This window comes from Pseudorca crassidens, chromosome X (genome assembly GCF_039906515.1).
Source record: "Pseudorca crassidens isolate mPseCra1 chromosome X, mPseCra1.hap1, whole genome shotgun sequence".
Classification (NCBI taxonomy): domain Eukaryota; kingdom Metazoa; phylum Chordata; class Mammalia; order Artiodactyla; family Delphinidae; genus Pseudorca; species Pseudorca crassidens.
Genome location: NC_090317.1, coordinates 51,181,625 through 51,253,713, shown reverse-complemented (window position 1 = coordinate 51,253,713; position 72,089 = coordinate 51,181,625). Strand labels below are relative to the sequence as shown.

General features: G+C 35.6%; 1 protein-coding gene across 1 annotated transcript; it reads right to left on the bottom strand.

Annotated features, from left to right (window-relative positions):
• Positions 1–30,797: 30,797 nt before the first annotated feature.
• Positions 30,798–40,905, bottom strand: LOC137216629 (vigilin-like). Its single transcript, XM_067722702.1, is given in 6 exon segments — positions 30,798–32,270; positions 32,273–33,898; positions 33,901–34,333; positions 34,335–34,585; positions 34,588–34,777; positions 40,759–40,905. Coding segments are annotated over 6 exon segments (3,882 nt in total). The 3' UTR covers positions 30,798–31,035.
• Positions 40,906–72,089: the final 31,184 nt, after the last annotated feature.

Below are 72,089 nucleotides of genomic sequence, written 5' to 3'. Positions count from 1 at the left end.
GGTGAGGAAGCATTCCTGCACAGTAAGGAACCTGGTCAATGACACCCTCCAGTGTCTCCAGAGTCAGGTCTGAGTACTTCAACCTCAGCTGTGGACCCTGAAACAGCACAGGGACTCTAGTTCCTCTCAGCCATGATCTGGGGCCAGTCCTGCCTGCCCATGGACCCACCTGGTGATTGGACAGGAGTCCACCCAGGGATCTGATGGGAGCCACACCTGCCCATGCAACTAGTAACAGGCAAGCTCTCTATAGTTCCAACTGTAGACTCTGAAGCAGATGCTTGTACTCATGCCACCCTACTGAACAAGGTCCTGAAGACAGTCCCATCCACCCAGAGACCAGATAGGATCCACACCATCTCAAGTCCTTGGTAACAAGCTCATCAACTGCAGACCGCAATGTGGATCCAGCAACAACCTCATGACCTGGCTCCAACCCAGCATGACTGATTTTGGAGGTAATCCCATTAGCCCAGGGAAAGTACAGGAGAAACACGTTACCTACCAAAGCCAGTCTAGAAAGACTAGAAGAGGTGTTTTGCTACTTCAGATGCACAGACACCAGTGCAATGTTACACAAATCAAGATGAATGAGGCAAATATGATACCACCAAAGGAAACAAATAAAGCTCCAGTGACTGACCCCAAAGAAATAGAGATCTATGAAATGCCTGGCAAAAAAATTCAAAATAGTCATCTTAAAGTAACTCAATAAAATGCAAAATAGCACAAATAGACAACTAAACAAAATCAAGAAAGCAAAAATGAACAAAATGAGAAGTTTAGTAAAGAAATAGAAACCACAGAAAAGAATCAAACAGAAATTCTGGAGCTAAAACATACAATGACAAAACTAAAAAAATAAATAGAGAGCTTAAACAGCAGAATCTATTATTCAGAAGAAAAAAAAAATCAGTGAACTTAAAGAGAGGTAATATGAAATTAGCCACTCAGAGGAACAAAAATTGAAAAGAATAAAAATGAGTAAAGAAAGTCTGTGTGAATTGTGGGACACAATCATGCAAACAAACATTTTCATATTGGGAGTTCCAAAAGAAGAGTAGAGAGGGAAAGGGGCAGAAAGTTTAGTTAAAGACATAATAGCTGAAAACTGCCCAAATCTTGGAAGAGATATGGACATCCAGGTCTAGGGAACTCAGAGATCCCCAAGCAAGATCAATCCAAAGAAGATTACCCTGAAACACATTAAAATCATGTTAAACATCAAAGTCAAAGAGAGAAGTTTTAAAGGACTGGAATTTTCTGCAGAAAATTTGGAAACTGGAGGGAGAGAGATGATATATTCAAAGTTCTAAAAGAAGAAAAATAACTACTGATGAAGAATACTATATCTGGTAAAACTGAAATGAAGGAGATATAAAGACATTCCCAGACAAACAAAGAGAGTTCATCACCACTAGACTTATCTTACAAGAAATGCTAATGGTAGTGTTTCAAGTTGAAATGATGGGCTACTAATAGCAATTTGAAAACACTGTTTTCAAAATAAAAGTATAAAACTCACTGGTAATGGTACAGTCATCCCTCTATATCTGCTGGTTCTGCATCCACAGATTCAACCAAATGAAGATCAAAAATATTTTTTAAAACTTCCAGAAAATTCCAAAAAGCAAAACGTGAATTTCTCATGCACTGGCAATTATTTACATACTACTTACATTGCATTTACAACTATTTATATAGAATTTGCATTGTATTAGGTATTATAAAATGTCTAGAGATGATTTAAAGTATACAGGAAAATGTATGTAGGTTTTATGCATACACTATGCCATTTATACCATTTTATATAAAGGGCTTGAACATCCACAGATTTTGGTATCTGCAGGGAGTCCTGGAAACTATCCCCCACAGATACTGAGGGACAACTATAAATATATTTTCAAATTCAGCCTATGCTTATACTGTAATAATGGTGCATAAGTCACCCTTATCTCCAATGTAAAAGGTAAAAAATAGTATTCAACATAACAATAGGCAAAAGGATTTTTTTATGGATGCACAATATAAAAAGATGTGAAGTGTGATATCAATAGCATAAAATTTGGGGAGAGAAGTAAAAGTTTAGAGTTTTTACATGTGATTGAAGATAAGTTGTTTTCAGCTTAATATAGATTGTTATAACAATAAGATTTTTTATGTAAGCCTTGTAGTAACCACAAAGAGAAAACCTCTAGTTGATAAACAATAGATAAATAAAAAAGAATTAAAGGATACCCACTACAAAAAGATAAAATACAAAGGAAACATCAAAAGAGGAATAAAGGAATGAAGGAAATACAAATCATGTAGAAAACTACTAACAAAATATCAATAATAACTCCTTTTCTACCAATAATTACTTTACCTTAAATAGAATAACTTCTCCAATCAAAACACACAGAATGACTGAATGAATTTTTAAAATCCAATAATATGCCAACTCAAGGAAAGTCACTTTATCTGTAAGGACACATATAGGATGAAACTAAGGGAAGGAAAAATATACTCCATACAAATTGTAATCAAAAGAGTAAGAAGGCTCTATATCAGATAAAAATGACATCAAACAAAATCAGTTACAAGAGAGAAAGAATGTCAATATATAAAAATAAGAGGACATAACAATTGTAAAAATATATACACCCAATTGTAAAAATGTATACACTCAGTATTGGAGGATCTAAACAATTGAAGTAAATATTAGCAGAGCTAAAGGGAGAAAGAGATACCAATATATAAGAGTATTGAACTTCAATACCTCATTTTCAATATTGGATAAAACATCCTGGCAGAAAATCAATAAGGAAACAGCTGACTTAATTAACACTGTAGACCAACTGTATCTTACTGACATATACAGAACATTCCATTGAACAGAAGCAGAATATAAATTCTTCTCAAGCTCACATGGAACATTCTCTAGGATAGCTCATATATTAGGCCACAAATCAGGTTTTAAAATTTTTTAGGGAGAGGGAGAAGTCAAGATGGCAGAATAGGAAGATGCAGAATTCATATCTCCTCACAAATACATCACAGATACATCTACAAATGGAATAATTCTCACAGAGCACCTGCTGAACATTAGTGGAAGACTTTGGACACCTAAAAGGACAAGAAAAATGCCCTTGCAACTGGGTAGGATGACAGAAAGAAAAAAGAAAAGAGGAATGAGGGAAACTGAAGGTAAGGAGAGGAAATCAGCTGGATCAGAAAGGAATCTTTGGGGTATCAAAGGGGAACACAGCAGATGGTCTGTGGAAGGGAGAACAAAGTAAGAACTGTGTGCATGGTCCATGCTGCAGCCCTGTGAAACCCAGCCTCACTCATATGTTTCCTGTTGTGGAGGGGGGCTGGGTGTTGGAAAGTGGGGTTTGGAGCAGGGACCTAGAGAGGGGAGAGCTGATGGCTGTGAAAAGACACAGCCTGAAGGGACAGGAGTGAGGAGCTCCGCAACAGGAAAAGTTTGCAGAAGAAACCCAGGACACCATAGAAGCAAGGTGCCATTGTTGTGGGGTGAGCAAGGGGTGGGGACACCATTGCAACCCCCTTCCCCAACTGCTGGCTTCTGCCTCCACTGTGGGCAGTGGGAGGGGCATCCATCTAAGCAGGCTTACTCACCCCTCAAGCCAAGGCCTCCTCTGCCCACACAGGCTCTGAGGTCCTGAGCACCACCCATGACAAATCCTCCTCAGGAATCAGTGCTGGGTGTCCCAGCCTGAGAAGGATATCTGCCAATGCTGGTGGGAGCTGAGTGTTGAAGTGTGGCATTAGGAGAAGAGATCCAGAGAAATGACCACTGTTGGTTGTGTGAATACAACAGAGGGGATGGGAGTGAGGAGCTCTGCGGCTGAGAATGTTCCAAGAGGAAGCATGGTCTGCCTAGAAAATGAGGCACCATTGTTAAGTGACTCAAACAGGGTGGGACCACCACTGCCCCCACATGCCAGCACCTGCCTCTGCAGGCGTTGGGAGGGACTCCCACCAGAGCAAGCATGCCCCAGTTGTTGCAAATTCTTGCCAGTCTCTGCTGCCACAGGCACTTCATGCATAACCTAGTTGTGGCTACTGTACCCCTCCCTGGCCTGAGTAAGTATGCCCAAATCAGCTACTGCTTTCACTACCTCTAGCCTGGGTGGGGAACAGATGCCTGAGGGTAGCCCACATGAAGAGGTGGGGCCAAAACTAAAGCTGAGCACCGGGGGTGCTGCGACTAAGGAAAAGGAATGAGAATCTCTCCTTGCAGCAGCATAAGCCATGGATTAGATCCCCACAATCAGGTTGGTATACCCCATGTCTGTGTAATATCTGAATGGACAATGAATGCTCTCACAACTGAGTCTGGTCTAATTTTAGCAGCAGTGGACTTTGGGGGAGAGTACACAAGGGAGTTGGGCCAGCTCAAAGTATGAGCTACCCACACAGTGCTCACACAGATCCAGAGACCTACCTAGAGGCATTGGAGGGCCTCCTCGGGAGATGGGGGTTGGCTGTGGCGAGAGAGCAAGGACACTGAGAGCAGAGTCCCTAGTAAAATATTATTATTACTATTATTCTTTTTTGTTTGTTTCATTTGGTTCAGTTGTTGTTGTATTTATTATTTTTTATATATTTATTATTTTTTACTTTTCTTAATATATTGTTCTATTTTTACTTTCCTTTTTTGTTATTTTGTGTTTTTTTCTTGCTTTTGTTCTTTTTTGATCATTTTTGTGTGTTTTATGTTTCTTGGGGGTTTTTTTAGTTTGCTTTTTGTTTTGTTTTTATTTTTATTAGTTTATTCTTTATTGTTTGTTTACATTTTTGCATTCTTTTGCTTAGTCGTTCTTTTGTTTTTTTAATTGGTTTTTTTGTTTGTTTGTTTCTTTGTGTATTTGTTTCTGTCTGGTTTTGTTTTTATCATTTGTCCTGGGTTTTGTTTGTGTGTTTGATTTCTTTTTTTGTGTGTTGTTGCTGTTGTTACAGTTTGGTTTTGTTTTTGCTATTTGTCCTTCTTTTTTTTCATTTTCTTTTCTTTTTTGTTTTATTCTTTATTCTCTGGCTGAACTGACTTGTTTGCAGGCTCTTAGTTCCTCAGCCAGGGGTCAGGCCTGGGACTCTGGGGTAGGAGTGCCAAGTCCAGGATGCTGGACCATCAGAGAATTCCCAGGCCCAAGGAAAATTAATCAGTGTGTACTCTCCCAGCAGTACCCATCTTAACACCAAGACCCAGTTCCAGCCATCTACCTACAGGATCCAGTGCTTGACACCTCATGCCAACCAACCAGCAAGACAAGAACACAGCCCTATCCATCAGTAGACAGGCTACCTAAAGTCATACTAAGCTCACAGACACACTAACTGATGCAGCCCTGCCCATCAGAGGGAAAACACTCACCTCCACCCACCAGAGGGAAGCCACCAGTCTCTCTTACAAGGAAGCCTATACAAGCCATTGGACCATCCTCACCCACCTGGGGGGAGACAACACAAGGAACAGGAACTATGACCCTGCAGCCTGTGGAACGAAGACCACAAACACAGCAATTCAGAGAAAATGAGATGACAGAGAAATATGTGGCAGAAAAAGGAGCAAGGTAAAAACCCACAAGATGAAATAAATGAACAGGAAACAGGCAATCTACCTGAAAAGGAATTCAGAGTAATGATAGTAAAGATGATCCAAGATCTCAGAAATAGAATGGAAACACAGACTGAGAAGATACAAGAAATGTTTAACAAGGACCTAGAAGAAGTAAAGAACAAACAAACAATTATGAACAACACAATAACTGAAATGAAAAATACACTAGAAGGAAAAAATAGCAGAATAAAAGAGGCAGAAAAATGGATAAGTGAACTGGAAGATAGAATGGTGGAAATAATGGCTGAGAAGCAGATTAAAGAAAAAAATGAAAAGAGGACACTCTCAGAGACCTCTAGGACAACATTAAATGCACCAATTTGAATTAAAGTGGTCCCAGAATGAGAAGAGAAAGGGAAAGGGTCTGAGAAAATATTTGAAGAGATTATAGGCTAAAACATCCCTAACATGGAAAAGGAAATAGTCACCCAAGAACAGGAAGTACAGATTATCCCATATAGGATAAACCCAAGGAGAAACACACCAAGATACAAATTAATCAAACTTACAAAAATTAAATACAAAGAAATAATATTAAAAACAGCAAGGGAGAAGCAACAAATAACACAAAAGGGAATCCTCAAAGGTTATTGGGTGATTTTTCAGCAGAAACTCTGCAGGCCAGAAGGGAGTGGCAGGATAGATTTAACCTGATGAAAGGGAAAAACCTACAACCAACATTATTGTAGCCAGCAAGGATCTCATTCAGACTTGACAGAGAAATCAAAAGCTTTACAGGCAAGTAAAAGCTAAGAGAATTCAGCACCACCAGACCAGCTTTGCAACAAAAGCTAAAGGAAATTCTTTAGGTCGGAAACACTACAGAAGAAAAAGACCTACATAAACAAACCCAAGACAATTAAGAAAATGGTAATAGGAGCATACATATCGATAATTACTTTAAATGTTAATGGATTAAATACTACAACCAAAAGACACTGAATGGATACAAAAACAAGACCCAAACATATGCTGTCTACAAGAGACCCACTTCAGACCTAGGGACACATACAGACTGAAATTGAAAGAAATCAGGAATAGCAATACACATATCACAAAATATAGACTTGAAAATAAAGACTATTACAAGAGAAAAGGAAGGACACTACATAATGGTGAAGGGATCAGTCCAAGAAGAAGATATAACAATTGTAAATATTTATGCACCCAACATAGCAGCACCTCAATATATAAGGCAAATACTAACAGCCATAAAAGGGGAAATCAACAGTAACACAATAATAGTGGGAAATGCTAATACTCCACTTACACCAATGGAGATTATCCAGATAGAAAATTAATAACGAACCACAAGCATTAAATGACACATTAGACTAGATAGACTTAATTGATATTTATAGGATATCCTATCTGAAAGCAACAGAACACATTTTCTTCTGAAGTGCACATTGAATATTCTCCAGGATAGATAGCATCTTGGGTGACAAATCAAACCTCAGTAACTTTAAGAAAATTGAAATCATATCAAGCATCTTTTCTGACCACAACACTGTGAGATTAGAAATCAATTATAGGAAAAAAACTATAAAAAACACAAACACGTGGAGGCTAAACAACATGCACCTAAACAACCAATGGATCACTGAAGAAATCAAAGAGGAAATCAAAAAATACCTAGAGACAAATAAAAATGAAAACACAAAGATCCAAAACCTATGAGATGCAGCAAAACCAGTTCAAAGAGGGAAGTTTATAGCAATATTATCCTACCTCAAAAAACAAGAAAAATCTAAAACAAACAACTTAACTTTTCACGTAAAGCAACTAGAAAAAGAAGAACAAACAAAACCCAAAGTTAGTAGAAGGAAATAAACCATAAAGGTCAGAGCAAAAATAAATGATACAGAAGAGAATAAAATGATAGCAAATATCAATGAACCTAAAAGCTGGTTCTTTGAGAAGATAAAATTAATAAACCTTTAGCTCGACTCACCAAGGAAAAAAGGGAGAGTACTCAAATCAATAAAATTTAAAATGGAAAAGGAGAAGATACAACAGTCACCACAGAAATACAAAGGATCGTAAGAGACTATAAGCAACTATATGCCAAAAAAAATGGACAACCTGGAAGAAATGGTCAAATTCTTAGAAAAGTATAAGTTTCCAAGACTGAACCAGGAAGAAACAGAAAATATGAACAGGGCAATCACAAGAACTGAAATTGAAACTGTAATTAAGAATCTTCCAATAGAAAAAAGTCCAGGACCAGACGGCTTCAACACATCCTCCTCAACTCTTACAAAAATTTCAGAGAAAGGAATACTCCCAAGCTCATTCTATGAGGCCACCATCACACTGACACCAAAACCAAAGACAGCACAAAAAAAGAAAATTACAGACCAATATCACTGATGAACATAGATGCAAAAATTCTCAACAAAATACTAGCAAGCAGAATCTAACAGCACATTAAACAGATCATACACCATTACCAAGTGGGGTTTATTCCAGGAATGTAAGGATTCTTCAATTTATGCAAATCAATCAACGTGATACACCATATTAAAAAACTGAAGGAGAAAAACCATATGATCATCTCAAAAGATGCAGAGAAAGCTTTCAACAGAATTCAACACCCATTTATGATAAAAACCCTGAAGAAAGTAGGCATAGAGGGAACTTTCCTCAACATTATAAAGGTCATATATGACAAACCCACAGCCAACATCGTCCTCAATGGTGAAAAACTGAAAACATTTCCACTAAGATCAGGAACAAGACAAGGTTGCCCACTCTCACCCCTCTTATTCAACATAGTTTTGGAAGTTTTAGCCAGAGCAATCAGAGAAGAAAAGGAAATAAAAGGAATCCAAATCAGAAAAGAAGTAAAGCTGTAACTGTTTTCAGATGACATGATACTATATATAGAGAATCCTAAAGATGCTACCAGAAAACTACTAGAGCTAATCAATGAATTTGGTAAAGTAGCAGGATACAAAATTAATGCACAGAAATCTCGGGCATTCTTATACACTAATGATAATAAATCTGAAAGTGAAATCAAGAAAACACTCCCATTTACCATTGCAACAAAAAGAATAAAATATAGGAATAAACCTACCTAAGGAGACAAAAGACTTGTATGCAGAAAATTATAAGACACTGATGAAAGTAATTAAAGATGATCCAAATAGATGGAGAGATATACCATGTTCTTGGACTGGAAGAATCAACATTGTGAAAATGACTCTACTACCCAAAGCAATCTACAGATTCAAGGCAATCCCTATCAAACTGCCACTGGCATTTTTCACAGAACTAGAACAAAAAATTTCACAATTGGTATGGAAACACAAAAGACCCTGAATAACCAAAGCAATATTGAGAACGAAAAATGGAGCTGGAGGAATCAGGCTCCCTGACTTCAGACTATACTACAAAGCTACAGTAATCAAGACAGTATAGTACTGGCACAAAAACAGAAAGATAAATCTATGGAACAGGAGAGAAAGCTCAGAGATAAACCCACACACATATGGTCACCTTATCTTTGATAAAGGAGGCAGGAATGTTCAGTGGAGACAGCACAGCCTCTTCAATTAGTGGTCCTGGGAAAACTGGACAGGTACATGTAAAGGTAGGAAATTAGGACACTCCATAGCACCATACACAAAAATAAGCTCAAAATGGATTAAAGACCTAAGTGTAAGGACAGAAACTATCAAACTCTTAGAGGAAAACATAGGCAGAACTCTCTATGACATAAATCACAGCAAGATCCTTTTTGACCCACCTCCTAGATAAATGGAAATAAAAAAAAATAAACAAATGGGACTTAACGAAACTTAAAAGTTTTTGCACAGCAAAGGAAACCATAAACAAGACTGAAAGACAACCCTCAGAATGGGAGAAAATATTTGCAAATGAAGCAACTGACAAAGAATTAATCTCCAAAATTTATAAGCAGCTTATGCAGTCCAATAACAAAAAAACGAACAACCCAATCCAAAAAAGGGCAGAAGACCTAAATAGACATTTCTCCAAAGAAGATATGCAGACTGCCAACAAACACATGAAAGAATGCTCAACATCATTAACCATTAGAGAAATGCAAATCAAAGCTATAATGAGATATCACCTCACACCTGTCAGAATGCCCATCATCAAAAAATCTAGAAACAATAAGTGTGTGGAGTAAAGGGAACACTCTTGCACTGTTGGTGGGAATGTAAATTGATACAGCCACTATGGAGAACAGTATGGAGGTTCCTTAAAAAACTACAAATAGAACTATTATATGACCCAGCAATCCCACTACTGGGCATATACCCAGAGAAACCATAATTCAAAAAGAGTCATGTACCAAAATGTTCATTGCAGCTCTATTTACAATAGCCCGGAGATGGAAACAACCTATGTGTCCATCATTGGATGAAGGGATAAAGAAGATGTGGCACATATATACAATGGAATATTACTCAGCCATAAAAAAAACAAAATTGAGCTATTTGTAATGAGGTGGATAGACCTATGGTCTGTCATACAGAGTGAAGTAAGTCAGAAAGAGAAAGACAAATACTGTATGCTAACACATATATATGGAATTTAAGGGGAAAAAATGTCATGAAGAACCTAGGGGTAAGACAGGAATAAACATACAGACCTACTAGAGAATGGACTTGAGGATATGGGGAGTAGGAAGGGTAAGCTGTGAGAAAGCGAGAGAGCGACATGGACATATATACACTACCAATCATAAGGTAGATAGCTAGTGGGAAGCAGCCGCATAGTACAGGGAGATTAGCTTGGTGCCTTGTGACCGCCTGGAGGTGTGGGATAGGAAGGGTGGGAGGGAGGGTGACGCAAGAGGGAAGAGATATGGGAACATATGTATATGTATAACTGATTCATTTTGTTATAAAGCAGAAACTAACACACCATTGTAAAGCAATTATACTCAAATAAAGATGTAAAAAAAAACAAATTTTAAAATAGCAATCATATCAAATATCTTTCAGACCACTATGGTAGGAAACTAAAAATCAATAGCAGGAGGAAATTTTGAAAATTCACAAATATGTATAAATTGAACAGTCCACTTTTGAACAATGAATGGGTTAAAAGGAGTTAAAGTTGAAACCAGAAATTATCTTAAGAGAAAAGAAAATGGAAACGCAATATACCAAAATTTATGGGATAGGCCAAAAGTAGTTCTAACAGGGCAGTTCATAGCAGATAATGCCTACATTAAGAAAAAAGAAAGATCTCAAGTAAACAACTCAAATTACACTTAAAAGAACTAGAAAAAAGAATAAAGTACTCATAAAATTAGCAGAAGGGAGAAAATAAAGATTAGATCAAAATAAATTAGATAGTTGAAAGACAATAGATAAAACAATAATGCTTTACAGATCACCAAACATTTGAAAAACAGTAATGTCCTTCTTAAACTCAGCCAAACATTGAAGAGGAGGGTACACTTCCAAAGTGATTTTAGGAGACAAACAATACCTTGATACCAAAGCCAGCCAAGAAGATTACAAAAAGGAAAATTACAGTCAAATATTTCTAATGGACAAAGATGAAAACATTCTTAACAAAATCATAGCAACAGGAATTCAATGCTACATTAAAAGGATTATATACATGAACAAGCAGATTTATCCCTGGAATACATGATGGTTCAACAACTGCAAATCAATCAATGTGAAGCACTGCATTAACAAAATAAATCATCTGAACATCTAAATAGATGAAGAAAAATTTTGCAACAATTCAACATCCTTTCATGATAAGAACTCTCAACACATTATGTATAGAAGGAATGTACCACAGCATAATAAAGTCCATATGTGTTAAGCCCATAGCAAACTCCATAGTCAATGGTAGAAACATGAAAGCTTTTTCCTCTAAGATCAGGGATGAGACATGTTTGCCCAGTCTTGTTACTTCTATTCAACATACTATTGGAAATCCTAGCCAGAACAATTAGGCAATAAAGATAAATGAAAGGCATCCAAATTGGAAAGGAAGAAGTTAAATTATTCTTTTAAGCAGATGACATGCCTTATACATAGGAATCCCTTGAGTGTCTTCCAGTAAACTGTTAGAACAAGTAAACAGATTCAGTAAAGTTACTGGATACAAAATCAATGTACAACAATCAGTTTTGTTTCTATATACTATGAATTATCCAAAAAGAAAAAAATAAAAACAGCTGTGGTATTGTGATTTCTAGGAAATATGTATATATTTGGTTTTCATCCACAGTTCCTGTCTCACTGCTCCTCAAACTCTTGGAATTTCCTAAGTGTTGAGAGTGATAAAGATGTCTCCTGTTATATAAATGAGGCAATTTTTGGAAACACCTAAGGATGGAGACTGGTTGCTAGGAGACCCAATCATGAGATTAGAGGTTGGAAACTTTCAGTCCCACCCCTTGATTTCTTGGGAGGGGAGAGGAGCTTGAGGTTGAATCAATCGCCATTGGCCAATAATTTAGTCAATCATGACTATGTAATGAAGCCCCCATAAGAACCCTAAAAGACAGCTTTTTGGCCCTTTTTCGGAGAACTTCCATGTTGGGGAAACAGAATGCTTCCATGTGCTATCAAACTGGGCCCCAAGTTCCATAAGTACAGAAACTCCTTTGTTCAGGATTTTGTCCTATGTATCTCTTCATCTGACTATTGATTTGTATCCTTTAATATGGTTTGTAATAAATTGGTAATTTAGTGAGTAAACAGGTTCTCCTGTGTTCTGTGAGCCATTCTAGCAAAGTAGTTTAAGCTGAGGAGGGTGTTGTGGGAACCTCTGATTTTTTGTTTGTTTGTTTGTTTTTGTTTGTTTGTTTGTTTTGCGGTACGGGGGCTTCTCACTGTTGTGGCCTCTCCCATTGCGGAGCACAGGCTCTGGATGCGCAGGTTCAGCGACCATGGATCATGGGTCCAGCTGCTCCACAGCATGTGGGATCTTCCCGGACTGGGGCAGGAACCCGTGTCCCCTGCATTGGCAGGCAGTCTCTCAATGACTGCGCCACCAGGGAAGCCCGGAACCTCTGATTTTTAATCATTTGGTCAGAAGTACAGGTAACAACCTGGACTTGCAATTGGCATCCAGAGTTGGAGGGGGTTGTTGGAACCTCCAATTTGTACCCAGTAAGTCAGAAGAGCAGGTAACAAAGTGGGATTGGTACTGGCATCCGAAGTGGAGGGCAGGTCTTTTGTGACTGAGCTCTTTATCTGCGGAATCTGATTCTATCTCCAGGTAGATAGTGTCAGAAGTTATTTGAATTCTCAGACACACTGCTGGCATCTGAGAATTGCTTGTTGGCGTGGGAAACCTACACACACACGTGTTGGATAATTCTTGTTGGTTTAGGCCAAGGTTTATTTTTTGTTTGTTCATAGATGTTTATTAGTTCCAGTGTTGGCTATAATTCCTCCATTAAATTCCTTTTGCAAAAGATGCAAAAAATGCAAAGCAACTTCTGTATCCTTTGTCAAAATCAGTCGGCCCTATGTGTGTGGGTCTATTTTTTGGTTCTCTATTTTGTTCCAATGATCTATGTTTCTATCCCTCTAGCAAAGCCATACTATCTTGATTATAACAACATTATAATAAGCCTTAACATTGGGTAGAGTGATTCAGCCCTTTATTATTTTCAGGATTGTTCCAACAACTCTAAGGCCAGTAGAATAGTTTACATGCCTTTCCATATACATTATAGTAAAAATTGTCTAAGTCTAGAAAAAAACTTCTCAGTGATTTTGGTATTATTTTCATGAAACCTACAGATCACTTTTCAGAAAATTTACATTTTATTGTTTTGTTTTCCATTCTGTCAGCCTGGTATGTCTCTTCATTTATTTTGTTTTCTTTGTTTTCTCTCATCAGCATTTTGCAATTTTTAGCATACAGATTCAGTGCATGTTTTGTTGCACATATATTTAACTATTTCAATTTTTGGAGCAACTGTAAATGATATGTGCTTTTAATTTCAGTTTTCACATGTAGTTGTTGGTATTATATTAAAATGAGGTTGATTTTGTGTGTTGATCTTGTGTCTTGTCACCTTGCTGATCTCCTTCATTAGTTATAGTGAATTTTTAGTAAATTCCTCAGAATTTCCTACATAGAGAATCATGTAATTTGCAAATAGGACCAACTTATTTTCTTCCTTTCACTTCTGTATATCTTTATTTCTTTTTATTACCTTGTTGCAGTGATTAGAATTTCCAGTACCATATTGAATAAGAGAGGTGAAAGCAGACATCCTCACCTTGTTCCCAATCTTAAGGGTAGCACACTCATTCTTTCATCATTAAACAAGATGGTAACTGTCATTTTTTTGTAGAAATACTTTATCAAGTTAAAGTAATTCCCCTCTATTTCTAAATTACCAACAGTTATTTTCATGAATAAATGTATTTTTTTCAAAAATGTTTTCTACATCAATGGATATAATCACGATATTTTTAAGCTTTAGCCTGTTATAATGGATTACACTGATGTTCAAATGTTGGAACATTGTTGCAAATCTTGTATAAATCTCACTTAGTCATAGTGTATAATTCTTTTTAAGCATTGTTGGATTAGATTTGCTAATATTCTGTTGGAGACATTTTTGTGTCTGAATTGATGAGATATTGGCCTGTAGTTTTCATTTTCTATACAGTTTTTGTCAGTTTTGATATCAGGGTAATTACAAGTTGCATAAAATGTGTGGGGTAGTGTTCTTTATTCTTCCATTTTCTTGTAGAGACTATAAAACTTTTTAATTATTTTATAAATTGTTGGTGGAATTCTCCCAGTGAAACCATCTTGGCAAAGATATTTAATTTTGGAGAGTTTTTTAAACTGCAAATTAAAGTTATTTAATGGTTATAAGACTACTCAAATTTTTTTATTTCATCTTAGTTGAGTTTTGATCATTTGTTATTGTGATGGTAATTTCATATGTCAATTTGGCTGGGCTATAGTTCCCAATTATTTAACCAAACACTAATCTAGGTATTGCTGTTAGGGTATTTTGTAGATCTGGTTAACATATAAAATACGTAATATTAAGAAAGGACATTTCTCTCAGTGATGTAGGATGGACTTCATGCAATCAGTTGAAGGCTTAAAGAAGAAAAACTAAGATTTCCTGGAGAAGGAGAAATTCTACTTCAGGACTAGAGAATCAACTCCTGTATGAGTTTTCAAACTGCCGTATGTATTTCAGACTTAGCACCCCCCACAATCAGAAGACTATTTCTTAAAATAAGTCTCTGTCTATCTCTCTCAATCTGGGTAACCCTTGTTGATACAGATTTTGGTCTTGAGAATAGTTCTAGAAGGTCAGATACTTAAGGATCAATTTTTCAAATTGGTTCTGGTGTTTCTGGTAATGGTTCTCTAATGTAACTGCATTTAAAGGGACTAATAACTCTATTTCCAGTGGTAAAGAGGACACTGATAGTCCACGGTGTGATGTGGCAATAGAGACATGAAAAATATCACTACTGGATATTCGAATCAAATACTTATAAAGGCAAAGTTCTAAATGACTATGGATTTCATAAGTTAGAAAAATTCTTGTCAGTCTTGTGAGAGGAATGAGATTTACTGCTTGCTCCTAACTGTGCTGGAAAAAATATAGAATGAAAAGAATAAGCTCAGGGCTTCAAATTCCCAGCTCAAGCTCTGCATAAATGATCTTAAATTTTCTATGTCTTCCCTGAAAGAAGTCCTTATCTCCTGCAGCCAGAGCTAAAATTTCAGAAAATTAAATACAGAATATCATCCTGCAAGCATATTAAATTACAATACAGATTAAATTCCCAACCTCCCAGAATGTCTTCTTTAAACTGATCAGGGAGGAATGGTATCCTGAAAATTGGAATAGGGACATATTGGGAGATTTTAATGAAACTGGGAATATTGAACCCCTAAATTCTGCTGTGTATTCTTTGCCAATAGAAATAGCCCTTCTACCTCTCTCTGATGAGGTTAACCACACTTTGCTTGAAGAAAGCAGAATGACCTACTCTGAGGTGGATGCCTTGCAAGACACAACTGATTCTCCTCGAGACTTACCTCCACCACCCCTCTCTGCTTCAAGACAGATACCTAGATTCAGTCTCAGCAGGCTCTGAGAGATGAGATATAAGTTGTGACCCAGGAGGAGGAATGCTATGCTCAAAAACAACTGCGTGATTTTTTACCATGTATACAGACAGAGATATGAGGAATACACGTGGAAATGAATACTAAGAGTGTAGAATAATGGTGAAAATAACATAAAATTATATCAAATCAAATTTATTGGTATGGACCTGCTAAGCAGAGATTCTGGATTCTAGGGGTGCTCAAGGAGTTATAAAGGGCTTAAAAGTTTATTTTCTTGATTGAATGAAACATGGACCAAATGGTGGCCTAGAGTGTATGAAGTTAAAATTCCAGACCTGCCTTGCCATACTGTAAAGGAAGTGATCCAAAGGCTAGGGAGACTGGGATATTGGAGTGGATTTATTATGTAATACCTGCTCATGCACACTGGTAGGGTCAAGAGGACACATCTTTCACCATGACTGAGAGAACAAAGCATTCTTTAAGAGTACTGTGGTTGCTCTTTTCTGTAGTTCAGAAATTACAGTGGGAACTGCTGTCACTGAGCAGTCTACTGAATTTTTACCTGATCTGTATAAGTGATTGAGTTCTAAATGAATCAACAGAAGTCTAACTTGAATCACCAAAATAGAGAAGCAACTCCCATGGAGAAAGAATCCTACACACTGGCAAAAATGTACACTATTTCTCCCAGCCTTCTCCAAAATAAGTTAAAACATTTTACCACTCTGACAGTGCAGTGGAGAAAGGGAAATACTGACTTTGGATGATCACTGGACACTGGCTCTAAGTTGACACTAATTCCAGTCTGGTGGTCCACCAGTCAGAGTAGGGTCTTATGGAAATGAGCAATGGAGTTTCGGCTCAAGTCCATTTCAAAGTGGTCCAGTGACTCCATGAACCCATAATGTGTTTATTTTCCTAGTTCTGGACTGCATAATTGGAATAGACATACTTAGAAATTAGAAGAATCCCCACAATGGCTCCATGACCAGTGGAGTAAAGACTATTATGGTAGAAAAGGCCAAGAAGAAGCCCCTAGAACTGCCTGCCTTACCTAGGAAAATAGTAAAATGTAAACAATGCCTGAAGGGATTGCAGACATTAGTGCCACTAACAAGGACTTGAAGGACACAGGAGTGGTAATTCCCACCTCATCCTCTTTCAACTCATTTATTTGGCTTGTGAAGTAAACAGATGGATCTTAGATAATGAAAGTGGGTTATGGTAAAGCTAATAAGGCAGTGACTCCAACTGCTGCTGCTGTTCCAGATGTGGTTTTATGCTTGAGTAAATTAACAAATCCTTTGGTACCTGGTATGCAGCCATTGTTCTGGAATTTATTTTTATGGCCTCAATATCTGTTAGTAAAGACTACTAGAAGCAGTGTAGTTTCAGTTAGCAAGGCCAGAAAAATATCTTCATTGTCCTACCTCAAGGATTTGTCATCTCTCCCCAGTGCTATGCCATAATTTGGTCTGTTGATCTCTCTTTTTTTTTTGAAGTATAGTTGATTTACATTATTGTGTTAGCTTCAGGTGTATGGCAAAGTATTCATATATATATATATATATATATATATATATATATATTATAAGATAATGAATATAGTTCCCTGTGTTGCACAGTAAATTCTTGTTGTTTGTCCATTTTATATAGTAGTGTATATCTGTTAATCCCATACTCCTAATTTATCCCTCCTCCACTTTGGTAAACAGAAGTTTGTTTTCTATGTCTGTGAGTCTGTTTCTGTTTTTTTTTTTTTTTGCCGTACGCGGGCCTCTCACTGTTGTGGCCTCTCCCGCTGCGGAGCGCAGGCTCCAGACGTGCAGGCTCAGCGGCCACGGCTCACAGGCCCAGCCTCTCTGCGGCATGTGGGATCCTCCCAGACTGGGACACGAACCCGTGTCCCCTGCATCAGCAGGCAGACTCTCAACCACTGCGCCACCAGGGAAGCCCTCTGTTTTGTATATAGATTCATTTGTATTATTTTTTAGATTCCACGTATAAGTGATATCATATAATATTTGTCTTTCTCTGTCTGACTTACTTCACTTAGTATGATATTCTCTGTGTCCATCCATGTTGCTGAAAATGGCAATATTTCATTCTTTTTTTATGGATGAGTAATATCCCACTTTATATATATATGTGTGTGTGTGTGTGTGTGTGTGTGTGTGTGTGTGTATACATACACACACATATATAACACATTTTCTTTATCCATTCACCTGTTGATGGACACTTTGATTTGCTTCCATGTCTTGGCCGTTATAAGTAGTGCTGCTATGAATATTGGGGCATTGGAGTGCATGTGCCTTTTCAAATTACAGTTTTTGTCTTTTCCAGATATATGCCTAGGAATGAGATTGCTGGATCATATAGTAGCTTTATGTTTAGTTTTTTAAGGAGCTTCAATACTGTTTTCCATAGTGGCTCTACCAATTTACATTTCCATCAACAGTATAGGAGGGTCCCCTTTCCCCACACCCTCTCCAGCATTTATTATTTGTAGACATTTTGATGATAGCCATCCTGACTGATGTGAGGTGATATCTCATTGTAGCTTTGACTTGCAATTTTCTAATAAATAGCAATGTTGAACATCTTTTCATGTGTCTGTTGGCCATCTGTATGTCTTCTTTGAAGAAATGTCTATTTAAGTCTTCTGTCCATTTTTGAGAGGATTGTTTGTTGTTTTGATATTGAGTTGTATGAGCTGTTTGTATATTTTGGAAATTAGCCCATTGTTGGTTGCATTGTTTGCAAATATTTTCTCCCAGTCCATAGATTGTCTTTTTGTTTTGTTTACGGTTTCCTTTGCTGTGCAAAAGCTTTTAAGTTTGATTAGGTCCTATTTTTAAATTTTTGTTTTATTTCTTTTGCCTGAGATTGGTCTAAGAAAATATTGCTATGATTTATTTCAGAAAATGTTCTCTTCTAGGGGTTTTATGGTGTCATGTCTTATATTTAGGTCTTAAACCATTTTGAATTCATTTTTGCATATGATGTTTAAGATTGTTCTAATTTCACTGATTTACATGAGGCTCTCCAGCTTTCCCAACACCACTTGCTGAAGAGACTCTCTTTTCTTCTTTGTATATTTTTGCCTGCTTTGTTAAAGATTAATTGACCATAGCTGTATGGGGTTATTTCTGGGCTTTCTATTCTGTTCCATTGATCTATATGTCTATTTTTGTGCCAGTGCCATGCTGTTTTGATTACTGTAGATCTGAGTATTGTCTGAGGTCTGGGAGGGGTCTGGTGACATCTTGATTACCTTTTCCTTCCATAAGAAATCACATTGACCTACTACATTAATGATATTAAGCTGATTGGATCTCATGGGGAAGAAATAGCAACTACCCAGGACTTACTGATAAGACATTTGCATGTCAGATGATAAGACATTAATCTGACAAAAACTCAGACCCTTCTGCATCAGTAAAATTTCTAGTGATCTAGAAGTATGGGGCATGTTGAGATATCCCTTCTAAGGTAAAGGATAAGGTGTTGCATCTGGTTCTTGTTACAATCAAAAAAAGGTACAATGACATATGGGCCTTTCTGGATTTGGGGACAATATATTCCTAATTATGGTGTGCTTTCTGAGAAGTTATTAATTTCGAGTGGGGCCCCAAAATAAGAGAAAGCTCTGCAACTGGTACAGGATGCTGTGCAAGCTGCTGTGCCACTTGTGCCATATGATTTATGAGACTTAAAGTTGCTTGATATTTCGGTAGCAGATAGATATGCTCTTTTTAGCCTTTGGCAGGTCCCTACTGGCGTCACACAACAGGTCCTTGGGATTTTGAAGAAAAGTCCTCCAATCCTCTCCAAGTAACTACTCTACTTTTGAGAATCAGCCTTCGGTTTTCTACTGGGCCTTAGTAGAGACTAAATGCTTAACAATGGGACATCGATTTACTGTGCAATCTGAGCTTCCATCTTGTAGTAGGTGTTATCCATCTCACCAAGCCATAAATTTTGGTATGCAGAGCAATGTTTCATGCTATAGACTTAATATTTGTTCCTCCACCACCCAAATTCATATGTTGAAACCTAGTGATGGTATTAGGAGGCAAGGCCTTTGGGAGGTGCTTAGGTCATGAAGGTAGAGTTCTAATAAATGGGATTAGTAATCTTATAAAAGAAATCCCACAGAGCTCCCTATCCTTCCACCATGGGAGGTTACAGTGAGAAGATGGCCATCTATGAGGTAGCAGACCCTCATCAAATCCCAAATCTGCCAGCACCCTGATATTGGATTTCTCAGCCTTCAGAACTTTGAGAAATAAATTTCTGTTGTTTATAAGCTACCTAATTTATGGTATTTTTGTTATAGCAGCCCAAATGTATTAAAACAGAAATTGGTACCAAGAAGTATGGTACTATTGTAACAAACACCTAAAATGGGGAAGTGGCTTTGGAACTGGGTAATGGGTAGAGGCTGGAAGAATTTTGAGGTGAATGCTAGAAAAGGCCTACTTCGCTGTGAATGGCCTGTAAGGGCAATTTTGATGAGAGCTGAGAAAGTAAAGAGGAGAGCTATAGAGAAAGCCCCAAGCTTCTTTGAGAATACATGTTGTTTATTGCTCTGATATGATTTCAGATCCATTTGTTATGACTTAAGTGAAGTTGTTTTAATTTACTTGTTTATGACAAAGACAAAAAAAATGGTCATTTTTAGAAGTAAAGTTGTACTGATATAAGAATGAAGTAAATTGTGTCAGGATGTCAGCATCTCATGTCTTCTCGATAAAAACTTAGTAGCTCAGTTGCTGAGGGGCCCAGCTAGGGACTTATTGATAAGAATATGTGGAGAAGCAATAGTTATTGCAAGGAGACATTAGAATAAATACTGAGAATTTGTTAGTAATATCTGAGAGTATTGGTCTGGGCAAAAGATACCCTTTGCTGATCTAGCTCTCTGAAGCTCTTGAGGAACTTGCTCCAGCCATGGCCAGGCTACACTTGGTTGGTAGTGGTGATAAACCATGCAGCAGTCTCAGGAAGAGAAGGAACATCTATTCCTGTCTTGGATAGGCACTCCATGCAGGCAGTGGAGAAAGCCAGGCAATGGTCCCTGGAGCGATAACCCTCAGAATAAGTGGCTTTTATTTTTGCTCTGGCAGGTAAATGTCAGCTGTCGTTGGCAAAGCTGTCTTTCCTGAGAATCTAAAGCTTGTGAAAAAGGTATACCTTGAACTTAATTTGGACCTTATTTCCGTCATCTCCTGTTGCCTGGAAAAATAGTGTAGTCAATTTGTCATTTGTTTGGAGTATGTTTATTTGTTTATTGGTTCATTAAAATACATTACCCTGTATGTTATTGGCTTGTGAAATTTCCACAGTGAACCTATGTTAAATAAACTATTGGCAAAGACAATCTCAGTGTCTGAGCATATTCGCCATCCCCAAAACAAAACAATACCTAAGTTGTTGTGAATACAATGTTGGTAAGAATATGAATGGCAAAGGCCATTCTGATGAGGTCTCAGATGGAGATAAGAAACATGTTATTGGAAACATGAGAAAAAGTAATCCCTGTTTTAAAGTGGCAAAGAACTTGGCTAAACTGTGTTCATGTTTTGAAGAGCCAGGCTTTGTTTCATTAACTTTCTCTATCATTTTCCTGTTTTTATTTTCATTTAAATTTATTCTTAGCATTATTTTTTAATTTATCATCTTGCTTTCATTTATCTTGCTCTTATGTTTATAGTTTCTTGATGAAGGAATTTAGATGATTGATTTCAGAACATTCCTCTTCCTAAAGCAAGTATTTTGGACTACAAATTTCCTTCTCAATACGTGTTGTCATCCTCCATATTTTGATATGTTGCATTTCCATTTCATTTCATTCTATATTCTTGTTTTTCTCCTCTGAAACATTCTCTTTGACCCATATATTGTTTAGAAGTGCACTGTTTAATTTCCAATTGTTTGTAGACTTGCTTGTTATCCTTCTGTTATTTATTTCTATATTGATTCCAATGTGGTCAGAAAATATGTGCTGTATGACATCATTTTCAAAAAAATTATTGAGCTATGTTTTCTGGCCCAAGATAAGTTAGATCTTAATGAATGTTCCATGGGCAACTGAAAAATATATTCTACTCTGATTGGGTGCGGTATTCTATGTATGCTACTTACCTCATATTGCTTGATTTTGTTCTGTTGTTTTACATTCTTGTTCATTTTCTGTCTAGGAATTCTACAAGTTACTTTTGAATTCAACAAGTATAATTGTGTATTTTTCTCTTTTTTTCTGAGGTCTACTGTATCTATTATTAACAGAGCCATTTCTGATAAGTTTCAGTTAATGTTTGTATAACACATCTGTTTTCATCTTTTTACTTTCAACCTACCTATACCATTGTATTTGAAGTGAGTTTTTTGTAGACAGCTTTTTGAGGGATCATTTTTTAAATATTTATTCTGTCAATGTTTGTCTTTAATTGGTGTATTGAGACTATTACATTTAAGGTCATTATTGCTATATTATGGCTTAAATATGCCATCTTATTATTTCTTTTCTATTTCGGTCTTCCCCTTCTCTTTCCTCTGTTTCTCATTTCTTGCCTTCCTGTGGATTGCTTGTACTGTTTTTGTGATTCCATCTTGATTTATATGTAGTATTTTTGATAATATGTAGTATTTGTGAGTACATCATGTTATTTATATTTTTCTTAGTGGTTGTTCTAGTTATTACAGCATCAATATATAACATCACAGTTTACTGGTATCAACATTTTATCACTTTGAACCAAATCTAAATACTTTGCTTTAATTAATTACCTTTGTTCTTACCACATTTTAAATATAATTGTCTTATTTCCTGTGTGTACATTAAGCACTACATCACATGGTGTTATTATTTTTACCTCAACCATCAAATATGATTTAATGAACTCATGAGAAGGATACTCTATTATATTGCTCCTGTTTTTAAACATCTCAGCATTCTTCTTTCCTTTCTAAAGTTCCAAGCCTTCTTAAGTTTCATTTTGTCAATACTTTTTGTTTAGATAACTTTACCTATTAGTTATTGTTGTCTTTTTTTTTCTTTTTTCTTGGCCTTGCAGTATGTGATATCTTAGCTCCCCAGCCAGGCATCAAATCCGTACCCCCTGCAATGGAAGTGCAGAGTCCTAACCACTGGACCGCCAGGGAATTCCTTTTAGTTTTTCTTTAAGATTAAGTTTACCAGTAGTAAATTTTCTCAATTTTCCTTTGTCTGAGAATGTCCTTTATGCTTTCTGGTGAAAACGATTGTATTAGGAAATTAGAAAGCCACTACCTTTTTCTGCTGTGCTGGAGTCAGGTGATGAGGAAAATATGCTAACCTCTCTGAATCTTGGAAAACGTAAGGAGCTATTTAGGGAACAGATTTTCAATTGGTGTTCAGCTGGAGTATGATGGGTATCATTTAAAAGCTTTTATGTTCTGTTAGACCACACTTTCCCCTATCTTTTGGTTAGGGAGAGTAGGCTTTTCTCTTAGTGTTTCTTGTCTGTGGTTATTGATGGTTTGGGTTACAGATTTCTGCAGTATGCAGTCCAAGATACATGATATGTTTATATATGATATAGTTTATATGATGAAACATGAAGTATGCATAAAATAATTCTGCTGCACACTGAAGTACAATGCTTATTTCAAGGAACAGCACTTGTGTGATTGTTTTAGTTGCAACCTGAATAAGCCATTTTTTTCATGGCTACAAATTTTACTTGAAAAAATGAGTGACAAGCTACATTTATTGATACTTTGGTATGTAGTATAAAATTTCTTAAAAATTAATGAAGGGAGCCTGCCAATCAAAGAAAACAACATGCCTCATTTGTTACTAATAATAAAAGATTTCAGCTTTTAAGTAAAAATTGGAATTTTGGAAAATGTATACCTGCCAGTAGGAGCTTGACATCTCTCTATTACTAAAGTTGTTTTAATGATGAGATCAATGGTGATATCAATAAATACAATGTTAAAAATATACACTGAAATGTGTCAATAAATGGAAATCCTTCATGACTTAGAGGAATATTTTCCAAATTACTAATGAATGATGTTATGAATTCTTGCATGGTAAAAATTTTATTCAAAGTGCAAGAGGGTCCAATATACTTTAATTTGACAAAGTAAGAAGAGTTTATTGATAGTCTCACATTGCAACTAACTTTTAAGAAATGATCACTTGTTGAGTTGTGATATTGCATCTAAGATTATCCACAATTAGACAATTGAAATATTCTTCTCCGTTTCCACTATATTTCTGTATGAGGCCAAGTTTTCTTCATATCAGTGCATTGTAATAGCATATCAGAATAGATTACAGAATACAGAATCAGGTATGAAAATCCACCTGTCTTTTATTAAGCTAAATATTCAAAAGACTTACCAAAAATGTCTTAGACAAAATGTTTGTCAATCAGAAGTTTATGTTAAATAACTGTGGCAAGTACAAGTTCAGAATCAACTTCAGTTTTCAACAAAGATCATGATTTGCTTTGGGGAGATGCAACAGCAGCAAATCAAAGCTGTAAGCCTACTTTTCCAATGGCTCAGAAACTCCCAGGATAAATATCCACTTTCCCTTCTTTTTGGGGGGGAGGGTGATTTTACATCTCATGCCTGGGGATTCTTTACTTGCTTGCCTATCGAATCTACTCCCAGCTCCCACCTGTTGAAGCACCTGAGTACAGCAACAAATCACCCAAGGTGGATATCCTTTGTCCACAAGTTACCCACATATTTCCACCTACTGACATCTCCTTATTTATTTTCTACAAATAAACCACTGAAAGGCTAGGCTTGACCTTATAATTTCAAAATCTTTAGAATTCTGTGATTAAGTAGGTCTTTTGGGGGACAGATGGTCTTAGCCCATAGTCTCAAACATATTTGTGTACATACCCCAACCTCCAATTTCAAGCTGCATCCACATTTCTATCCATATCGCCTCTATAGTCAAGAAGAATTAACACCAACTACACAATCCATATTTGGGAACATAGACCCTATGAAGTGGACAAATGAACTCTGAGGTGTTGGGTAACCAGAGTATAATCTAGTATATGAAGTAGTGTGTGTGTGTTGCTGTGTGTGCGTATATGAGCAGTCTCTTTGTCTTGAAAGATCCTTGCCAAGTGAAAAGAGCTGTCTATGGATGAGTCACAAAACAGGGTCTTTAGGACAGTGCTTCTCAAATTATCTATAGTTAAGGATAAGTTTCTTTCTGTTCCCCAATATGTCACAAACCAATAATTTTGGAAAATACAATAAAACTGAATTAGTAAAAAAGCCTAAAAAGACATAGAGAGTTTACATCCATAATGAGAGCATAAGGAGCTCAGTAGACCCACTCACCAATTAAATAAGCATAACTGCTGAAAATTAGCAAAAATAAAATAAAAACAAAACAAACTAAAACAAAAGTATAAACACTTAAAGCATCTTGAAATTATTGTAAACACATACAGAAAATAAAAGAAAACATTTATTCAAGAAAATCACTTAATCTCAGTAAGATCAGGAGGAATCTATGGCACTTGAGCCACAAAACACTCCCTCCTCTTCTATCAGCTTGATGGAAGCAAACTCCAGGTTGCTGAGGCTAAGAAGATAGGGCTTCCTTTACCCTCAGCTCTCAACAAAGGTAGTTGGTATCTCACCAGGAGAAGCAGGCCACAGGCATTTCTTATTCCCTCCAAATGTGAGTTGAAGCAGTTAAATTCCTGGTGAGTGCAGCCAAGAGGTTTGAGGTTCCCTTCTCCTACTCCTTTCTTACTAGCAAGATAAAAGTTATATCTCAGGAATCATGTATATCATTATTTTTTATGGCTGAATAATATACAGTTCTCAAATTTTCTTTATCCATTTATACACTGATAGGCACTTAGGTTGTTTCCATATCTTGGCTATTGTAAATAATGCTTCAATAAACTTAGGGGTACATATATCATTTCATGTTTGTGTTTTTGTTTTCTTGGGATAAATACCCATAAGTGGAATCACTGGATGATATGGTAGTTCTAATTTTAGTTTTTTGAGGAATCTCCATACTGTTTTCCATAGTAGCTGTACCAAATGGCATTCTCACCAATGGTGCACAAGTGTTCCTTTTTCTCCACATCTTTGCTAGTAAGTTCAACATCTGTGTTTCCTCAGAGTCACCTTATATTAATTAGTTTATTTTCTGTGTATGGGCCATACTTTCCTATTTCTTTTCTTGTCTTATCATTTTCTAAAAACTAGATGTTTTAAGTAATAGAGTTCCAACTATGGAAATCATATTCTATTCCTTCTGGAGTTTGTTGTTGTTACTGCTGTTGTTGTTGTTGTTGCTCTTATGAGTGGTTATTTGAAGACACAATCTTATAGAAGAAAATGAATAAAAGCTATGAGGTGATCATTTATTTTTCTGCCCATCAGTGTATAAAATAATATCCTATCTCTAAATGAAAAATAGTCAATTCCTCTGTACTATGGCATACTAGTGATATTCTAGCATTAAACTGTTAGTACTCACTTCTAGGTAGACATCTTTAGATGTACTCCCTAACCATTCTTAATTTAAGGTTAGAAGAGGATCTAAAAAATCTACTATGATCCATTTCTCTCCTGTATCAAGGAAAGGTCCAAGAAGCAAAGGAATCTAGTCATTAGAACTCACTTTTAAACATGTTGGTCAATGGATTGATACCAGTAGAGAGGCATGTCCTTATCAATGAAATGTTATTAGCAGGATGTCCTTGGTTTGAAAAACAATTAATGGTAAATAATCCCAGAATGTATGAATTTTTGAGGAATTAATCCTTGTAAAATAATATATAATCTCTCTAACTATCTGAGTATAAAATGCAGATGGTTCATAACCTAAAATGCTCTGGGTTGTGTGAGGTCACTGATAACCTTACTTATAGTACTTTCCTTTGAACTCAGACCCAAAACACATCTGTTGTGAGAAGCAAATATCTCAGGAATTTATCTCAATGTTCCAGACTATTTTCCTCTTTTTATGGGCCTGTTGATTGCTGGGATCCTTGAAATTATTTGTAAAGCTTCATATTACATAAGCGTGCTTATTCAAGTAAGGCTGAGTTGATAATCTTAGCCTGTGAGTTATTTCAAGGACCAAGAAGGGAACAAAGGGGACAAGTTTTGAATTCATTTTGCTTGTCCACTATCTCTTGGATCGAAAATAATCAAGTAATTAGAATATGAGCTTCAAAGATATGTCACAACGTGGGCTTGCTGATCTTGTCTGGCTCTTGGTGAAACGTCAAAAATGTTCAAAAAATAAAGAAAAGGAAGAATTATTAGTTTTCATAAAGTCCTTTGGGGCTCAAGATACAGAAACATCATTATCTCCAGTTCAGGAAACTGTTAATTGTGATTCTCCAGATGAAACAAATTTGAAATAGGGGGAATGCTTCCTAGTGATTTCACAGACTTATGATTTTCCTTAGCACGTGGCAATGGACTAAAACATAAAACTGAAAATATCTGCTCAGAGGAGATAGTGAAGGCTATGTCACTAAGCTGAGACTATATTCCTATAGTACTGGAGTGGCAGATATGTTGGGCTCAAAAGGAACAAGAAAGTTTGTATAAGGAAACTTGTTCAAATTAGACTTGGGCTACAACCACTGCAACTATATGAACTGCACCTGAAGTAAAAAATGTCTCAAATGACAAAATCTGGGGTGTACACAATTTGCTAAGATAAATATATTTCCCAAGATATGGTGATTTTATAATGTCAAAGCTTTCCTCACACTTACTTATGGAGAGGCTACAACCAAGATTTTTCTCTCTCTACTTTCTATTACTCAAGTATTACTGAGCATTTTTTATAGAATTTGACTTTATTAACTACTAATCTTGTGAAATTATATGATTTCATCCATGCTTTCTTCTGGAAATTTCACGTTTGATTTTATGATCCACTTAAAGTTTCTACAATTGTTTGGAATGAGGAAAAGATAATTTTATTGTTTTCCATATGACTTTCCAGACATCCAAGCTGTAGTGGGTTGAATGGTGACCACCACCCCCTGTAAGGCATCCTTTCATTCTCACCCTTGGAGTTTGTGAATATAACCTTATTTGGGAAAAGGATCTTTGCAGATATAACAGAGGTTCTCAAGATAAGATTATCCTCAATTACCTTGGTGTGCTTAAATCCAATGACTAGTGTCCTTATAATAAAAAAAGGGGGAAGACAGACACATACAATAGAAAAAAGATGTGAAGATGGAGTCAGAGCTTGGAATGATGGGTCTAAAAGCCGAAGAACATTAAGGATTGCCAACCATTACCAAAATCTAGAAAAGGCAAGGAACAAAGTATCCCCTAGAGCATTTTGAGAGAATATAGGCCTGCCAAGACATTGATTCCAGACTTCTAGCATCTAGAACTGTGAGAGAATAAATTTATGTTATTTCAGACCACGAAGTTTGTAGTACTTTTTTTACAGAAGCCCTGGGAAAATATAAAACTACAAATAAATGAGATAATTTCCAGAAACATAAAACATCAAATTTGACCCAAGTAGGAAAAAATATCTCAATAGACCAAATGACCATGATAGAAAATACAGAACTTTCCCTTAAGAATCTATGAGGCCTAGATGGTTTCAGAGAGTTCATTCTATGAACGTCTAGAGTGTAAATAATCCAATTCTACTTAAAATATTTCAGAACATAGAAAAAGAGGGAAAACGTCCAAATTTAACTTTCAAGTATATTTAATCTTTGGAGTTTTATTTCTTTTTGGAAATTTTATGAGTAGTTTATTTTTGAATTTGTGTTTATTTCTATAATGCTGGTTTTGTTTTTTATTGTTATTGCTATTGTCTTTACATAACTTATTTAAATTTTTCCCCCTTAAAACTCACTGGCCTTTTTTTTTAAACATCTTTATTGGAGTATAATTGCTTTACAATGGTGTGTTAGTTTCTGCTTTATAACAAAGTGAATCATCTATACATATACATATATCCCCATATCTCTTCCCTCTCTTAATATTCCATCTAATCTCATTGCAGATACTCTGATCGTTTTGTTGAATAACATGGCTAAACATATTTAAAAATAAAATATAGAAGAGGAAATTATTTATTTAACCTTGGGGTAAATTTAATTAATGCATCAATCTGACTCATTTCAGTGCCCAATAGTGGCAAAATCTAAAATAACATCCAGTGGTTCTAGTGAGCAATTGTTGATATTGGGGATGGAGATCATGAGGGTAAAACATAAATATCTGGTATGTTGCTAGTAATGTTTTCCAAGGATGGATAACCATAACTCAGATTCACCTGAAGAATAATGGTTAAGCTTAATGTGTTAGGACAAAAAGCTAGGGTACATGTCTATCTATAATCATAAAAGACATTGACTCAGTGGCATAAAATCAATATTATGCTAAAATAATGTCTATCAGGTCAGGCTAGTAACACCAGTTGTTGATGAAGATGTGGACCACCAGGAACTCATATACTTCTTGTACAAAGAAAATTTGGTAAAGCTTAGTTGAATTGCATATACATATATCTTAACCTAGGTGTGTATGTCCGTTACCTTGACCCAAGCATCCTTCCTCCCCAACCTGCTATCCAGGCCCACCTTTGTAAGAAGCGCAGCTTGGCATGATGAAGCAAGTGATGGTATCAGAATTTTCACATTGTCATGCAAAGCCTTTAATTCTAAATGCCAAAGCAAAAACAAAACAAAACAAAATTAAGAGATATCAAATATTCAGTAACACTAGACATTTGCGGTGTTTTGGAAAGGCTATATGCATGTATACAGAAGCTTGAGACTATTTAAAAGAAAGTGAGCCACTCCTTAAAATTTGGTCATCATCATTAATATTAAGGTCTGTCTCCATTTCCCCTCCCTTGACAAACCCTCATATCCCATATAAGGGTGTTTTTCAGATTAATTCATCTAACTATAGCTTCATCAGACCCAGAGAGCATTTGGATATAGAAAGTTTACTGGAAAATCATCTTAGATGAACACCTGTTGGGGAATGAACAAAGCAGAATTGGGCAGAAAGTTTAATGTTGATGTAGTCCCAACAATGGAGACATCTGAGCTCACAGTGAGCGCTACACTTAAGATGGCCAAGCAGAGTTGTCCTAAAATGAGGAAACAGGGCTGGGTTGACTACTCATTGGATTGATGTTACCCCTGGGAAGGAGACATGCCTTGGGCAAGGTGACTCACTTCAGATGAGGAAAATGCTGGTGGTGAGTAGATGTAAACACTAGACATCAGCTGTTTACAGCAGCCTCTGAATGAGTAGTAAGTGCTTCTATCATACAGGGAGGATCTTATTGGTGACCCACAGAATTCACTAAAATAACACTTGTTACCATTACCCTAAGGTTTTACCAGACTTAATAGATCACTGGAAAATAGATGAAAATACAGTCTCTTGGGTTTGACATTTTTTCCCAAGGAAGCCTTTTGTAAAGTATGTCTGGGGAATGAAAAAAAAAATCATGGAAATCTTAATTTACCAAATTGCAATTAGAAACATCATCTGAAAAACCAAAGCAATTCTAAGTAAACTGATAATATTTTTTACATTCCTTGGCCTTTCATATCCCTTCTAACATCACTGCTATGTTAATTTTGATATGCAATCACTCTAATGCCACAGCCAGCACCTAATCATGATATCCAAAGTTTATTTTTCTTTCTATTCTATAAGCCACATTAAATGAACATTTTGGTTGTTGGCAAAGAATCTGTTTGCACTCTACAAAAGAGAAGATCAGGAGTAATGCAAATAAGAATACATGAAAAAAGGGTAAAAATGGCATAATCAGTGCTATTTTTTTAGCACTAATCAGTGCTAAAAACTAAAACAATCAGTTTTAGCTTTTGTGAAGTCAAACTTTATGCCTTGGGACGATGACACAGATGTAATCTCCTTGCCACATTATTGAGTTCTCATAATGAAAGTTAAGTGAACAATGACATGCTAAGCAGATCATGAAATTCAGGAAGCATGTGGTAGTTGTTTAAAATTTTAATGAAATACTTTTAAAACTTTAAAACAATGGAAAGTTTGTCCCATAAATGAAATTTCAAAGGCAGGTCCTGAGTGGAAATTAGACACTACATTGGTAATTACTGGACTCACACAGAATTGAGCACTTCACTTTCACTATAACGTATTTTGGAGGATTTTAGGAGAGATGTATTGGAGTCAAAGTATAAGAAATGTACAAATGATCCAGAAGTTGGGTCTGTTTAGAGATAATTTTTGACATCTTTCAGTAAGCTTGCTGGAAAAAAATTTCTGGGTTTTGGTCATTATTTGCATCTCCAAGGGTGAGTCTTAGAGTCCACTTGAGGATCCAAGCTTGGAAAATATTCAGAGCTGTTCATGTCAGGGATCTTTTGAATGGTGTTTGCAGTACAGGGAACATCTTTTCCTGCAAAACTCTTGGATGGAATATAGACTAAATCACACAGAGTGACCTTCTTCTTATGCTCCTTCTGTAACTCATGCTTTGGAACAACAGCCAGAAAATATTCCTCAAGACTGAGGATGTGATTAATTGCTTTTGTGACTTTATTAGGGAGTCCAGTCACAGTGACGATGTTTGCATCTTGGACTCCTCTAGGAGGGAAAGAGATGTCAACCTGAAATTGATACATGATTTTATGAATGGCTTTTCCACGGGATCAAATAATGTGGCCATGAACACGATAGTTTAGTGAAATTTGCTTAGTAACTGTTTTTTCAAACTTTTGCACCATTTCCATTATTGTATCCCGAGCGGCTATGGTGTTATTTTTATATCCAATGTTTGTGATTTCGTCTTGTATCTCATTGCTCCCTTTACTTGGAAAATGGATAGTAACTTTATGCTCTAAACCAATTTGAGCAATAACTAACCCCTTCTGACCAATGATCTTGCGGTACTATTTGGGGTCTAATGTGAACTTGAGTCTGAAATTTCTTAATGATTGATCATCTATTTCAGTTTGTAAAGCTTTGACTTGTTCTTGTAATCTAGCCTTGGCTTGTTCTACATTTGCAGCAAGGCCAGTGATGGAAATGATATCAGACTCTAATTCAAGTGCTGATACCTGTATATTAACTTCAAACTCATCCATTATCTTGTGTATCCTACTTCCTTTCTGACCAATGATGTAACGATGTAGATCAAAGGGCGCATCTACTTCAGCAGTGACAGGAATTAAAGCCTTAAGGGCTTCCATGGCTGCTTCACACTTTTCCTTTTGGCCTGAGATAAATATGGTGTCACATTTTGTTGGGGAAATAGAAGCAGCTCCTGTAGTGCTCTTTTCCCTTTCCTTATTTTCTAGAACAGCTGGCTGTTTATTGGTAAGTGAAATCTCCTCTTTCTCTGGGAATTTGATTTGAACGCTATAATCTCTAGTGATTTGTCTGATCCGAGAACATATTGGTCCCATGAAAAACTGAGGGAACTTCTGGGGAATGACACATTCTGTTGCTACTTCATTGTCCAAATCCCCATTAACCTCTTGAATATGTTTATTGACTGCTTCTACACAGGCTCTGCTCCTTTGATTGTGACTTTGTTAGTCTGTTTTCCTGAACATGAAAAGTTAATAATCACACCACCATACTCCTCAGTCATCTCCTGTAACACCTGGTCCCTTTGCATAAAAAAGTGCTGGTCATACATGGGATTTATCAGTATGTTGTCCTCTACCACATTATCTAGATTTGTAATTAAACCGTCTAGTTTCTTTTGTGCATCTTTGACAGACTTCTCTGTCCCTATAATAGTTAACAAGTCTTGATCCTTGTCCTCAGGGATAGGGAAAATGATACATGCTCTAGTCTCTTCACAGACTTTGGGAACATTGCCTCCATTTTTACTCATGAGGAATTTATGATACTCTGGCTTGAAATGGAGGACCACAGAATAACTCTTGGTTTGCTCTTCTACTAGTTGCAGCAGCTTTTTCTTGGCCACCTCCACATTTTGGTCAGGTCCCCTAATAACGACTCTTTGAAGTCCCGAGTTGTTTTTTGGAAAGTGGATATGGATATTTCCACATTCTTCCGTGACTGCACCAATCAAACCGTCTTTAGAGTCAATAAAGGATTTGTGTAGATTGGAAGGAATAGAAATTTCTAGTTCTGAAATATTGGCTATATCTTTCTGAATTGAAAGAATCAAATCACGAGCCACTTCACAGTTTGCTGGCTTTCCACTGATGACAATATTTTCTGAGTCGCTATTTGCTAATGAAAGATTAATTTTGGTGTTGCTTGCTGCACAGATTTCTTTGATGTTTGCACCTCCTTTTCCAATGATATTTTTGTGAAGCCTTTTGAAGATGAGAATAGTTATGGAATAGGTACTTTCTACAATGTCTGTCACCACATTCTCCAAATATTACGTGCATTTTTCTAATTCATTTCTTGGTCCTCTAATTTGGACAATGTCACTTTTTTTTTGTGCTGGGTCAGGAAAAGTAATTAGAACCTCTGGAAACTTCTTACGGATGTCACGTATCCATTCACCTTTCTGCCCAATGATTGCGTGGTGAAATCTTTGCTCAATGATTAAGTCATTGTGCTCATTTTCTAAATGAGAAGCAAGTTCAAGAAGTTCTTTCTTGGCCTGTTGGGCACCATGAGATTCCCTCTCAATGCTGATCTAGTTATTCTTTGCATTTTCAGGTGAGATTAGCACAGAAACTTTATTCCTTTCTTTAATCCCATTTATGATAACACCTTTCTTCCTTGTCAGGAGTTTGTGAAACTTATAGTCAACATTAATCTCTGCATAATCCATCCTGTTAATAAGATCTTTTACTATGACCTCAATTTGTTCTTTAGCATAATTAACATCTTCTGTCAGCGCTTCTATTGTAATTTTATCTTCTCCAGTAAAATGTATGTGAACTTTTGGCATGTTCTAAGTAATTGTAGATATATTATAACCTTTCTTACCAATAACAAATCTGTGAAGCCAGGAAGGTACAGAGATAGAGGAAAGAGTGTAAACTTTGGTATTTGAGTAGGCTTCAGTAAATGCCTTCCTTAAACTTTCAGGCTTACAATAATATGTCACAGAATCTGACATGCTCTGTGAGGGTGAGATCTCTATTGAAACTCCAGTTCTTTCCAGGATCTCCTGGACGGAATTATTTTGGGGACCTATGTACATTTGTGCTGCAACTTCCTCTCCACATCTATGGATGTGGTTTTCTCTGTAGTATTGTCAAAAATCTTCTTTACACAAGCCTGATCCTGATCTAGTTGTTGCTTTTTTCCAGGAAAGCTTATTTGTATCTGATTGGCACTAGATGGTGAGATGTGGATGTGGTCCTCCATTCCCTGTAGGATTCTGTCAAAAGTTTTATTGGATGGTCCAGCAATGAAAGGATGAAATGCTTTTCCCACATCTAACCTTTCTTCAGCACACTTGTCTTGTTCAGTAGACATAAGTAAGACTTCATGTGGAGCCTTTTTCATGATCTCTTTGGTGCCAATAGTATTGATCCAGGTGCTGTGGTTAACTGGGCATAAGGTCTGAATGTTGGTTGCAGCTTTTTGTTCTAGGTCTTGCAGTTTTTCACCAGTCTTGCCTAGCAAGACTAGCAAAGTAAAGATGTTCTTTGGGAATGGAAGCTGTAGTTAAAACTTGTTTCTTAAAACATGCAAAAATCTCCTTCTGAGCTTTCGTGACAGATTCTGGCTTACCAGAGACTATAATGTAGAGGCATTGGTTTTTGACAAAAGTTATTTCTAGGTTGGCACCAGTTCTTTGCATGAAGTCTAGATAGAATTTTGCTTGTGTACCTTCCTCAAACAGATTCACATAGTGTTTCTCCTCCAGAGGCACATAAAACCTTGAGTGATGACTGATGTCATGATAAGTTGACTATTATTGTTTGAGGATGCAGCAGGCTCCTGAGCATTTTCCAACCAACTTGTTTTCTCTAGAAGTTCAGCGAATTTATCTTTGGAGTTTGGCGTGTCAAGATCCTCTTCTGAATTTAAAGCAGTAAAATCATTATCTTTTTGAATGTATCTACTTGGGTGCTGTTAAATTTTCTTTGTAATTCATAGTTGATTTTTAATTATTTAGAGGTATTGCAGCTACATGGTCAGTAGCCAGAAAATTCATCCTGTAGCTGCCTTTTTGCATATTACTGTGTGAGAAAAATAAATATTTTAAAGACATAATTCCTTTCCAAATTAATCTATAAACTCAAATCAATAAAAATTGAAATCCTAATATTTATAGAACTCATAAAAATGTCCAAGGTTCATCTATTCTACTGTTATGAGAGTACCAAGATAAGGTTCAAATTATAGGGACTGTGAGGAAACAGCCACCATTTTGTTAAAGAAGAGAAATATATCTTTTGATTATTCTTATCAGAGTCATCTCAAACCTCATTTTGCCTTACCCAGTGCCATCATTTTTTGACCTTTGGCACTATTGACTGCAAATTATTTTTGGAAAAATATAATTCTCTAGTCTTCAATAATACCATATTTACAGGGTCTCCTTATTTTCTTAATAGCTTTTTGAAGAATAATTTATATACTATAAAATTCACATAGTCTATGCATACAATTTAATGATTTTTAGTTAATTTACAGTGCTGTACAGCCATCACAACAACCCAGGCTAAGAACATTTCCACCACCCGAAAGAGCTTCCTCATGCTCATTTGCAGGTAATCCTGTTTCCACACCCAGGCAAAACTAATTTATTTATTTTTCCTCTATAAACTTGCATTTCCTGGACATTAAATAAAAATATTATCAAACAGTATAAGAGGGTCTTTTGTACCTTGTGTCTTTGCCTTTACAATCCAGTTTTTGGATTCAACCATATTATAGCATATATCAGTAGTATATTCCTTTTAATTGCTCAAAAATGCTTCAATTCTATTTACTTTTACCTTAATGACTGTTGTAACTCAATCTTCTTTCCTGGCTCCAAGACCTCCACTGGGACTCTATATACCCAAGTGTTACAGGATGCTCTTTTGGACTCCTTTCTTTGTCTATATTTTTTCCATATGTGATGTAGTTTACACTCATAACATTGAATATCATTGACAGACTGATGATCCTCAAATCTACTACTCCAACCCTGAAATGCAATGTGTATATGCATAAACCTTCTTCATATCATCACTTGAATGTCTAATAGTCCTTTCAAATGTAATATATCAAGTGAACGCTTGATTTTGTCCCCAGACTTTCTCTTCTTGGAATATTCTGAAACTCAGAAAATGTCCCCAGGGTTTTCTCCTATTTCTCAGGCCAAGTACTTGGCATCATCTTTGACTTCTCACTTTCTTTCACATAACACATGTAAAGTAAGAACATTCTTGTTAATCTAAGTCTGACCTATTCTCATCATTTCCATTCTACATTCTTAGTTTAAGCCAGCATGTCAATACTGTAACAAGTATTGAATTGCTATACCACTCCTACTCTTGGCTTCTTATGACCTATTTTCTACAAAACATTCAAATAAGAGGTGAGGTCAGCATCATTGTGGTATAAAACATTCTTCCTTTTTGTCTCCCTTTTTAAACAATGAATTAAACATCCATCCACGGACAAAAACACCTTTGTGGGAGTTGTGGGATCCAGCACAGTATACCAAGGGATATGGAAGGAGTCTCACCCACCTGTGCATCTGGTAGGAGGTAGACAGATATCGGTATGGGCTGTGGAACTAGAAGAGCCAGCAAACCTGCCTCAACCCCTCTCACCACAGTCAAAAAAAACAAACAAACAAACAAACCATGGAGAGTGCTGACCTGGTCAGATACCTACAGATGAGAGAGATTTTGCAAAAGTCCAGGCTTCCTGGGGTGGAAATTCCAACATGTCACTGGAGCAAAAAACAAAAAAAATCCTGTTTGGTCACAGTGGAGATGGTATCAGGAATTTTCCCAGTGTCACCATCCCCCAAGGCAACACTGCACAGGGCTGAAATATCTGGCAACTTTAACCTCTTCTGTGAGAAGAAAGGAGAGCACACATTGCTCAGCTATCCCACTAGTGCAGGATGCTGCTGGAGAAACACATTTCTTTCCAGCAGAACTCAGAGTACTAAGGCAGAAGCTCCATGGTTGGGAGGAGGAAGAAGATTGGGGAAAAGTCAGTGAATATCAAAGTGCATTAAAGTGACATAGTTCCTGCTGACTGTGCTCAGGACTTTAACAGGAGGTCCACCCAGGAGACTCTGGGAGTACCTGTCCTGAAGATCTCCTCAACAGGTTTGCAGGCATCCCTAATAGTGCAAATGCTAAACTCACACCTCTTCCCACTCTGGCCACATGCTCCCAAGTGCAATGGTGAAAACAAGTCTGGTAAAAAGTGCTATCAGAAAAACAGACCAGGATTGTGGGCAAGGGAGAAACCACAAACTTGAGCTATAACACCACCTTCTGGGAAATAAGAGAGGTTTCTCAGGAACAAGAAAATAAAGGACACATATCATCACCGAAAGATAACAATAAATCTCCAATAACTGATCTCAATGGCAGATTTTTGCAATTTAGCTTATAAAGAATTCAAAATAGCTGTTTTGAAGAAACCCAGTGAGCTACAAGAAAACTCAGAGAAACAATTCAATGAAATCAGGAAAAAAATACATAAACAAAATATTTACTGAAGTCATAGAAAATGTAATAAGAACCAAACAGAAATTGTGGAGCTGAAGAATTCAATGAATTAAATGAGAAATGTAATAGAGAGCATCTGTATCAGAGTAAAGCAAATGGAAGAAAGAATTGAAAGAATGGAAGTGAGCTAAAGGACAGGAATTTTGAAACAACCCAGTCAAAGTTGAGCAACAACAGAAATGAATGGGGAAAGAACAACAATAAAAGACTAAGTGATTTATGTGATTCCATCAAGAGACAATAATTAGAGTAATCAGGATCCCAAAAGGAGAAGAGAGGGAGAAAGGGGCAGAAACTTTATTTAAAGAAATAATAGCTGAGAACTTCCCAAACCCGGAGTGAGACTTGAAAGTCCAAGTTGACAAAGTCAATAGATAATTCTATTATCTCAGTGCAATAGTACAGTCTCCAAGACACATTAGATGAAACTGTGAAAAATCAAAGATAGAGAATCCTAAAAGGAGCCAAGTGGGGGGAAATTGTAACTCTTTAAAAAGAAACCTCCATTAGGCAATCAGCAGATTTCTCAGCAGAAACACTACAGGCCAGGGGAGAGTGTAATAACATATTTAAAGTGTTGAATGAAAAATTTGAAAACCAAGAATATTCTATCTAGTAAAGTTATCCTTCAGATCTGAAGGAAAAATGAAGACTTTTCTTGCCAAAAATCTGACAGCATTTATTACTACAAGACCTGCCTTTGAAGAAATGCTAAAAGGATTTCTATAAGCTTAAACAAAATGGCACTACTCAGTGACATGAAAACACTTGAAAGTATATAAAACATTGGTAAAGTTAAATATACAGTCACACTTAGAAAACTGCAACTTTTAATAGGATTGTGTGTTAACCACTTAACTATAATATAAAAGTTAAAGGAGAAGACTATTAAAAATAATTATAGCTACTATAATTTGTTAACAAATATACAATATAAAAGGAGGTAAATTGTGACATCAAAAATAAAAGACAGGGAGTGAAAGAATGAAGTTTGTGTAAGTGATCAAGATTAAGTTGCTATCACCTTGAAATTGTTTTCTCTATGAAATATTTTATGTAAGCCTCATGGTAACTACAAAGCAAGATCTTAGAGTAAATGAACAAATGATAAAGAAAAGGGAAACAGAGCATACTAATATGAAAATCACCATTTTACAGAGGTGGGCAGAAACAGAAGGAAAAAGAAACAATGGATACAAAACATCCAGAAAGCAATTGATGGCATTGGTAAGTCCTTACATATCAATAATTTCTCTTAGTGTAAATGGGTATAATTTAACAATCAAAAGCCACAGAATGGCTGGCTGGATTTATTTTTTAAAGCAAGAGCACATTGTATGCTGCTTACCAGATACTCACTTTGACTCTAAAGATGCTATGTGAGACAAGTCAGACAGAGAAAGACAAATACTATATGGTCTCACTTATATGTGGAAACTTAAGCTGAACTTGTAAAAACAGAGTACAATATTTGTTACCAGAGGCTGGGGGTGGAGGAATTGGGGATCTGTTGTTTAAGGGTACAAACTTGGAACTACTAGATAAATAAACCCTGGAGTCTAATGCACAGCATAGTGATATAGGCAATACTGTATTATAAACTCCATAGTTCCTAAGAGACTATATCTTACTTGTTCCCACCACAAAAAAATGATAATTACATGACATGTTAGAGGTGTTAGCTAACATCACTGTGGCAATTATATTGCAATATACAAATGTATCAAATCAACATGTTGATCACCCAAATGATACATAATGTTATATATCAATTATATCTCAATAAAAATGTTTAAAAAATGATAAATAACAGTCAAAAAGTTGATAAAGCATCAATAAACTCATACTCTTGTCCTTAATACTGTTGAGTGGGTTCCCACTGCAATTAGAATAAAATAAAACTATTAAGTAAAACTGTATGAAATTACCAATGCTTGATTATTTTTATCTATGAAAAGACATTTTATCTAATTCTTTTTGACCTTTTAAATCCTTTAGGACACAATCCCTTTCAACCTCAATTGTCTCATCTACCAGTCATGTTTCTATTATGTTACTGCTACATTGGTCCATCTGTTGTTTGGCCATGTCTTGTGCAATTATTCTTCAAAGCCTTACCATTTGCTAGTTCATCCATTTGCAAATCTCCTATTTCCAAGTCTCCTGTACTTTCCTCCTCTTATCATTCACTTCAAACATCATCTTAACTCAAATATCTCCTAAAAGATGACTTCTCTGCCTGACCTAACTAAATAAACCCTTCACTCTATCACTTTGCTCTTTTCTTTACTATTTTATTTACTTCAGTGACACAGTTAGGGTCTATCGCTATGCTTCCTAATACATACACACACACACACACACACACACACACACACACACACACATTAGGATGTAAGTTCCTTAATTTCAAGAATTTGTTTGTTCATTGCTGTATTTTCATTGCCTAGTAGGGTGTGTCATGCTCCAAGAACTAAAAATTATGTTTTATGGCTAATAATTCAAATGACAAGCAGAAAAAATAAAACAATAAAATACAGCAAAAGCATATTCTATTGAACATAAAAAGGCACTTAAAAATCAATACAGGAGTGCCTTCAAGATGACAGAGGAGTAAGACATGGAGATCACTTCCTCCCAACAAATACATCAAAAATATATCTACATGTGGAACAACTCCTACAGAACACTTACTGAACGCTGGCAGAAGACCTCAGACTTCCCAAAAGGCACGAAACGCCCCACATACCTGGGTAAGGCAAAAGAAAAAGGGAAAAACAGAAATAAAATAATAGGGATGGGACCTGCACCTCTGGAAGGGAGCTGTGAAGGAGGAAAAGTTTCCACACACTAGGAAACCTTTTCACTGGGGGGTGGGTGAGTGGGAAGCTTCAGAGCCACAGAGGAAAGCCCAGCAACTGGGGTGCAGAGAGCAAAGTGGAGAGATTCTCGCATAGAAGATCAGTGCCAACCAGCACTCACCAGTCTGAGAGGCTTGTCTGCTCACCTGGTGGGGCGGGGGATGGGGGTGGGGGCAGTTGGGAGTTGAGACTTGGGCTTTGGAGGTCAGATCCCAGGGAGAAGACTGGGGTTGGCTGCATGAACACAACCTGAAAGGGGGCTAGTGCACCACAGCTAACCAGAAGGAAGTCCAGGGAAAGCATTTGGAACTGCCTAAGAGGCAAGAGACCAATGTTTTAGGGTGTGTGAGGAGAGGAGATTCAGAGCACCACCAAAATGAGCTTCAGAGACAGGCACGAGTCACGGTTATCAGCACGAACACCAGAGACAGGCGTCAAATGCTAACACTGCTGCTGCAGCCACGAAGAATCCTGTGTGCAAGCGCAGATCACTATCCACACTTACCCTCCTGGGAGCCTGTGCAGCCTGCCACTGCCAGCATACTGCGATCCAGGGACAACTTCTCCAGAACACACAGCACACCTCAGGCTGTTGCAACATCGTGGGAGCATCTGCCGCCACAGGCTGGCCCAGCATTCCGTACCTCTCCATCCCCCCAGTCTGAGTGAGCCAGAGCCCCTTAATCAGTCGCTCCTTTAACCCCCTCCTGTCTGGGCAAAGAACAGACACCAGAGGGTGACCTTCATGCAGAGACAGGACCAAATTCAAAGCTGAACCCTAGGAGCTGTGTGAAAAAAGAAGAGAAAGGGAAATTTCTCCATGAAGCCTCAGGAGCAGTGGATTAAATCCCCACAATCAGCTTGATGTACCCTGCATCTGTGGAACACCTGAATAGACAACGAATCATGCCAAAACTGAGTCCGTGCACTTTGGGAACCACTGTAGAATTTGGGTTTGCTGTATGCAACTGACTAGTTTCTGATTTTTATGTTTATCTTAGTATAGTTTTTAGCACATGTTATCATTGGTGGATTTGTTTAGTGGTTTGGTTGCTCTCTTTTTATTACATTTATTTTTTAATTGAATAATATTTTTTAAATTTTTTATTTTAATAACTATTTTATTTATTTTCTTTCTTTCTGTTCTTTCTCCCTTTTCTACCAAGCCATGTGGCTGACAGGGTCTTGGTGCTCTGGCCAGGTGTCAGGCCTGAGTCTCTAAGGTGGGAGAGCCGAGTTCAGGGCATTGGTCCACCAGAGACCTCCCAGCCCTTCATAATACCAATCGACGAGAGCTCTTCCAGAGATCTCCATCTCAACGCTAAGACCCAGCTCCACTCAACAGCCAGCAAGCTACAGTGCTGGACACCCTATGCCAAACAACTAGCAAGACAGGAACACAACACCACCCATTAGCAGAGAGGCTGCCTAAAATCATAATAAGGTCACAGACACCTGAAAACACACTAATGGATGCGGTCCTGCCCACCAGAAAGAAAAGATCCAGCCTCATGCACTAGAACACAGGCACCAGCCCCCTCTACCAGGAAGCCTACACAACCCACTGAACCAATCTAACCTACTGGAGGCAGACACCATAAACAACAGGAACTACAAACCTGCAGCCTGCAAAAAGAAGACCCCAAGCACAGTAAGTTAAGCAAAACGAGTAGACAGAGAAATACACAGCAGATGAAGGAGCAAGGTAAAAACCCAACAGACAAAATAAATGAAGAGGAAATAAGCAGTCTACCTGAAAAAGAATTCAGAGTAATGAGAGTAAAGATGATCCAAAATCTTGGAAATAGAATGGAGAAAATACAAGAAATGTTTAACAAGGACCTAGAAGAAATAAAAAGCAAACAAACAATGATGAAATTAAACATTAAATAAACAAATGATAAATGGAATTAAAAATTCTCTAGAAGGAATCAATAGCAGAATAACTGAGGCAGAAGAATGGATAAGTGACCTGGAAGATAAAATAGTGGAAATAACTACTGCAGAGCAGAATAAAGAAAAAAGAATGAAAAGAATTGAGGACAGTCTCAGAGATTTCTAGGACAACATTAAATGAACCAACATTCGAATTATAGGGGTCCCAGAAGAAGAAGAGAAAAAGAAAGGGACTGGGAAAATATCTAAAGAGATTACAGTTGAAAACTTCCCTAATATGGGTAAGGAAATAGTCAATCAAGTCTGTGGAGCCCCATACAGGATAAATCCAAGGAGAAACACGCCAAGATACATATTACTCAAACTATCAAAAATTAAATACAAAGAAAAAATATTAAAAGCAGCAAGGGAAAAACAACAAATAACATACAAGGGAATGCCCATAAGGTTAGCAGCTGATCTTTCAGCAGAAACTCTGCAAAGCAGAAGGGAGTGGCAGGGCATATTTAAAGTGATGAAAGGGAAAAACCTACAACCAAGATTACTCTAGCCAGCAAGCATCTCAATCAGATTTGATGGAGAAATTAAAACCTTTACAGACAAGCAAAAGGTAAGAGAATTCAACACCACCAAACCAGTGGTGGTTTGAATGGATAAAGAATATGTAGCCCATATATACAATGGAATATTACTCAGCCATAAAAAGAAACAAATCTGAGCTATTTGTAGTGAGGTGGATGGACCTAGAGTCTGTCATACAGAGTGAAGTAAGTCAGAAAGAGATAAACAAATAACATATGCTAACACATATATATAGAATCTAAAAAAAAAAAAGGTTATGAAGAACCTAGGGGCAGGACAGGAATGAAAATGCAGACGTAGAGAATGCAGTTGAGGACATGGTGGGGGGAAGGGGAAGGTGGGACGAAGTGAGAGAATGGCATGGACTTATATATACTACCCAATGTAAAATAGATAGCTGGTGGGAAGCAGCCACATAACACAGGGAAATCAGTTCGGTGCTTTGTGACAACCTAGAGGGCTGGGATAGGGAGGGTGGGAGGGAGATGCAAGAGGAAGGGGATATGAGGATATATGTATACATATAGCTGATCCACTTTTTTACACAGCCCAAACTAACACACCATTGTAAAGCAACTATACTCCAATAAAGATGTTAAAAAAAATAGAGGGATTGGGTTTCTCAGACAGAAGTGAATCATATTTACGAGTGCTGGTGAAATTAGATGAGTGGTTGAAAATGTAAGAAATCTCAATAGAGGCAAATACGCACTACTATATATATAATAGATATCTAATAAGGACCTACTGTAGACAACAGGGAACTCTTCTCAATACTCTGTAATGACCTACATGGGAAAAGAATCTAAACAAGTGGATATATATATATAACCAATTCACTTTGCTGTACAGGAGAAACTAACAAAACATTGTAAATCAACTATACTCCAATAAAAATTTAAAAAAAAAGAAAAACTGAAATTATGACCTCATGTTATGCTTTATCCTGGCATCTTGGACAATAAATAAAGAATGATATAGATAAAAAAAGAAATCAATACAACAATGCAGCAGGAAAATAAATGCCTTATGTAAACAAAAGAGAAAATGTGAATGACCAAGAGAAAAAATTAATTCAGTTTCTCTAATACTTATGAAAACACAAATAAACTATCCATAATATTACCATTTTCATAATATTAGTAAATATTAAAAAGTTTAACCACAATAAGTTTGGACTAGGACAATTCTTACTCTCAATTAGTGTATTTATTTTGCTGCTGACCTGTACCAAACAATTCTTGGAACTGTACTGGTCAATGAACCACACTTTAATTAGCATTGGACTAGGATGTGGGGGATGGGCATGCTACTAATGCAAATGTCAATTGTTAGAAGCAGCTTTTGGAGCATTTGTCAATATATATCATTGATAAATTGTACACACCCTTTACTCCAGAGTCAAATTTCTAAGAGAAACACATGCCTATATCTATCAGGGAACATTTTTCAGGATCCTCATAACAGAACTGTCCCATTAATAAACAATTTAAGACCAAAACCATAACCATAAATTAAAAAGATGCTTACATATTTGTGATATATTAATCCATTCAATGGAATATTGAATATGTGATTATATAAAAGAAATTAACATGTACTCATATATATAGACATCAATAACAAAAATAAGTTAAATATGTTTAATATTTTTATAGCATCATACTGTCTCTATATTTAAAAATCACATCTAAATCTTTAATGATGCTATATATTGTGAATATTAGGTATGTGTATTTTGCATGTGCATAGTAAAGTCTTTAGAATATATGTATAAGGATACGTTTAACTAATGGATTTAGGCTCAGGGATAGGATTCAATGGTACTACACTTTTAATATATCAAATTGTGCTTTAATCAATTGAAGTTTCTGTCTATATCAATATTTTATTAGGAGTTTTTGCACTCAGAACTTATGAAGCAGATGTAAATATTGATAATAAATGACTGGGGTTCATACCTTTTTAAAATAAGTCTCTTACATTTCATTATATATGTTCATAAAAAGTGATCTATAACTAATGGACTTACCCAGGATTGTAAAATGTTATTCATTAAAAATTTTCAGTTAGAAGAATAATCTCTCTGTTAGTGTGACTTTCCTGATATGTGTCTCAGGCTGCCCTCCTCTCTACAGAGTCTCGAAAATCCCATATCAAAAAATGTACAGTTTAGGTTTTAATATAAATATAAATGTTTTGAAATGAATGAAATGATAGGATATCAAAATATGCTGGATGTAGTTAAAAACATAAAAGTAAATTTATACCCATAAATGCCTAAAATAGAAAAGAAAATCCAAATCAGTGATATAGCTTCCATCTTAAGAAACTAAAAAAGAAAAAAAAAAACATAAACTATAGGGAAAAAAGCAAACAATAAAGGGTACAAATACTTTAAAGAGAAAACAGAAAAACAATACTGAAAATCAACAAAATCAAGAGTTTGTAAAAAAATCAACAAAACTTATTAACCTCTAGTCATACTGATCATTCTTAAAAAAGATACAAATTACTAATATCAACCATGAAAAAGGGGACATCACAAGAGAATCTTCATTAGTTAAAAAAGTAACAAGATAATATTTTAAAACTCTCCTTTTTAAGGCAATGATATTTAAAATATACCTGGAAGAAGAATACTTCCACAAGATGTTCCTAGTAATACCAGAAAACAAATCATTGACTAGATAAATTTAGAAAATAAATAGGTTAACAAAATTAAACAAGTAGTGTTTTCTTCAGATTTTTTCAAACATACAAGAAAAATATATAGTGAACACAATTTCCCAACTTATTGGACACATTATACTGTAAGTTATCTAAAATCACATTGAAAACAGTTGGAAAATAATTATTTTAAGAAATTACCATGATGGGAGAAAATATTTGCAAATGAAGCAACCGACAAAGGATTAATCTCCAAAATTTACAAGCAGCTCATGCAGCTCAATAACAAGAAAACAAACAACCCAATCCAAAAATGGGCAGAAGACCTAAATAGACATTTCTCCAAAGAAGATATACAGACTGCCAACAAACACATGAAAGAATGCTCAACATCATTAATCATTAGAGAAATGCAAATCAAAAATACAATGAGATATCATCTCACACCAGTCAGAATGGCCATCATCAAAAAATCTAGAAACAATAAATGCTGGAGAGGATGTGGAGAAAAGGGAACACTCTTGCACTGCTGGTGGGAATGTGAATTGGTTCAGCCACTATGGAGAACAGTATGGAGGTTCCTTAAAAAACTACAAATAGAACTACCATATGACCCAGCAATCCCACTACTGGGCATATACCCTGAGAAAACCAAAATTCAAAAAGAGTCATGTACCAAAATGTTCATTGCAGCTCTATTTACAATAGCCCGGAGATGGAAACAACCTAAGTGCCCGTCATCGGATGAATGGATAAAGAAGATGTGGCACATATATACAATGGAATATTACTCAGCCATAAAAAGAAACGAAATTGAGCTATTTGTAATGAGGTGGATAGACCTAGAGTCTGTCATACAGAGTGAAGTAAGTCAGAAAGAAAAAGACAAATGCCGTATGCTAACACATATATATGGAATTTAAGAAAAAAATGTCATGAAGAACCTAGGGGTAAAGCAGGAATAAAGACGCAGACCTCTTAGAGAACAGACTTGAAGTTATGGGGAGGGGGAAGGGTGAGCTGTGACAGGGCGAGAGAGAGTCATGGGCATATACACACTAACAAACGCAGTAAGGTAGATAGCTAGTGGGAAGCAGCCGCATGGCACAGGGATATTGTCTCGGTGCTTTGTGACAGCCTGGAGGGGTGGGATGGGGAGGGTGGGAGGGAGGGAGACGCAACAGGGAAGACATATGGGAACATATGTTTATGTATGACTGATTCACTTTGTTATAAAGCAGAAACTAACACACCATTGTAAAGCAATTATACCCCAATAAAGATGTTAAAAAAAAAAAAAAAGAAATTACCATGAATGAAAATATATGTGAGTGGAGGGGAGGAGGCTACTCCAAGTTCTGTATTTTCCTTAACAGAAAATATACCTCCAAATAATAAATATTTTCTCATAGTTAAAGCACTGACTATAAACATGATATAGTTTTTTAGAAAGCCATTAAGTGGAGAGAGGTATTTCTATTCAATTTTGTAAACATTACCCATGTTTAAGTCATTCTCCCAAGAGTAATCAAGATTTTTCTAAACATGCTTTCATGCAAAAATAAGTTTTGAGAAGAATAACAAAAACATATCTTTAAAAAATGTTTAATATATTCTCTTATCTTATGTTCTCTACAAATCCAGTAATCTTCACTATCTCTTTGGTTGGTAAATTTCTAAAATTAGAAACTTACCTTACAAGTTGCCTAAATAATATTTTTAACATCTTTATTGGAGTATAATTGCTTCACAATGGTGTGGTAGTTTCTGCTTTATAACAAAGTGAATCAGCTATACATATACATATATCTCCATATCTCCTCTCTCTTGCATCTCCCTCTCACCCTCCCTATCCCACCCCTCTAGGTGATCACAAAGCACTGAGCTGATCTCCCTGTGCTATGTGGCTGCTTCCCACCAGCTATCTATTTTACATTTGGTAGTGTATATATGTCCATGCCACTCTCTCACTTCGTCCCAGCTTACCCTTCCCCCCCCCATATCCTCAAGTCCATTCTCTACATCTGCGTCTTAATTCCTGTCCTGCTCCTAGGTTCTTCAGAAGCTTTTTTTTTTCTTTTTTTAAATTCTATATATATATATGTGTTAGCATACAGTATTTTTCTCTTTCTGACTTACTTCACTCTGTATGACAGTATCTAGGCCCATCCACCTCACAACAAATAACTCAATTTCGTTTCTTTTTATGGTGAAGTAATATTCCATTGTATATATGTGCCACATCTTCTTTATCCATTCATCTGTCGATGGACACTTAGGTTGCTTCTATATCCTGGCTATTGTAAATAGTGCTGCAATGAACATTGTGGTACATGACTTTTTTTGAATTATGGTTTTCTCAGGGTATATGCCCAGGAGTGGGGTTGCTGGGTCATATGGTAGTTTGTCTAAGTAATTTGAGATGACAATTTCTTGCAACTGCTAATTTGCCTGGTTATGAATGAAAAAGCTGAGGACAAAAATTTTAGACTTCCATTTCTCAAAACCTGCAATGATCTGTACTTAAAATACAGCATTCCCTATTAAAAGCCATAACTGACTGGACATTGGAATGTAGTTTATTTATATGAGATTTTAAGACCAAAGAAAAGATCTCTCCTCCAAATTAGAAATTTAGATACTCAGACTCTTTCATGCAATAATATTGTCAGAAAAGTTCAAAAGGATTTTCTTTGATATGTTCTCAAAATAAATGGATCAACTGTTACTAAGAATTAATAAATACCTTAATAAAAAATTACAGTACAAAAGAAATTATAGTACAATATGTGTCCAAGCAGAGACTAATGTATATTATCATTAGTATTTCTAAATAGAATTTGAATTGTTTAATGAAAGGTTTATTTACTCCCAAATTCAGCAGCCTTTTTTTTTTTAATATTCTGCTTTGACCATAAACCTGTTGAAATGTAAAAATAAGAGATTTTTAGTTTTTATTGATGGGTTTTGGCACTAAGAATAAAAGATACACACACTCATACCACACACACAATACCCTCAGAAAGCCTTACAAATATTTTAAAACGTGACAATCTGACAGTTACAAAAATGGCTTAATGATTGCATCAGAAAGTGCTGAATAAATATGGATTGTTGTTTTAAGTGATTTTATAATGAAAAGACATTGGTCTGTCTGTTGAATTTTAAATTTCACCATCAATATATTGCTGTACATTACCACAAACACCCTCATGTGTGCATGTGTGTGTGAGAGTGTGTGTATTTGTATATCTTTTACCTGTAAATGGTGAATTATTAGACTGCTGTAAGTTATTGCTAAAGCACTATGCATCTACACGCTATTCATGCAATCTGTGCAAAATGTTGGGTAACTATGTGACAGAAAATATTAAACCCAACCAAGTTAACTTAAGATATACTCTACTCAACTTGTAAATAAAACTTGTAACTCTAAAAAAAAGAGAAAATAGGTTATAAAGTGCTTGTGGGAAAATAGACCATATAAAAGATGAATTATGAGGAGAGATAAAAAAAGGTTGGCATAAACAGAAGTGGCTAAAAAAAATATTGTCATCCATCATCATCAGACAAATATTAAAACACAATCCAGTAGAAGTTTCCTGCAAAAATCCAAAAAGGAACAAATATAACTGCAGAAGGTGAATTAGCAGACTGGTCTGAGCAGGCATTAAACCACTATACATGCAAGGGATGCCAAGGCAACTTAGACAGAATTTTGATGGACTTTGTGATCTAACATAAAGTTCAACCAAGGTGGAAACATGTCCATAGTGGTGATAATGTCCATACTAGCATATTAAAGTCACACTGCACTCAAGTAATAGATGAAAGTTAAATAACTATATATGTAGACATATAATTTATATTTATATACATTGATATATACATGATATTAAAATTTAAAAATACATAATATTAGTATAATTAGTAATTATAGGTTTAAAGGTATGGTGATCCTAAATTCATAAATAAGTATAAGTTGTGAGAATAGATTATAAATATGTACCAGAAGAAGGCTAGTTAGAACATGGCAATATATAGATGCATCTGACACACTTTCAAAAATCAGGAATGAAGAAAAAAGTGTGACCTGCCAAGGCTGAATTGTCAGACTTATGTGAGATAGCACTCTCATTTTGCATCAGAAATTTACCTGGGAGGCTTTGAATTTTGAGGGACTCTATGACCTTACATTGAAAAATTCAACCAGTTTGGCCATACACCTAGAGTACTAGATATCATGAGTACTATTGTGAGGCTAATATATTAAATATATATACAAGTGATAGATATAAATTCAATGACATAACCAAAGAGAGGATAAAGTATACAGACATTATGGTTCAAAATATATGGTGATTAAAGGGATAAGAAGAGAATAATTTGCAAAGAGTGATAATAGAGTGACAATGGCTAATAACGGAGGGTGCTGAAAAATAGATCATTACAATTAGAATTTTAAAGATAGAAAAATAAAACATCCAGAACTAAAAATATAAACCAAACAAATATCACATGATATATCAGAATAATATTAAAGGAAAGAAACCAATATTTACAAATAATTTTGTAGAACTTTCAAAGGACAAGAATAAAGTTAGAAATCAAAAAAAAAAATCCAGGAAAGGTAAAACTATTACCTGGAAAGGGTGAATAATCAGACTGATCTATGTTGGCTCTATAACACTGTGCACAAGAAGGCTGCCAAAGCAATCTAGAACTTTAAGGGACTGACATCACAATGAAAATACTAACCAAGATATCCACATGCTCACAGTACTAGGATTGGCCTAGGCTAGGATATTAAATATATATAAATATGGTACATGTATGGTATAAGTAAAAATATAAAAACAAAAAGAGAAAAGAGAAAGCAAGGCACAGAAACATTATGGTATAAAATATATGATTAAAGAGATAAAAAAATGAATGATTTAGAAGGAGCAATAATAGAATGACAAACAGATATAAAGAAGGTTGCTAAAAAATAGACCATTACAACTACATTTTTAAAAATTCCAGAACTGAAAATGTAAATCAAACAATTATCACACTATATAATAATAAAGGAAGCCAATATCTAGACATAATCTAGTAGAACTTGAAAAGATCAAAGGTAAAGTTAGAAACACACAAAATCCAAAAAGATAAAAAATAAATTACCTGGAAAAGGTAAATTATCAGACTAGTCTAATTTGGCTCTGAAATATTATGTACACAAGTGTTGCCATGATGACTTAGAATTTTGAGGGAGTTTCTTATCTCACAATAAAAAAGCCAGTCAAGATAGCCACATGTTCACAGTGCTAGGTTTGACCTAGGCTAGGATATCAAAGGTATACATAAGCGATAGATATAAATTCAAGGACAAAACCTAAAAAGAAAAAAAAAAGTACTCAGACATTGTGCTATAAAATATATGGTGATTAAAGAGATACAAAATTAATAATTTGGAAGGAGTGACAACAGAATAACAAACACATACATGGGAGGGAGATATCTGAGGAAGACCAGTACAATTTCACATTTTTAAAATAAGAAAAAAAAATTCCAGAAAATGTAAGTCAAACAAAAATTACAACCACATATCAGAGTAATCATAAAGGAAAGATGTCAATATCTATGTATAATCTGATTGAACTTTTGAAAGTCAAAGATAAAGTAAGATCCAAAAACTCTAGAGAAGGTAAAATATATATTACTTGAGAAGTCTGAATTATCAGACTGCTCTATGATGGTTCTGAAACACTCTGTACATGAAGGTTACCAGGACAGCACAGACAGCATTATGAGGGACTTTGTGACATCACAGTTTTAAAAAACAACCAACTTGGCCACATCCACACAGTGTTGGATGGGCCTAAACTAGGACATTAAAGGTACACTCCACTCAACTGCAGGTTGAAAATTGAACATTAAAAAAATGCAGGTTTATGGCATAAAAGTTTTGATGGTGAAGGATATCAGAAAATATTAACAGGACTGATAATATAGTCAAAATTCACAGTGATGTTGCTAAAAATTGGATTATTACAAATAGATTAGGAAAATACTCAGAAAATCATTTTTGTCAAAGCTGAACACATGAAACAACTTAAAATTTTACCATATAAAAAATTGATAATTACCATTATGAGTAATAATGAAAGCAGGGCAACATCTACAGAAAGTCAGGCAAAATATTCGGAGGCAAAGATAAAAAGAGAGACACACCCATACCCAGAAAAGGAAAAAATACTACCTGTAGAGGATGAATTGTCAGACGGGTTGGCAATTTCTCTGAAAGTGTAATCCCAAAACTATCTGGGAATTTATGGAGAATTTTGAACAATTCTGTGACATAAAAGTGTAATACCCAACCAAGTTATGTTAGCATACTGAAAGATATACTCCACTCACCTAATAAATGAACATTTTTAAAATTAAAAATATGAGAATTATTTTTATAAAAGGATTGATGGTGAAAGAGATGAAAAAATATAAATTATATGAACGTATAATACAGTCACCATACAGATAAGTGTGATAAAAAAGAAAAATTTTTCATAGTTGAAAGAATATCTGAATTTTAAAATAATCTCTCAATTTAAATGAATAATATTAAAGACTCCAAGACTGAGAGTGTTTATGGTGAAAGTTTCAAATATCAACAGTGTCTTTTTGTCTTTGGCTTTTGGCAATTTGATTACAATGTATCTCAGTGTAGATTACCTTACATTCATCTTATTGGTCTTTTGAAATTCATGGCACTGGATTTCATTTCCCAAGCTATATTTATGAACTATCAGCCAGTATTCCTTTTCTTAATTTCATTATTTGGTAATTAATTAATTTTTATTGAAATATAGTTGATTTACATAATATTATATTAGTTTCATGTGTATAACAAAGTGATTAACATTTTATACATTGTACTCCATTTAAAGTTATTATAAAATATTGCTTATATTCCCTGTTCTGTATAATATATAACTTATTTATTTTAAACATAGTAGTTTGTACCTCTTAATCCCCTAGTCCTATCTTGCCTCTCCTTCCTTCCTTCACCCCACTGGTAACCACTAGTTTGTTCTCTCTCTGTGTGAATCTGTTTCTGTTTTTCTGTATTCATTCATTTGTTTTACATTTTAGATTTTATATTCCTTTATATTTAGATATAAAGGACAATATGCAGTGTGTGTCTTTATCTATCTAAATTACTTTGCTAAGCATAATACCCTCAAGGTGCATCATGTTGTTGCAAATGGCAAAATTTTATTCTTTTTATGGCTGAGTAGTATTCCATATATATGTGTATAGTATTCCACATATATATGTATATGTGTATGTATATATATGTGTGTATATATATATAGTATTACATGTATATCCATCATATCTTCTTCATCCATTTATCTGTTGATGGACAGTTAGGTTGCCTCCACTATCTTGACTATTGTAAATAATGCTGCTATGGATATTAGGGTACATGTATCTTTTTGAATTAGTGTTTTCATTTTCTTTGCATATATTCCCAGGAGTGGAATTTCTGGATCAGATACTAGTTCTATTTTCAGTTTTTTGAAGAACCGCCTTACTATTTTCCATAATGCCTGCACCAATTTACACTCCTTCCAATAGTGTACAAGTGTTCCTTTTTCTCCACATCATTGCCAACATTTGCTATTTGTGGTCTTTTTGATGATAGCCATTCTGACAAGTATGAGGTGATATCTCACTGTGATTCTGATTTGTATTTCCCTCATGATTAGTGTTGTTGAGCAACTTTCATGTGCCTGTTGGCCATCTGTATGTCTTCTTTGGAAAAATGTCTATTCAGGGCTTCTGCTCATTTTTAACTGGGCTGTTTGTTATTTTGATACTGAGTTGTACAAGCTGTTTATATATTTTGGATAGTAACCCCTATTCATCATATGATTTGCAAATATTTTCTCCCATTCAGTAGGTTGGTTTTTCATTTTGTCAATAGTTTCCTTTGTTGCGCAAAAGCTTTTAAGTTTAATTAAGTACATTCTGTTTACTTTTGCTTTTGTTTACTTTGCCTTAAGAGATATATCAAAAAAATATTGTTACAATTTATGTATTCTGCATATATTTTCTTTTACAAATTTTATTGTTTCTGGTATTACATTAAGGCCTTTAATCCATTTTGAGTTTATTTTTGTGTATTGCGTGAGAAAATGTTCTAATTTCATTTTTTAACTTGTGGCTGTCCAGCTTTCCCTGCACCACTTATTGAAGAGACTGGTTTTCCTCATTTTATTTTATATTTTTGCTTCTTTTGTCATAGATTGATTGATCATAAGTGCGTGGGTTTATTTCTGGGCTCTCTATGCTAAATTTGTGGTAATATGTTAGACTGCACCAAAAAACTGATATAATGTCATATTAATGTCATAATAAATATTTACAAGATTGAATCTTATACATATATAGATATATATAGATATATAATTTACAAAATACAAAGTATAATTATATATGCCTTCTTTTCTTTTAAATAAGTCTACATTTTATTTTATTGTTTTATTTTATCTTTTGCTGGGCACCTCCCTGCCATTCCTCTCTATTAATCTATAGTAACTCCACCCAACGCAACAGGTGGAATTCTAATTCATTATTTTTAAAGTATAATATTGCACAATATAGATATAAAATAATATATTCAGTTATTCATTTGTTCTTGAGCACTTGTTTTCTTTTGTTTTTTTTGCCACCATAAACAATACTGCAATAAATATATTTATACATACATCCATACATGCTATTATTTTATTTTTATTTTATTATTTTTATATTATTATTTTATATTATATTTTTTATATTATTATTTTTATTTTATTTCCATTTGCTGGTTTCCAAAACATGGGATTGTTGGGTCTATTTGCCACTGTTGTATATATTCTACATTCAAAAATAAAATATAATTACAGGCTTTTAAACTATCTTAATGTTTTTGTTATTTTAATGTTATTCAGGCTTCTTACACTGAATGGGAGAGCTTTCTGTCACATTTTTTGTCCTTTTGCCAGAACACTGTTAATAACATTGGGGTTATTTTATCTTTAAAGATTAGGTAACACTATACATGGAACTCATTTGATTTTCATGTATTTTTCAGTGGCAGATATTAAAATTCCTTTTAAATTTATTTTATGGTAATGTTTGTAAGCAAATGTTTCACAATACTATAATGTATACTTGAAAGTTGCTAAGACAGTAAATCTTAAATGTTCTCACTACACATACCCACAGACACTCACAAATGTTAACTATGTCAGGTAATTTATGTATTAACTAACCTTATTGTAGTAATCACTTTTTAATATATATGTATATCAAATCATCACACTGTACACCTTAAATTTACACAATGTTATATGTTAAATATATCTCAATAAAGCTGGGAAAAAATTAAAATATAAAACAGAGAAAGAAATGTTTCATATCTCCTTGGCTAAATTTTGGAAATTTATATTCAGCTAGGAAATATTCTGTTTTCTCTAGATTTCCTAGTTTATTTATACATCATAGTGGCATGTAGTATTTTCTTGTCATTGTTTCTGTCTTTCCAGGTAAATGTGTTATGGATTTTTTTTATTGCTCACTCTTATATGTTTTGCTCTCTTTTTCCCTCAATCAGGATCATAAGGTATTCAACTGTATTTTTAAATGGATGAATGAGTATTCCCTCTCATCTAGAAGATATCTCATCACAATTGACACCCAGAAAAGTAATAATTCCAGTTGTCAAAGCTGCCAAATTAGCTCCAATGTATAATAACTGGGAATATAATAAGAAGGAAAATAAAATGTCTGACTCCATACTTAGAACTACATAGTTTTCATGAGAAGTTCTTATTGGAAGGCTTTTTTTCCCACTTTCTCTTAACTTTATATGAGTACCTATTAGAAATTGAAGGTATTGTCTTCTGCTCCTTCGAAATTATAACAGGTTTACGAAAAGAAACTGGGCATATCAGGAATCAATGGACTATGTAGTATGCAGTTATTACTAAACAATTTGTCACACACAAAGAAATAATAGTGATAAATAAATGGAAAGCAAAGAATTAACCAATCTTTTGTCAGTTCACATAATATTTTATACCATTTCAAATTCTAAAGGAAAATTTTTGATTTCTAAATTTTGTTCTTTTAAAATAGTTTCAAGAAAAATATTACTAAGAAATTCAATTAAATGAAGTCCCATGTATAGCAATTGTAGTTATGAGAAGAGAAGTTTGCTTATTTCTTCATAAGGGAGTGCTTAGTATATCTAGGATTTAGAAACTTGGATAAGACCTAACAACCAAAAACTCTTTCAAAGATGTGATAATTTCCTTTTTCTTAACATGTCTCTTAGAGAATCCTAAGATTAATCGACTTTTTCGTTTTGACTGCTATTTTGTAAGATTGATAAATTTCAAGTTTAGGGTCAAATAATACCACTAAGTCATTTTTGTATTACCAGTAAAGGAATGTAATATATTGGAATCAGACTCAGACAAACTTGTTATATAATCTTGGCTCAGTTACTAACTTGTTAAGAGACCTTAGACAAGATTTCATATAGATAGATAGATAGATAGATACAATTTAATCAAAAAACTTCAGAAGGTTGCTCTGAGGATTACATGTGAAACATATAACAAAATACCTGGCACATATTATAGACTAAAATACTCTTTTTAAAAAATTTCCTCCTTTTCACAGTTGGTTTCCAAGAATGATGAGGATATGACCATTGGTAATTTTTGCATGATTTCCATTAGTTCTTGAAACTCTGTGGTACTACTACATGTATCAGTCTTCTTGGATCTGCTGATTCAGGTCAGTCACTTCGAACAAAATTAAAATATAAGTTAAAATCTTATCATTCCTACTTCCTATATCATATGTTAAAGAATGAAGAGATCATCACTCACTATCTGAAAATGAAACAAAGCTGAATTTATTGCTTACTGTGGCAAGGGAGAGATATGCTCATCATATCTCTCCAAACAGAGCAGATATTTGATATTATATAGAGCTTTTGGAAAGCATGGAGTACAAAAATTGATGGAAAATCAGAGATGTGATTAGCTTGTCATCATCTGTAGAAATGTGCTTACTCGGGTGAAACTGTTATTGATTGGTTGACATTCCAAGACGTATTTATCAAAATGAAGCTGTCCCTGATTTACTGACTTTCAGAAGAAAAAAACACACTGATTAGTTGCCTTAGAGAAGTGTGTCCACTCTAAGCACAGATACAAATTAAAAATAAGAGGCTTAATTCTCCCTGTTGAAAGTAGAGAAAGACTTCAGCCCCCTTCCTTTTTTTTCAGAAGTTATTTCTCCATCCTTTTCAAATGTATGTAAATCTTCATAATGATTAAATAAGCCTCATGCCTGTCTCTCATCTCAGGAATATTTCCTCAAGGACCTGGGAATCATCTTTTTAAAATGCAAGCATCAAGGGAATAGTGCACCTATCTCTCAGTTCCTGGGGAAGACTAAGAGCCTGTCTTTAGTGGGTGCCTTCCTCCAATTTGCAATGGTAAGTTTGTTTCTCCTCTGGATAAATCCAGCACAGGGGATCTCCCCATTTACCATGATAAAGTTAAGCAAAACTATGTGTGCCACAAGATGTCGTCAAGTCCTCTTACTTGAGAACTAGTTACTGTCTACAGTATTTTGAAAACATGTATGTAATAGGTTGTACACGCTTGGCTGTATAAACAAGCACTGAGGTTCATTTCTGTCTTTGCAATCCCTTAGGGATTGCCTGTGTTGCACATCACATTCTGGTTCAATGCTTATCCAATAATAAAACTGTTGGGAGAAGGTTTTGTTTGTAATTATATTGCCCTGACACCACTGAGGTAGAGTTTATGTTAACTTTTGAACATATGTAAAACCAACTCTGTTACTTACTTGTTTACACGACTACAGAATAATCTGACTTTTCCTAAATTTGTGGAAATTCTAAACTTCTCACGTGTTTTCTATTAGCCCTATATAGCATAGTAGGCATTACAGTTTAATCAGCACTCTGGGTAGAAATATAATCCCACCAATTAAGCACACAATTATTAATCCAAACTTCATGGGTTTGACTTCCAGCCAACCACTTACTGGCTATGTGACTGTGGGCAAATTACTTTCCTCTCTATGTACCAGTTTCTTTATGTGTAAAATATAGATACAAATAGTACATTCTGTATAGGGTTATTCTGGGGAATTAATATGTTACCAAATTTAACATAGTTATGTTAATTAATTTTTATAATTAAATTATTTTTAAAATATATAATTTATAAAATTATTTATAATTTAATTATAATAATATTTTATTTTTAAAAGTATCTGACACATATAAGGAGTATATATTGTGTTTATTAAATTAAGACTATTCTTACACTATACATTTCTTAAAATCAGAATGTATAATTGATTATTTTTATACCCCAGTAGCATCTAATACTAATAAAACTTTACTTTATTTATAGTGCAAGTATACTTTAAGCTTGGTCCTTCCTGATTTTCCATCTAGTATGACATGGAGTACAGAGTATAGATAACATGAAGTGTAATCACTCAAAATTGTTTACTATAAATGAATAAGTATTTATTTACAAATAACATAATAATTCAGAAGCAATAAAATGATGACAGGACCAGGTAGACACTGATGATATATTAATATATCCAAAGAAGTTCTCTATCAGACTCCATGGGGGTGTAAAAATCTATTGCAAAGGGAAAGTTTTATGAAAATCATATGTAGTTTTGGCATTGGGAATAATGAACAGTTCTATAAGAGGCAATGTTGCAAAATGGAAAGAGCTATGATTTCAGTTTTAAGCTGAACCTGGGTTCAAGTGTAAGCTATACTGTGAATTAGCTGTTACCTAGAGCAATTCATTGACCCTTTCTGAGTTCCCCATTTTGAAATGAGAATAATAACATTTACAACTTATAGAATTATTAAACTTGAATTTTATAATTTTTTGAAGTGCTTTGTACATGGAAAACACATGGCAGCTTATAGCCATTGTTATTATGAGCATTAGTTGTAGTAACTAGAAATTGTAGTAATAGTAGTAGTTGTAGAAGTAGTAGTACTAGTAATAGTAGTAGTTGTAATAGCACTTTGTCTGCTATTTTGGCCTCCTTTGCCCCTCTTTCAGGGGCTACCATTGCACTTCATGCAGTTGGTGCCCTTCAGTCTGTATGAGAAAAAGCTATTTGCATTTTAGAGGCATTTCCAATTAAACTCTTTCTGTTTAGGTGGCAGACCGCAAAAGGTGGGTGGAAAGATTTTTTTTGTTTAAGTGTGTGTGTGTATGCAGATTTTAGTTCCTGAAATAATATTACATTAGCAGCTCCCTATTAGCAAGGCTAACGTTGCCTACATAGAGTTTATTTGCAGCTTACCACATTCATCTTCTAACTAACCCAATGATCTGATGCAATTAGACATTGCAAGTTTAATTGGTAAATAGCACCATTATGCTACTCTCAGAATGAATCAGTATGTTCATTTTTTAAAAAATTGTATTCATTCAAACATGTTTTTCAAAATTACAGAATTAATGCATATTCAGTACGGAAAAATTAGAAAATGCATATATTTATAAGGAAGAAAATACCAAAAATACACAAATTTCATGACTCAAAGAAATTCACCATTAAAATTTGAATACATATCATTTCAGACTATTTTTCATGCATGTACTTATATACTTTTTCTTATAATGGGCTATATATTTTTAATTACTTAATGCTTTTTATGAGAAGAATTATACTTTCCTAGCAGCTTTCTTAGTAGCTATTTCTTTTCATAAATGTATCACAATTTACTTAGGCAATCTCATATTATTAATCATTGCCTCACTTGATCCAAAATATTGAGTATTATGTGGATGTGTGTGTTTGTGCTATAACTTGCATCTGATTGAATAATTGTCAATTTTAAATACATGGATTAAGTCACATAAAAAGTTAAAAAGTTACCAGTTACTTTTTAAAAAACAGTACTTTTGTTTCATGTAGCAGAAAAATAAAAGGAAAAGGTCTTTAAGTAGTGGTAAAACCTATATTTTTGTAGGTTAAGTTCATGAAATTTAGGGCTAGAGAGTGTGTGAAAGAAATTTGGATAATTTATATATATGTGCATCTTTCAATTTTTCATCTTAGATCTCAGCATCAAATGGCAGGTGCTTTTTTCATTGAAATGAAAAGAAAGTACTTTCTGTAACAGTGACAAATCTATTTAATTCTCATAGGAAGGAAGAATCATGTTTTATTGCCATCATGAATATTAAAAGTGCTGAATAATCTACCACCTAGGAAAACTGAAGTGGATACATGCTCCCATCACTTATAATTGTTATTCCTTTTAACCAAAATGAAAGAAAAGAAGCAGTTTTACTAAAATAAAAATAACAAACCCAAATAGCTTTTAGAAATGAATATCAGTATGCTAACTTCGAAATTTTTGAACTTTCCTCACAAAGCATTAATTTTGTTTTAGTTTAAATTACTGACTAATGAAATCTGGTTGGGCTTTCTTGACATGTATAAACTGTATCTCTTTGAAATTTATTTATACTTTAACTTGAATTATTTTTAGTAGTCAGTAATTGGTTAGCATTTATTTTCCCAAATAACAGGCTCTATTATAACTGGTCCCTTCTCATCTTCCATCCCTCAAACATTCCTTATTCTAAAGCTGCTCAGGCTGCTTTAGCCTTTGTGCCTTTCTTTTTAAGATACCAAAACATTTGGATGACAGTTGCTAATATTCAGTCAAAAACCCAGATGCTCTGATTATATTTTTGCAGATGTTTATTGAGAGGAAAACAAAAGTGTCTACTTCTCCATAAGAAGAAAGGATACACATTTGATTGCATCATTATTAGAATGTACTTACAAATGAGCAGAGGCATTGTACTGAAACAAACCCAGGCAGGGTTTTCTGTTAAGAGGATCTATAATCAATCAGTCTCTCTCTCTCTCTCTCTCTCTCTCTCTCACTCTTTCCCTCTCTCTCTCACTCTTTCCCTCTCTCTCTCTCTGACCGCTTAAGTGTGCTCACCATTATTTTGTGCTCCTGTATAATATGGCTCACCAGAAGACAACAAGAGTCCAAGCTTTTGATTTACACTTAAACAGAATAGAATTCCTACTGCAATCTTAAGCCTAAACTGCTTTGGGTTGGGTGATGGGTGATACTGTGGACTGCCCCAGGTAAGAATGACAATGTACCCTATTTCTCATTGGCCCTATGCCACATTTTAACATATATATTCAGAGATCTCTCAGAGAAGCAGGATTATTTGAGCACAGTTTTTCACATGACTGTCATCACATTTTAATACTCTCACAACATTACCCTAAATTGTCACAGCTAGCAAGATGTAGATATAATATACAGATCACTGATTTTAATTTTACCCATTACCACGATAATATAATATCATATGACTGTAGACTAAAATTTGTATGAGAAAATTTTCAGTTTATAAAATGTATATATTTTAAAATATAAATTCAACAGAAAAATCACTTTGTATTTTTTAAAATAAAGCAGATCTTATTATGAAGTAGTGTTTAATAATATATGATTATCACCATATAAATATCTTTTAATCAAGATGTTAATAATAAATAACTTCATTCTGGGCTGAATGAGTCAGAAATGATGGATCCTTATTTTAAAAGCAGATTTAGAAAGAAAAAGTAAATATGAGACATTTAAAATGAGAAATTATTGTCATATAAAGTTCAAAATCCATTAGAATCAGGTGATTTTACCCTCATACATGTGTGCATATATGAAGAGATACATAACTAAAGAGATATGATAAGCATGGAAATGGTAGAATGGTTACCTGAAGCTTGTTAATTTCCTTTTAGTTAAAATGCTGAGGCTTCTTTGAATAAGAAATATTTTCTTAGTTAAATTCAAATGCTTCTGGTTTTGGCTTGAACTATGAGTGCCTCAGAACCAGTTTATTTAGTTCTAGCTTTATTCAATTGTGATAGAAGCCTATAATAAGCAGCACAATATAACACTATTTATTCTTGTTTGTTTTCAGCCCTTTACATTATTAACATAAAATATTTTCCTCAAAATTTATTTTCTGCAATGTGTTCTTTCTTTGATGCATTACTCACCTCAAACAATAATAAATTATTTTTGTCAGTACGAATTCTACTTGCAGATGATCACCTACTAGCTCAGTATATTCATAACAATTGTTACCTCAATAATGCCTCTGATCTCCTTTTTTTCTCATTTACACTCTCTATTCACTAAATCAGACATTCACAACCACTCACTTAAGACTATAGAAGAGTATCTTAAGTAATCTTGTTGTTTATAGGATTTCCTCAGTCCAATAACTCTATACAGTGCCACCAATGTATGCTTCCAAAACAACAATCAAATCATATTGCTCAAAAATATTCAGTAGCTTTCTCCTTACCTTCCTGTGTGTGCATGTGTGTATATACACATGCATACATGTCCGTTTTATATTTTGGAGGGAAGGAAAAGATTGAATATTTTTAGGAATTTTTATCATGCTTTGGTTGAAAATACTTATTCTCTGAAAAAAACTTCCAAGCACAAAACTGCAGTTAAGGTCCTTCTTTGTCCACTGTACGGTGGGGAATAAACTAAGGAAATATTCACAGTATTGTTCCTAATGTAACCTGTTCCAGAATGTCAATCTTTTTAAGAAGTCTCAAGATGATTAATATAAAATCAGCCTTGAATGTTTAGATAACTGCTCATAATTTGCCTATATTTTTTCTAATGTTTTTCTTCCTTATTTAGGTACAAGTTTTGTCTGCTTTATCTAATAATCAGTTTACCAGAGATCATGCTATGCCCCAAATGTACTCTTCTGCCTTTGAAATATGATTACTCAGGGGTGTGTTTTTGTCTCATTAAAATTATGGTATTTTCCCTTGAGTATTCTTTTAAACTAAGAAATTTAAACAGATAACTTTATACTAACATTTTCTATTGTTTATAAAACCTTCAGAATTTTATCAGCACTGAAACTGACTTGAGTGTGTACCAAACAGCACTGTGAGTTGGTTTCAATTTAAATTAAGTTTCTTTAGAGTTTAGTGAGAACTTGAGCAGGTTTAAAGTGAGTTTTTATTATATTCTCTTTTAGGCATGCTAAATGTTTTTAAAAAATCCATTTTTGTGCTACGGCATTATTTAAGCTATTCCTATTTTTCTGATCTGTCAAATAAAATATGTGTCTGTGTAGTGATTTCTAAGGAGAAACAGCTCCATCTAAAGGCTATTTTGAGTCATCTCAACTTTCTTTTTCATTTCCAAGTTTTCAGAAATCTATTGCAAAAAATTACTGGTAGAAATGAAAACCCTTATAACTTTAATATAAAACAATATTTAACATATATACTTAAAATCATATATATATATATGATTAATTAAACAAGGAGGCCATTAGACTGTGGTCCTGATGCTGTGTCAGCCTATGTAAGCAAACCAAAATCTAAGCCTGTAAACAATTAAAGGTTAAAAATTGAAACTTAGGGACAACCAATTAGGCTTTAAACTACAGCCAAACAATAATTTCCTTACCTTGCTTCCACCTTTTCTCTGTAAAAGTATTTCCCTGAGTTCCTGTCCAGGGACACTCCTAATCAATTCCGGTTTGGTGCTGCCCAACTCAAATAGATTTTTGCTCAACTAAGCTCTTAAAGTTTTTAATATGCCTCAGTTTATCTTTCAACAGTTTTGGTGTCAGAAGAGAGAACTGAAGGAGACCCCCTGTGATCCCAAGGAGCAACAAGCAACCAGGCAAAGGTAACCCACTGAGCCCCTTGATCTCACTGCTTTCTTGCTGCCTCTGGAGGTCACTGGTAAGTCCCTCTAGGAAGCTAGTTCTGCAGCTTTTGTGTTATGGGCTTTATTTGAGCATTTCTTCTTCTGGACTGGCTCCAGATACCAGCCGGAGTTGGACTGGATTCCACTTAGAAACTGTGCTGGGTCCAGGGTTGGACTGGGTCTGTCTCAAACTGGACCAGGTTCAGTGTGAAGCTTCAAATGAATAAAACTTTGTTTTAAGGCTGAACAAATAGCTTAAACTTACAAAAGGAAATCTTGAATTACAGTAGCTGCAGTGGAGAACTTTTCACCTAGATAAGCTTATCCACTTACAAGGTGCCCTAGAGAAAAAGGGGTTTCAGCCAACCACTCACCCATGTAAAGGGTAGATGAAAAATTATTTTTTCTCCTCTACAGTTTCTGATGATCAGGATGAGACCTGCTGGGATGCCCCACTTTCTCCAGAGCCTGCAGATGGTATACTGAGAAAACTGGCAGAAGCCAGCCAAGAGTGAGAATTTTTATCAGAGTCAGCTATCCTTGATCTCTATCTGTGGTGCACAGTCTAGAGACGAAGGTAAAGTTTCATTTTGTCCCTTCCTTTCCAAATTAAGATTGGCAGGGGAAAAAAAATTTGTAAGAATTAGAACTTTGATTGTGACTCCTGAGTTTGCTTTTGGGTATTCATTGGTTATTGATCCTTTCTCTCCCAGAAACAGCTATTGCCTTCTTGTCTATCTCATTTTGTGTTCTAAGAATTTGTCTTGGCAACTGTCAGTTTGGGAGCCCCCAAAATATGGTTAGAGAGAAATATGGGTTGCACTCCATTTGCAGCTAGGGTCCTGCTGATCTCAGGTGGCGTTGGCCTGCAGTGGCTTGAAGCAGGATTTTGATTCCCCAGCCAGAGATCGAAGTCAGGTCACAGCAGTGAGAGCACTGAATCTTAACCACTAGACCACGAGAGCTAGTAGCCTGTGACAAGGCCCTTGCCCATCATCTTTGTAGAAATGAATTTCCACAAAGAGATGGAAAGTAGTGAAACAAGTAAAGTGTTTATTAGGAGAAAAAAGAGTACGTGTGAATAGGCACACAGGGCAGGCTCAGAGAGAGAGTCGTACCCTCGTGGTAGTTTGAATCAATGGTATGGGGCAGTTCTTCTGGGTTTCCTCTGCCAATTATCTTGCTTTGCCTGGCTCTGAGTCTATATTTGGTTAATCTCAGGGTCCTCCCCTATGTGTGTACGCATCTCTTAACCAAGATGGATTCTAGTGCAGAGACCTATGGGTAGGTTGACATCACTTACTATGGGGTGGCGCACCCTCCCTTTTTGGCCCGTGAAGAGCCTTTCTGTGCATGTATAGTCAGGAAGGTCTCCTTGACCTCGAGAATGAGAAATACGTGGTATCTTTGTTGTTTTGTTGTTGAGGTATAGTTGTTTTACAATGTTGTGTTAGTTTCTACTGTACAGCGAAGTGGACTTCCCTGTGCTATACAGCAGGTTCTTATTAGTTACCTATTTTATACATATTAGTGTCTATATGTCAATCCCAATCTCCCAATTCATACCACCACCACCACCCCCGCTTTCCCCCCTTAGTGTCCATACGTTTGTTCTCTATATCTGTGTCTCTATTTTTGCCTTGCAAGTCAGTTCATCTGTACCATTTTTCTAGATTCCACATATATGTGTTAATATACAATATTTGTTTTTCTCTTTCTGACTTACTTCACTCTGTATAACAGTCTCTAGGTCCATCCACGTCTCTACAAATGACCCAGTTTTGTTCCTTTTTATGGCTGAGTAATATTCCATTGTATATATGTACCACTTCTTCTTTATTCAATCATCTGTCAATAGACATTTAGGTTGCTTCAATGGACATTTAGGTTGCTTCCATGACCTGGCTAAATAGTACTGCAGTGAATATTGGGGTGCCTGTGTCTTTTGAATTATGGTTTTCTTTGGGTATATGCCCAGTAGCGGGATTGCTAGGTCATATGGTAATTCTATTTTTAGATTTTTAAGGAACATCCATGCTGTTCTCCATAGTGGCTGTATCAATTTACATTCCATGTGGTCTCTTTATCTTTTATCTGGGCAGGGCTCAGCTCCTCCTAGCTCCTGCTATTATCTTCATCTTGGAGTATCTATCCACAGGGGACAAACTCCAACTGCTCAGCCTGGGGCTCATCTATCTCCTGCCTCACCACCAATTATTGCCAGCTCTCTTTCATTCTTTTGGTTATTTCTGAGAGTAGCCCTGGATTCTGGGAGGGTAGTATCCTTTTGGTACACTTCTTGTGGTTGTTAAATATTGCCAGGAAAATTTACTGTTTGTCCCAGCCGAAACTTGACAAGACACTTGAAAGGATTTTTTTTTTTAAAGTCAGATATTGCCCCAATTGGAAGCTGATATTAAGAGTCTGGAAAACAAACAAAAAAGAGTCAGAGGAATTTTTTTAAGGTCTTCTCTCTTAAACTAAAATGAAACTATGTACCGAGAGGGAAAGAAAAACATTCTGAAGCTGTTGTGGAAGGATTTGCTAAAACATTCCAAAGACACACAGATCCAAATCTAGAACTTAGGAATTTTTTGTTTTTCAGTTTAGTTGAACATCTTCTCCCTCTCATAAAGAAGTAACCTGAAGGTAATATAAGTAAATGCGTAGGTCAGCCTCATGATATCATTCAGGTTGCAACCCAATTCTATGAGGAATTAAAAACAACTGTACTTGTCTTACAAATCAAGTATTTTCAAGAAAAGAAATGCAGCTCTAGAGACAATTCAACATCCATCTATCATTTTTAATCAATCCCTAAACTTCCTCTATTCATCTCAAAAAACTCACAGATATTGTAAAATATCTGGATTTAGGAAACAAAAGCACTTTTTTGGAGAAACTTACATTCTTACTCTGTGCTTTTGAGAGGTATATATCTGACCTGGTCTTCTTTCAGAACTCAGAGCCAAATCTTAAAATGGAAACTTCACAGAGGGAATTCTTAGAAAATAGGAAGCATTTGGAAATTAGTCAAATAAAAACTCAACACTCTTTTCCACAAATAGTAGTAAAAAGTTTGGCATCTGAGGAAGTAAACTTAACTTATTCCATCTACCAAAAATGTGATTTGGACCTAACTGTTCTTTTACAAACTAGTGAGATTTGCATTGATGTACATGTCTCATGGCTAAAATTTAAAAATGAAAGCTGTAAGATCTATGTTTGCATTTGTATGCATGTTTATGTATGCTATAGATGTGTGACATTTTTTACCTTCGGATGGTATGCCAAAATTAATTCGTGAAGAGCTTTATTTAATTGGTTTAAAGAAAAATAAGCACTTAGATAAATTAAGTATGCTCTCAGAAATATAGAAACTAACCCAAACGTTTTTCAAGTTCACATGATCTAGGATAATCTTTGCTACATAAAAGCTAGCTTGTCTGTTGTCTAATTAAAATAGGCATATCTTCAGAATTATTAATAACAAATATAAGGCAGACATACAACTTTATTCTATCTGGGTGTGCTAGTCATAAGTTTGTGCTATCTCTTACAAAATGTGACAGGAAGAAAAGCTAAAACATTAAAACTTAAGGACAACCAATCACAAACAGCCAAGTAGGCTTTATGCTATAGCCAATCAATAATTTTCTTACTTCACTTCTGCCTTTTTTCTATAAAAGTCTCTCCCTGAGCTCCTGTTTGGTGAGTTCTCCTAACCACTTCTGGTTTTTCATTGCCTGGTCCAAATCAAATTTTGCTCAAATAAACTTAAAATTTTTAATATGCTCCAGTTTGTCTTTTAATACTATATCTCCTGAATATGTTTGCTATCTAATATTTGACTAGACAGAAACTAGACCGCATTTTCTAAAGTTTCATGTGTCTCGAGCAAAAATTGATATGGATTAAATTTTGTGCTGACTTTGAGATAGTTTTTGGCTTTTGAGAAAAATTCAAGTCTCTTATAATTTAAATTAATTTTGGCATTAGTGAAGGGATTATCACACTAGAATTGGATGTACATTAGTGACATTTTATATAAAAGTGGTGATAGTACTAATATCATTTGTATTTCTAGGAGCAAAGATTTCAAGTCATCCAATACAGTTAGTAATTAAGTCAACCACAATAACTGAACTACAGAATGATCAGACCAGATATTTACTGATTAACAGATAATTCAGATTAAACTACTCAAATGTCAGGTGTTTGAAATTCCTACCAGTTTATTTTGTTTTGGTCCTATCTAAAGTAAAGGCTTAGGCAAAGCCACAACTCCTGGCCTTTAGCTATTTTCATAGAGAGCAACCCACAATGAAATAAAATATATAATAAGTCCATGTTCAAAAGAAAAACTATTCCACTAATATGGTATTCACAATTTATATGATATATGCAGGCAATCAAAAATACATCAGTGGCCCCCACTTCCAATTTCCTTCTACCTAAAGAGTTAAGTAGAGGGACAAGGGGAAGATGGCGGAAGAGTAAGACACAGAGATCACCTTCCTCCCCACAGATATACCAGAAATGCATCTACACATGGAACAACTCTTACAGAACACCTACTGAACGCTGGCAGAAGACCTCAGACCTCCCAAAAGGCAAGAAACTCCCCACATACATGGGTAGCACAAAAGAAAAAAAGAAAAAACAGAGACAAAAGAATAGGGACGGAATCTGCACCAGTGGGAGGGAGCTGTGAAGGAGGAAAGGTTTCCACACACTAGGAAGCGCCTTCGCGGGTGGAGACTGCGGGTGGCGGAGGGGGGAGCTTTGGAGCTGCGGAAGAGAGCACAGCAACAGGGGTGCGGAGGGCAAAGCGGGGAGATTCCCACACAGAGGATAGGTGCCGACCGGCACTCACCAGCCTGAGAGGCTTGTCTGCTCACCCGCCGGGGCGGGCGGGGCTGGGAGCTGAGGCTCGGGCTTTGGTAGGAGCGCAGGGAGAGGACTGGGGTTGGTGGCGTGAACACAGCCTGAAGGGGTTAGTGCACCACGGCTACCTGGGAGAGAGTCCAGGAAAAGGTCTGGAGCTGCCGAAGAGGCAAGAGACTTTTTCTTCCCTCTTTGTTTCCTGGTGTGCGAGGAGAAGGGATTAAGAGCGTTGCTTAAAGGAGCTCCAGAGATGGTCACGAGCTGCAGCTAAAAGTGCGGACCACAGAGACGGGCACGAAACACTAAGGCTGCTGCTGCCGCCACCAAGAAACCTGTGTGCGAGCACAGGTCACTATTCACACCTCCCTTCCGGGGTGTCTGTGCAGCCCACCACTGGCAGGTTCCTGGGATCCAGGGACAACTTCCCCGGGAGAATGCACGGCAAGCCTCAGGCTGGTGAAACGTCACGCCGGCCTCTGCCGCCACAGGCTCACCCCACACTCCGTGCCCCTCCATCCCCCCCGGCCTGAGTGAGCCAGAGCCCCCGAATCAGCGGTACCTTTAACCCCGTCCTGTCTGAGCGAAAAACAGACGCCCTTCGGTGACCTACATGCAGAGGCAGAGCCAAATCTGGGAGCTGTGAGAACAAAGAAGAGAAAGAGAAATCTCTTCCCAGCAGCCTCAGAAGCAGCGAATTAAAGCTCCACAATCAACTTGATGTACCCTGCATCTGTGGAATACATGAATAGACAACGAATCATCCCAAATTGAGGAGGTGGACTTTGAGAGCAAGATTTAGGATTTTCTCCACTTTTCCTCGTTTTGTGAGTGTGTATGTGTATGCTTCTGTGTCAGATTTTATCTGTATAACTTTGCTTCCACCATTTGTCCTATGGTTCTATTCATCCGTTTTTTTTAAAAAAATTTGTTCTTAATAATTATTTTTGATTTTAATAACTTTGTTTTATTTTATTTTATCTTCTTTCTTTCTTTCCTTCCTTCCCTCCTTTAGACAATGAATCATCCCAAATTGAGGAGGTGGACTTTGAGAACAAGATTTATGACTTTTTCCCCTTTTCCTCTTTTCGTGAGTGTGTATGTGTATGCTTCTATATGAGATTTTGTTTGTATAGCTTTGCTTCCACCATTTGTCCTAAGGTTCTATCTGTCCGTTTTTTGATTGTATTTTTTTAGTTTGTTTTCTTAATACTTATTTTTTAATTTAATAACTTTATTATATTTTATTTTACTTTATCTTCTTTCTTTTTTCCTTCCTTCCTTCCGTACTTTCTTTCTTCCTATTTCTACTAATTCTTTCTCTCTACTTTTTCTCCCTTTTATTCTGAGCCATGTGGATGAAAGGCTCTTGATGCTCCAGCCAGGAGTCAATGCTGTGCCTCTGAGGTGGGAGAACCAAATTCAGGACACTAGTCAACAAGAGACCTCCCAGCTCCACATAATATCAAATGGCAAAAATCTCCCAGAGATCTCCATCTCAACGCCAGCACCGAGCTTCATCAATGAACAGCAAGCTACAGTGCTGGACACGCTATGCCAAACAACTAGCAAAACAGTAGCACAACCCCACTCATTAGCACAGAGGCTGCCTAAAACCATAATAAGTCCACAGAAACCCCAAAACACACCACCAGACGTGGACCTGCCCACCAGAGAGACAAGATACAGCCTCATCCACCAGAACACAGGCACTAGTCCCCTCCACCAGGAAGCCTACACAACCCACTGAACCAACCTTAGACACTGGGGACAGACACCAAAAACAACGGGAACTACAAACCTGCAGCCTGCAAAAAGGAGACCCCAAACACAGTAAGATAAGCAAGATGAGAAGAAAGAAAAACACACCACAGATGAAGGACCAAGATAAAAACCCACCAGAACTAACAAACGAAGAGGAAATAGGCAGTCTACCAGAAAAAGAATTCAGAATAATGATAGTAAAGATGATCGAAAATCTTGGAAATAGAGAAAATGCAAGAAACATTTAACAAGGACCTAGAAGAACTAAAGGTGAAACAAACTACGATGAACAACACAATAAATGAAATGAAAAATACTCTAGATTGGATCAATAGCAGAATAACTGAGGCAGAAGAATGGATAAGTGACCTGGAAGATAAAATAGTGGAAATAACTACTGCAGAGCAGAATAAAGAAAAAAGAATGAAAAGAATTGAGGACAGTCTCAGAGACCTCTGGGACAACATTAAACTCACCAACATTCAAATTATAGGGGTTCCAGAAGAAGAAGAGAAAAGAAAGGGACTGAGAAAATATTTGAAGAGCTTATGGTTGAAAACTTCCCTATTATGGGAAAGAAAATAGTTAATCAAGTCCAGGAAGCACAGAGAGTCCCATACAGAATAAATCCAAGGAGAAATATACCAAGACACATATTAATCAAAATGTCAAAAATTAAATACAAAGGAAACATATTAAAAGCAGCAAGGGAAAAAAAAACAAATAACACACAGGGGAATCCCCATAAGGTTAACAGCTGATCTTTCAGCAGAAACTCTGCAAGCCAGAAGGGGGTGGCAGGACATACTTAAAGTGATGAAGGAGAAAAACCTGCAATCAAGATTACTCTACCCAACAAGGATCTCATTCAGATTTGATGGAGAAATTAAAACCTTTACAGACAAGCAAAAGCTGAGAGAGTTCAGCACCACCAAACCAGCTTTACAACAAATGCTAAAGGAATTTCTCTAGGCAAGAAACACAAGAGAAGGAAAAGACCTACAATAAAGACCCCAAAACAATTTAGAAAATGGGAATAGGAACATACATATCGATAATTACCTTAAATGTAAATGGACTAAATGCTCCCACAAAAAGACACAGACTGGCTGAACGGATACAAAACAAGACCCATATATATGCTGTCTACAAGAGACCCACTTCAGACCTAGAGACACATACAGACTGAAAGCAAGGGGATGGAAAAACATATTCCATGCAAATGGAAACCAAAAGAAAGCTGGAGTAACAATTCTCATATCAGACAAAATAGACTTTAAAATAAAGACTATTAGAAGAGAAAAAGAAGGACACTATGTAATGATCAACTGATTGATCCAAGAAGAAGATATAACAATTGTAAATATTTATGCATACAACATAGGAGCGCCTCAATACATAAGCAAATACTAACAGCCATAAAAGGGGAAATCGACAGTAACACATTCATAGTAAGGGAATTTAACACCCCACTTTCACCCATGGACAGATCATCCAAAATGAAAATAAATAAGGAAACAAAAGCTTTAAATGATACATTAAACAAAATGGACTTAATTGATATTTATAGGACATTCCATCCTAAAACAACAGAATACACATTTTTCTCAAGTGCTCATGGAACATTCTCCAGGATAGATCATATCTTGGGTCACAAATCAAGCCTTGGTAAATTTAAGAAAATTGAAATTGTATCAAGTATCTTTTCTGACCACAACGCTATGAGACTAGATATCAATTACAGGAAAATAACTGTAAAAAATACAAACACATGGAGGCTAAACAATACACTACTTAATAACGAAGTGATCACTGAAGAAATCAAAGAGGAAATTAAAAAATACCTAGAAACAAATGACAAGGGAGACACGATGAACCAAAACCTATGGGATGCAGCAAAAGCAGTTCTAAGAGGGAAGTTTATAGCAATACAAGCCCACCTTAAGAAACAGGAAACATCTCGAATAAACAACCTAACCTTGCACCTAAAGCAATTAGCAAAAGAAGAACAAAATAACCCCAAAGTTAGCAGAAGGAAAGAAATCATAATATTCAGATCAGAAATACATGAAAAAGAAATGAAGGAAACGTTGACAAAGATCAATAAAACTAAAAGCTGGTTCTTTGAGAAGATAAACAAAATTGATAAACAATTAGCCAGACTCATCAAGAAA